Genomic DNA, 57,101 nt, shown 5'->3' with positions numbered 1-57,101 from the left:
ATAAAACAACTATACAATAGAAATAATGGGTTTGGGTACTGTATCTCATTATACTACAATTCCATAAGGTAGACTGTTACTAATATCACAACAGTCCAGTAGCACCCCAAAGACTAAGAACATTTATTTCAACATGAGCTTTTGTGAGTCACAGCCCACTTCCTCAGATAAAAATGTGAAAGGAAAATTGTATTTGGAGATATCAAGGGAAGAGGAGCCAAGATTCAATGTGAATTACATCATGAGTTTTCCTAGTGCAAATTTCAATGTAAGGTGGGGGGAGAGGAACTGATTTAGAAAGGTTAGGTGTGAGTTGCATCATAAATCAACAGAATAAGCAGTTACAGGTACCAGATGGTAAAGGAGGTCAAAGGTTCAAACAAACCATTTAAGCAAAAATTAACTGATATAATCTGATAAAACAGGTTAAGAACAACCAATTAAAATTTCCAAAAAGTGGGTTCTGTAGAGCTATTAGAGATTGAAGTGATGAAGAAATCCAAGTCTCTGTTTAAGACAAGATAACATGTACTGCAAGTTTTAATTCAGTGCTTTCATGTTATATAAGGGTTTGGGGATGCTGCATTTTTTATTTTTTTGCAGAGCAGAAATTTTCAGGTCTGTAACAGTATGTCCCAGGAGCTTAAAATGTTCCTCTTCTGGTCTCTGAAGATTGTGAATTCTTATAACCGATTTGTGTTCATTCATTCTCTCACATAATAGAGCTGTGTCCAACAAATGTGTCCAATGCAGATTGTAGAAGGGCATTGCTGGCACATTGTTGGTATTTTACCATATTGCAGAGTGATGATCTGAAGTTATGAAAACAATGGTTTGCCTAAGGCCGCCTAGAGAGTTTGTGGGTGAGGTGAAATTGGAATCTGAGACTTCTTGGCTCATGCCATTAGTCACCGTGTCATATTAGCTGTATCTGCGTTGCTGGCGAAGGCAAGCTAAGGTAGCTACATGGAAGAGACTGATGGGAGTATCTGATGTAACACTGTAATCTCCACCTGCTGAAGAGGCATTTGTGCCAGCCTTCTCCTAGCATGATGGGCTACTGCCACCTGTTCCTTCTTCTGTTGTGTGACTGAAACTAAGAATAGAAGCAGTCAGGCTGCTTCCGTTTACTAACCCATCCGGCTCCTTCACTTGGCAACCAGGCTGATGTTTTCTATCCGAAGAAAGAGCCCTGACACACCTGAAATTTGGCAAACTCTCACCTACCGACTGTCCCAAAGGATCCTTTGGGTTTTGAGAAGACATACTGCCTTGTTCCTGTTAGGAAATAGCTGGACAAGTCCAGTGTCTGTTGGAGGAGATCAGAATCAATGTTGCATTAGATAGTTTTTCATCTTGAAAACCGTTATGCTGACAAAGTCAATTTCAACATATGAAACTGCCTTATACTGAATCAGACCTTGGTCTATCAAAGTCAATATTGTCTACTCAGACTGGCAGTGGCTCTCCAGGGTCTCAAGCTGAGGTTTTTCACACCTATTTGCCTGGACCCTTTTTCAGTTGGAGATGCCGGGGATTGAGCCTGGGACCTTCTGCTTACCAAGCAGATGCTCTACCACTGAGCCACCATCCCTCTGAGAAATGACCTTAGAGTCACAGCACTGCTGCAATATGTACCAAAAGGCAGAAGATAAAAATAGTGTTATCCATGAACAGATGACTGTTATAAACTGGGCCTTCCATTGATACGGTTTGGTGCTTTTGCATACCAAGAGAATGCACTGAGGTCAGTCCTCTCCATACATATGATTGCTTTGGCCCAGCTTGGGTGTGTACAATATGATGAAACCCAGTTTTGTTGAGGGCATGCATTTGCATCCAATGAAGCTGGAAAATCGATGTGTTGTCTTATTCCCACAAAATAGTCATTGCACCTATAGAGGGGATTGGGAGTAGCTTGTTGTCCTACTACATGAGGTATGAACACCAAAATATATCAACGGAAAAGGGCTACTGAATCAGACCATTGCTTGATATCAGAATCATAGACTTGTGGAAAGGGCCATACAGGCCATCTAGCCCAACCCCCTGCTCAATGCAGGATCAGCCTAGAGCATCCCTGACATTGGGGGTGACATTTGTCCAGCTGCTGCTTAATGACTGCCAGTGAGCAGGAGCTCACCGTCTCCCTTGGTAACTGATTCCACTATTGAACAACTCTTGCTGTAAAACTTATTGCTCTGATTGGCAGCAGCTTCCAAGGATCTCAGGTATAAAATCACCTTTACCAGCCCTTCTTTTCCTGGCGATGCCAGGGATGAAACCTGAGACATTCAAGACAGATGCTTCTGCCACTAAGCCTCAGCTCTTCCCCAATTTTATTTTACTTGCTTGAATTTATATCCTGCCTTTTTTCCTCCATAAAAATCAAGACAGCATAGTTAAGGTTAACATAAGAACATAAGAGAAGCCATGTTGGATCAGGCCAACGGCCCATCCAGTCCAACACTGTGTGTCACACAGTGGCAAAAAAAAATTATATATACACACACACTGTGGCTAATAGCCACTGATGGACCTGTGCTCCATATTTTTATCTAAACCCCTCTTGAAGGTGGCTATACTTGTGGCCGCCACCACCTCCTGTGGCAGTGAATTCCACATGTTAATCACCCTTTGGGTGAAGAAGTACTTCCCTCTATCCATTTTAACCTGTCTGCTTAGCAATTTCATCGAATGCCCACGAGTTCTTGTATTGTGAGAAAGGGAGAAAAGTACTTCTTTCTCTACTTTCTCCATCCCATGCATTATCTTGTAAACCTCTATCATGTCACCCCGCAGTCGACGTTTCTCCAAGCTAAAGAGTCCCAAGCGTTTCAACCTTTCTTCATAGGGAAAGTGCTCCAGCCCTTTAATCATTCTAGTTGCCCTTCTCTGGACTTTCTCCAATGCTATAATATCCTTTTTGAGGTGCGGCGACCAGAACTGCACACAATACTCCAAATGAGACCGCACCATCGATTTATACAGGGGCATTATGATACTGGCTGATTTGTTTTCTATTCCCTTCCTAATAATTTCCAGCATGACGTTGGCCTTTTTTATTTTTAGGTTCCAGGAAGGTCTCTCATCCAGCCACTGACCAACCCCACACATGACTGCTTAGCACTGGAAAGGTGACTGCATCATCTAAGTATACTGAGAACAGTAAGAACAGAACCAAAATGTCTGCAGAACCTTTAAACCTGTGCTGTCTTGTTTCACTTCTGACATCCTCATGGCAACAACACGGAGGAGTGAAGTTGCCTAGTGCAGGCATATCTTCATCTACCTCACAGGGTGTCTGTTGTGGGGGAGGAAAGGAAAGGAGATTGTGAGCCGGTCTGAGACCTCTTCGGAGTGAAGGGCGGGATATAAATCCAATATCTTCATCTACCTCACAAGGTGTCTGTTGTGGGGGAGGAAGGGAAAGGAGATTGTGAGCCGCTCTGAGACTCTTTGGAGTGGAGGGCGGGATATAAATCCAATATCTTCATATACTTCACAGGGTGTCTGTTGTGGGGGAGCAAGGGAAAGGAGATTGTGAGCCGCTCTGAGACTCTTCGGAGTGGAGGGCGGGATATAAATCCAATATCATCATCATCATCTCTGGAGCAGAGGTATGGGCTACACAGTGCCTAGTATTAAGATTAAGAGATTAAAATATCCATAATGCACTCCCTTGCCAATTCCAGATTTGGGGCGGAGCAGTCCAGAATGACCACCTGGCTGTGAAGATTCAAATGTTTGTGTAATTTCCTTAGCCACAGCAGCCAACCTCACCGGATGCATTCTCTGATTCACCCCCTTCTCTGTGGTTGCTCAGTCCTGCAGAGCTGTTATTGACCTCCCACTTGTGAATCGTTCCTCAGTTTTGTCTCACTCCTCCTTGTTTGCTTCCTCATCTATTGTTTTGCCCTTCTGTGCCTCCCATCAGGTATGGGCCCTCTGCTTCCCTCTCTTCATGCTCTGCTCTTTTGGGGGTAAAAAGTACGTGCCCTGAAGTGTCACTGAAAATGGTGAGCAGCTTCTGCTTGCAGCTGCAGCATCAAAAAATGTTCACCAGGCCACTGTCCTTGAATGAATGAATAAGAAGGCCTGCTGCTTCAGTATTGCAGGGGTCTGCAATCTTTTATAACTAAAGAGCCAAGCCAAGTAACCTTAAAAATCCTGACCAAGAGATGAACAAAGAGCCAATATAAGAAATCCTATTTGCTTAACGATGTAGTGGTTAAGAGTGTTGGACTATTATCTCAGAGACCTCAGGCAGTCACACGCTCTCAGCCTAACCTGTTGGGATTAACTGGTATAGTTAGTCCAGTTCCCACTAGTTAGCTTAAATAAAACTGCAAACACATGAACATCACTTTACCAGGTTACTCAGATTACAGAGTTGCACAGGGCCACATTGCAAGTTTAAAGGAGAAATGCTCCTCTCTTTATTTGGGAAATACACTACTGATAGGAAAGAGTAGAGACAGGATAGAGTACTAACTTACTAGCTAACGATGGAAGCAGATGGCAAGAGGGCCAAGAAAGGACAGCATGTCATGCCTGTTGGCGTGGAGTCATGTGAGAGAAAGATTGGAAATCATTCCCTGAGAATACAATCTACATTTCAAAGGGGATAGTGACAGAAGAGTTAACACAGGAAGGAAAGGTCAGTGTGACTATCTAGCTATCTACTCTGTTGCCACAATGTCTGGAGGATGAGGCAGGGGATAGTGTCTTCACTTCCAACATAACCCACTTTACAAGGTTATTGTGAGGATAACATGGAGGAGAGGAGAATGATGTAAACCTCTTTAGAACCCTATCGGGGAGAAAGGCAGGGTGTAAATGAAGGAAAATAAATAGGAAACAGCCAAGATGGCGGTGATGTTGAAGATGAGTTGAGCAGAGTGACTTCTGCAGGGGTTTGTCCCTGTGAGAGGCTAGAGGATTTCCTGAAAGATAACATGGAACTTTACCTGAAGGACCAGCAGTAGGATTGTCAACTTCCAAGTGGTGGCTGGAGATCTCCTGCTATTACAGCTGAACTCCAGGTGACAGAGATCAGTTTCCCTAAAGAAAATGGCTGCTTTGGTCTATGGTATTATACCCCATAGCCACTCCCTTCCCCAAACCCCACCCCCCTCAGGTTCCACCCTCCACATCTCCAGGTATTTCCCAACTAGGCTTTCCAATCCCCAGGTCCTAGTGGGGGATTCCTGGTTTTACAGGCTTCCCCGCCCCCAGCCAGCTGGCCGGCGGGAAAAGCTCCTCCCCCGCAGCCACCCTGTACCTCGAGATCTCGGGCAGGACCTGCAAAGAGGACCAGTTTTAAAATGTCTGTGTGCCTTTAAATTGGAGCAGGAAGTACTTCATTGGGAAGGGTTAGCAACAGCAGACCTGAGAGTGCAGCCCCTCTGTTTGTTTTGCTTTCCTTTCGGACAAGGGAGCGCGTGTGGAGGCACCAAAGACTCCTGCTTTGTTCTACTGCTTCAGACCAACTGGGCTGCCCGCTTGCACCAGAGACAGTTAAGCGTGTGTGTAATAATAATAATAATAATAATAATAATAAAATTTTATTTATATCCCGCCCTCCCCGCCGAGGCGGGCTCAGGGCGGCTAACAGCATTTCATAAAATTATACAGGGTTTAAAATCACATTAACTTTAAAACATTCCAGTTAACAAATTTCCAGGTGCTACTTCCATTTATAAATGATAATAGCGAAGTCACCCCCAGCAGTCTCTCAGCCAGCAAAGGCCATCCTGAAAAGAGAGGTCTTGCAGGCCCTGCGGACCTGGTCAAGGCACCGCACGGCTCGCGCTTCTTCCGGGAGCTGGTTCCATAGGTGTGGAGCTGCGATGGAGAAGGCCCGTGTACGGGTGTTTTGAAGTTTGGCCTCCTTTGGTCCAGGGATAGTCAGCTGGTTCTTCCCTGCTGACCTCAGTGCTCTCTGGGGTTCGTATGGGGAGAGACGAAAATGGGGGGAGGGGAGGGAACTCTATTATTCCCTATGGAGACTTATTCTCATAGGAAATAATGGAGAATTGATCCACAGGTATCTGGGGCTCTGGGAGGGGGCTGTTTTTTGAGGTTGAGGCACCAGATTTGCAGCATGGCATCCAGTACCTCTCCCCAAAATACCCCCCAAGTTTCAAAAAGATTGGACCAGGGGGCCCAATTCTATGAGCCCCAAAAGAAGGTGCCCCTATCCTTCATTATTTCCTATGGAGGGAAGGGATTTAAAAGATGTGTGGTCCCTTTAAATGTGATGGCCAGAACTCCCTTGAAGTTCAATTATGCTTGTCACACCCTTGCTCCTGGCTCCACCCCCAAAGTCCCCAGATATTTCTTGAATTGGACTTGGCAACCCTATTCCCAACCCAGAACTGGCAAACTTATCCAGTGGAATGTATTAGTAATGAAAGATGGCCTCTGGTTGTTCTCAGGAAAGTGTAATGAAGGGGGAGCCTTCAGGCAGAAAGAGGGAGGGGCCCCTGCTACTATGTCAGCTTCTTTCTGTTCTTTCCCCAGATTATGGAAGGTCATACAGAGAGGTGAGAAGCTCAAATAATAAGGGCCTCACTCTCATTGGCCACCAGCCCTCTGGTCCCAGAGCATTCCTGCCAGGCGGCCCTTGAAGTGTTGGAAGAATCCTGAGCCAGACGGCAGATACTTGACTCTTTCTTAACTTTACCACATTGCGTAATTTTGCCTTCAGGGAGGAGCGTGATTCCTAAGGGAGTGAGGAGGAGGAAGCAGAAGAGTCACCATTTGTTCACAGCACTTATGGATTGTTCATATTTTAGAAGTTTAGCCTGTAATAAGCCAAAAATGTATTATGGATGGAGTTTCGCTGTCATTTTTGCCAGGCAGAATTGTGTGCAAAGTCAGCTTCAGTCAAGCCTGACTCCCATTTCAGAAGTGTGTGTTTGAGGTCCCCAAAGACAGCACAATGTTAAATATGCTTTCAACAAACAAACCGTATAACCAAGATTCTTTTTAGAGAAACAGAATGCATGGTGCTTTATTCTCTCGCCTGCTCCAAAACCATTATCAGTGGCTTAAGTTAAAGAGGGCTCCTGATCCTTCCCCCAAGTTTCTGAGCTGTGCCAGAAAGCTCAAACACTGAACCTTCGAAGGGCCCATCCAGACTTCTTTGCCAAAGAAGAAGACATATTACGTGGGCAGTTCAGTCACAGAGGGGAACAGGAGAATGGAGGGAAATTTTTTGCCTCTGAGGGAGGAAAGAGGAAGAGGTCCATCATACCACCTTTGTTGCATTTTTTTCCTGTGTTTTTCCCATTTTTTCAGTTTGTAATGCATCATTGAGTATTAGTGAACTCCTTTTCCTCCCAATTTTAATGATTAAAATGCTGCTCAAGGTTGGAATTGAGGAGTCCGTAGTACAGGTTTCCCCAGTTCAGAACTTCCCAAGTGAACCATGAGCCAGGCCCAAAACTTAAGTTCCAGCTTGACTCATAAAGAGCTTGGCCTCAGCCCAACAACTATTTTCCCCTTGCTGTACTCTGGTTGTTCCATTCCCCTTTGAAACTGATGGTCAATTTCAAAAGGATAGGGAAGGACAAGGCTACCGATCTCCAGACTCCAGACATCAGTTCCCCTGCAGAAAATGGTACCTTTGGCAGGCATCACATCCCCGCTGAAATCCCTTCCCAAATTCCACCTTCTCTAGGCACCATCTCTATATCTCCAGGAATTCCCCCAGTCAGAGTTGGCAACGCTAGAGTCTGTTGCTGCTCCTTAAAGTCATCCTATGCCCATTATTTTTTTGGGGGGGGGGATTTTTGTATTTATATGCATGTGTACATGTATGCATGAGTGTGTGTCTGCACCTGGAAGTCATGGTGACCTCTGGTGACTGACCCCCTACTGGGTGTCTGGAGGATATTCAGGGAGGTGGCTGAATAAAGCCTGCCTCTGCCTCCCACCTCCTGGTATTCCAAGGAGGTCTCCCATCCAAGTACTTGCCAGAGTCAGCCCTGCTTAGCTTCCAAGATCTGACAAGATCAGGCTTGCCTGGCCTATCCAGGTCAGGGCCTATGTTCATTCTTGAAGTGCTCCACTCAGCAGGGCAAGTTCTCTAGTAAAGCTACCGAGATGACTGCTTGAGGTGGAACAATGAGAAAGACACACCACAGGGGCTCAGCTTGCTGCCAGTCATCAGTAGTATGAGAGGTGGCCAGGATCATCTTCTGGGCCTGTGACGCTGCCAGTCAGTTTGGATTTGACTAGTGGTGGTACAGGCCCAAGCAGTTATGTCCGTACCTTGCTTGAGATAACAAAATGCTTCCATCCAGCTCCGGTACTTGTAGACCCTTCTGCACTGAAGATGAAATGTTCTCCAGTCCTGATCCTTCAGTCACAGGAATCCTGCACTCTCCACTGGCACAGTGCTTGCTGCAATGACAGGTTTTTCACTTAAATAGTTGTTCTACAGCAGTAGTGGCACAAACTTGGCTGGCCTAGGCCAGGCTGAACTTGTCACATCTCAGAAGCTAAGCAGGATTGCCCCTGCTAAGTGGATGGGAGTCCACTAAGGAAGATGCTACAGAGGAAGGCAATGGCAATCCCTACAGGGTAACCATAAATGGCTACAACTTGTTGGCACTTTCCTCCACCGTGCCTGTAGTGATTTAGGTAAGTAAACCTGGACTGCAATAACACACGAAATAAGGCACTTTCAATCCACTTTCAGTGTACTTTCCAACTGGATTTTGCCAGTTCACACAGTAAAATCCAGTTGGAAAATGCATTGAAAATGGATTGAAAGTGCATTAGTGTGTGTGATCACAGCCCTGAAGAGGCTTCTATTCCATGCCAAAGAGGGGGGAAAGTGTGTTCAAAAACCCATTGTCCATTCAGAACCAAGCAATGCTTCATGAGCAGAAGATAGCAGCTTGACACATGCCTAAGACTTTCTCCATGACCTCACTGTAGAGCTGCTTTTCTTCATTGCATATGTATGAGGCATGCGATAACAGCAAATGTCACGTTCTTCCCTCACGAAGGGAGCTGAGACAGCCTCCTGGGATGCTGGGAGACTAAAATTAGAACCATGCAGGATTGTCTAGAGAGGCACATATAGATCTTCCCTCCCTAACACACGTCCTCGCGGGATGGAGGCTCATGGAGAAGATAGCAAGAATGTTCTTATCCTAAAAGATAAAATAAAATAAAAATGGAGCGATGAGTAAGAACTCTCAGGTGATTTAATGTAATAGCAGTGGGGCCTCTGGGGAAATATCCAGTTATTGATGGCAATTTATTAAGTTTTCATTAAACAAGCATCTTGATGAGCTAATCTTCCGCCCCAAGAGCTTGATGTAGTCGGCAAGGAGATCTTTTGTTCTTCAATCATTGTTTTTAGATGTATTGTGAAGACTGGAAGGGAAGCATTGATCAAAGAACTGACAACCGCTGTGCTCAGTTTTGGCAGGTTGTGTCCCAACATCGCATTTTCATTAGGAATAAAAAGAACCAGCAAGATTAGCAGTGTAATACTGTGTAGAGTTACACTCTTCTTAGACCATTGACTTCACTGAGTTTGGAAGAGTGGAACCCTGTTTAGGATTGCACTGTTGAATTTCCTGCACCTTGGATAACCAAAGTATACTTTTCTTTTCTTTTTGGCTGAATTAAACCTGGAGGTACTCTTCTGGGTAGAAGGATAATCCACTCTCCCAAGACTCCTGTATACAGAAAGTATTTTTTCCCATAGCAATGGGTGAGCATACCTCTCCTCAAATCACAATTTGATTTCCAGTTGTGAGCATCACCTCTAATGCTTGAAATAATGTTTGCTTTATTTACTCTAAACTGTACTGCAGATGTTTTATGCATATGCATGGTTTTATTTTGTTTTCCTGTGACAGTCTTTCTCTGCCATTTGTCCAGCCCATTCAATGGAAAAGGAACCCTGGAGAAGAAATGCTTTACTTAATTGCTTTGTCCATATTTGGAGGAAGAAATATGTTCTCTTTAATATTCCAGCCCTGGGATTGCCAGCTCCAGGTTGGAAAATTCCGGAAGATTTGGGGGTAGATCCTAGGGAGGGCATGGTTTAAAAGAAAGGTTACCTCAGCAGGGTATAATGTCATAGAGTCCACCCACAAAAGCAGCCATTTTCTCCAGGGGAATTGCTATAGTCGTCTACATAGTTGCAATTCTGGGACATCTCCAAATCCCACCCTGCCTGCTGGCCTGTCAAGCAACAGCAAGGGGGCAGGGGAAATTTGCAGAGGATTTTCTCCCTACAAAACCAGGGCAGGACAGCTTAATGGACAAGAGACAGAAAGCTTAGTTTTATCGTATTTCATTTCTGAAGTAAAATTGTCCTCCCTGAAGTTGGTGTTCTGTTGTTGCTCCATTTTGCAGCATACACCCCCATTTTGCAGCATACACCCCCATTGACTCCAATGTGCTTAGAAAGGTGTAACTCTGCTTAGGACTGCCCCATAAACCAGCTATGTTGGCTTAAATCTTTGTAAACTGTGCTGACCAGTTAGTTTCCTGAGTCCAGCAGTATGAACTGTTCCCACCAGCGATTCTCACTCCCCCTCACAGAGGGCCATGTCTTTCAGTCTATCCACTTTTAACACCCCCTTCCTTCAAGTAGCTCAGGGTGGTGTGTACAAGTCGCTCTTTCCTAGGGCTGCCAGCCCCCCACGAGGGTCAGAGAATCCTCCTCTGCTGATCAGCTAGCTGGTGGGTGGGCCTCCTTCACCACCTGCCCCAAATTGCCAACCTCCAAGCAGTGGCTGGAGATCTCCTGTTGTTATAACTGATTTCCAGATGACAGAGATTAATTTGCCTGGAGAAAATGGCCACTTTGAAAGGTGGACTCTGTGACGTTATACCCCGTTGAAGTCCCTGTCCTTCCCAAACCCTGCTCTCCTTAGGTTCCACCTCCCAAATCTCCAGATATTTTCCAACCTGGAGCTGGCTACTAACCTGTACCTTTTGATCCCCACAACGATGGGCCCAAAGTTACCAGCGAGCTGTAGGTGAAAGGGGAAATCTGAACTCTAGTCTCCCACGTTCTACTCCAGTATCCTAACCACTACACCACAGTGGCACTTGTGGATTATAACATACACTACAGGTTACCACATGGAGAAGCACATTTGCCTGCAAACTCCATCTCTCCAATGGGCATTCTTGAATCTCAAAGATGGGCATGAAATCCACAGTCCACAGAAGCATAAACAGATGTGCAGGGCTTTTTTTGTAGCAAGAACTCCTTTGCATATTAGGCCACATCCCCTGATGTAGCCAATACTTCAAGAGCTTACAGGACTCTTAGTACATGGCCTACTATAAGCTCCAGGAGGATTGGCTACATCAGGGGGTGTGGCCTAATAGGCAAAGGAGCTCGTGCTACAAAAAAAGCCCTGCAGATGAGTATATGATAGCTGTGGTATGGAAACTCCCATTGATGGAAGTTTTTTGGGGGGGTGGGGAGTGGGTTGCTGCTGAGGCAACGTGGTGGCTGTCCATTTAGAGTGCTGGACTGGGATCTGAGAGACCCAGGTTGAAATCCTCACTCTGCTACGGAAGCTCAGCACTGAGAGATGTAAAGTGAATCAGTCGTATTTTCTTATCCTATCCCACCTCACAGGGTTCTTACTGTGAGGCTAAAACAGGAGAGGTAGAGAATGATGTTACCTGTTGTGTGTGTGGAGAGGGAAGGGGGGAAAATATTTTAACTTTAGCCTGGAGAAAATGACCACTTTGGGAGGTAGACTCTGTGACATTATACATAGACTCTTGTATACAACCCTAAAGGACCAGCATTGACTACTAATGTTCTTTCTCTGTGTTGGTGTGGTACTTCTACCATCTGATCAAAGCTCTTTTAAATGGCTAGCTACCATCACCTGTTGAAACATCACAGGAGATTAGATTATCTATGTTTTAATAAACACCATCTTGGTTTAATTGTTTTAATGGCTTGACTGTTTTTATATCATTGGTTTTATTGCATTTTTATCATGTGAGCTGCCCTGAGTCCATTCGTGGGGTAGGGCAGGATATAAATGAAATGAAAATGAAGAGCTTCTGCAGTCTGTTCTGACATTGCTTGGAACACAGAGCTTTGCAGAGGGTTTAACACCCTGACAAGCACCACCTGGAGGTTATTATTTGTACTACACCTAATATCAGAATATTTGTAACTCCAATGATTATAGAACAGGGGTGGGGAACCTTTTTTCTGCCAAGGGTCATATGGATATTTATAATATCATTCGCGGGCCATAAAAAATTATCAACTTAAAAAAAACAGTGCTCCACCAAGGGAGAACGATTCAGGCCACCAAAATTAATACAAATAATTGTTTTTCTATTTGAAGTCATGTGGGGAGAGCCTAATCTGGCACGTGCGCACACACACACACACACGGCCCGCTGCCCTAGGCAAATGCAGGAACTGCCCTAGCCCAGCTCAGTAGCATATTAGACCATATCCCCTAATATCAGCATATTAGGTCATACACTCATTAGCATATTAGGCCACACCATCTGGGATAATCAAGTGCAAACTGAACTGTGGCAGTAACTTTTCCGGGCCTTGAAGCAATTCTGGCTGGCCAGCCAGGCCCCAGGGAGGCTGCCGCATGGTACATCTGGGCCCTGTGATCCCTGCCTGGCCCTGGGGAGGCTGCTGCACAGCGTGGCTGGGCCCCATGATCCTCGCTGGCCAGCCAAGCCCCAGAGAGGCTGCCACATGGCTCAGTTCGGCCCAGCAATCCCCGAAGGCCATACCAAGTGACCTCAAGGGCTGCATACGGCCCTCGGGACAGAGGTTCCCCACCCGTTATAGAATGAGAGCAGTTATATCAGCGTAAGGCTGTATTACACTTCATTATCTCCTAACCAAGAATACTAAGCAACTACGCCTACAAAGGATCTCAAATGTTTACTGTTGTGCTAGGTAAATGTTTTCCCATCTTTTACCTAGGGGATATTTAAATGCAAAAAAAGATATTAAACGGCTTAGCTGCAGATTTTCATACACACTTAAGGAGCTAGATGACATATGTAAGAATTATCAACAGAAGCCAGCCTAATGCAAGAAGGATGAGCCAAAATGTTTTTGGAAACAGGAAGGACAGTTATAGAATCAAAACCTACCATTTTAGATGACTGTGTGGATTCTTCATATTTGTATGGCACTGTACATCATTATATTATTATTATTATTATCCCTATCCCAGCTTATGCTAGATTTCGGGTGAAGTACAAGGGCATAATGCCATAAAAAACAATGCACAAAAACTATTATACAACTGAATGAATTAAAAACCAGAAATCAAAGAATTTTAGGAAATCCCATGAAAGTGACTGGCCCAAGGTCACCCAGCAAGCTTTCACTGCAGAACGGGCATTCAAAGATGGGTCGTCTAGATTCTACTCCAGCTCTCGAGAACCAGTTTGGTGTAGTGGTTAAGTGCGCGGACATTTATCTGGGAGAACCGGCTTTGATTCCCTGCTCTTCCACATGCACCTGTTGATGTGACCTTGAGTCAATCACAAGTTCTCGCAGAGCTGTTCTTCTCAAGAGCAGTTTCTATCAGAGCTCTCTCAGCTCCACCTACCTCACATGGTGTCCGTTGTGGGGAGGTGAAGGGAAAGGAGACTGTAAGCCACTGAGACTTCTTTGGGTAGTGAAGGGCGGAGTATAAATCCAATCTCTTATTCTTCTTCTTCTAACCTCTGCACAATGATAGCTGGAAACACTTAATGAACATGCTGAGATGGCTGTAGGTAGCTATATATGCGCTAAAGGATGCTTGGTCTGGACATGTCTGCATTCTTTGGCTGGTCCTTCCAATCCTCCTGTACTCGTAGCCTGTTGATCTCTGCTTGAGTTGTTATCTAGAACCAAGGGAACTGTCCCTAAGGAAATGTGCTTCAAATATCTTCAACTTTATTACATTAGCGTTGGGATCACACATGCTAAATAATGCAGTTTCAATCCACTTTCAATGCACTTTCCAACTGGATCTTGCCAGTTCACCCAGTAAAATCCAGCTGGAAAGTGCATTGAAAGTGCATTATTTAGCATGTATGATCACACCCTAGGAGCGTTTTTCTATTGTTACATAACACTGGAAAGACAGTATTTCTTTTAGAATGATACCATTATGTTCTAAACACATACATAATTGTTTTATTTGTTAAGGGCTTTACTGTCTGTTTTCATCTTAAATTCCTTTCTTGAGTGCCCTGATGGCAACTTTGCATTCCCACAGCAGGTCTTGAATAAGCAAAGCAGTATTTCCTTTTTTTGACAGCAGCATGGTTAATAGTATGACTTTACTAGGGGTGCACAATTGGATGAAGTATTTTAACAAAGATTATCCCTTCCCTACTCACCTCATGAACAAGAGTAACCTGGAAGGCCATAGTGACCAAGGCAACAGGAAGAGAGGGACTTTGTTCAGCCGGGCTACTGTGAAGAGGGAACAAAATCTGAATTTACAAGTCACAGCATAAAGACTAAGACAGGGAAGAAAAAAAGAGCAGATGGCAAAAGAAATAAGATTAATGAATGTTTCTTCAGAATTAAAGAATGGTCTACCAGTGACCACACTCACTCCCTATTTCTCTGCCTACTGCGTAAGTCATGACTAATGGTTGGCTGTGCTTAAGTTTTAACTAGTTTCTGAGTGCTGGAGATGAAAGAGTGTAGAAATTAAAAATCAATAAATACTGTGGGGGATGGGCACTTATGACACTCTGACCCATCTCCTTCCTGCATTGTTTACAAGTCCAGAATTCACTGTTCCAAAGACAATGATACAAGGGCCAAAACAGGCACTCTCATTCAATGCAGGACCACATGAAACCATCCTGAGAGTGTGGAATTTATGGACACAACTCACAGGAAGGGAATACCACACCAGCACTATGACAGGGTGTAGCGTACAGGCCAAAGAGTCATGAAAACGGTTTCAAATGTACTTTCCATTAAAAAAAACCCACAGCGTCTTCATCAATTAAGTACCATGCAGATAGAACTCTGTTAGGAGTTAGGATTATTCCTAATTATTCCTTTGGTTCCTCAAATGGACCATAAGGACAATGTAGGTAAGGGTCAAAGCACGCATGATATAGGGTCGTGACCAGATCACCCAACATTTTAACATGTTTTTAAAAGCCACCAGATATAGGGTGGAGAGCTCTAACCTGGATGGACCAGGCTCACTTGATCTCATCTCTTGCCTCAACAACCCTACGGGGTTGCTATAAATTGACTGCAACCTGGCGGCACTTTCCATCCCTAGAGGGTGGGGAATAGGATGACACGGATTATGGGACATGGCGGAATTTAGCCATTTTCCTCCATGCCGCTTTCCCAGTAAACAGATGCCCTTCTGAGTTGCTGTTAGCCTCGGTAGAAACCGAGTAACAAGACTGCACCCGTTCCTTACTTCTTACCAAGACTAATAGCAGCTAGAGTGGGAAACTGAACTGTCCAGGCAAACGGCTCAACGGAAAGGGTACAATACAGCCCCACTCCAAAAGAGAGGGGGAATTCCTCATCACTGTTCTTTAATGTTTAAAAACACATCAGGAGGTCTGATCTCAAATCACCAGGCAACGCGAAACTTTGATCAGAGCCTCACTGCAGCCCAATCACCAGGAAGCTGTGTTGTAATGATTTGACATGCAAAACAGATTCTCATTAATTGATTTACCAATGAGCAAAGAGGAGCATTTTTAAAGTCTATGGTTTATTTCATAAACTTGACCCATACTTCTGAATCAGATCGATGAGCCTTTGCTGCAAGCTGTTCTAAAAACTCGACTGCTGGCAGGATTGCGGTGCTGGATTACTGTGCCAGCTCTGGCTCTTTTTTATCAGGCTCTGTTGGCTCTTTTTTATCAGGCTCTGTCGGCTCTTTTTTATCAGGCTCTGTCGGCTCTTCCTTCTCTGGTTCTTCTTCTTTTGAGCACTTTACTTCTTTTCTTGTTTTGTATCCCCGGTAGCTGGCCTGAATTTTTAAAGCCGCTTGCTCTTCTGTTAATTTAACATCACTTTCCTCTGTCTTATCCTCCTCCTGATGAAAGAGAGAGACCAACTCAGATGTGATGCTTTTAGAAGTTTTAACATGGGATTTTTAAATGTTACAATAATAACTCATGATAAACTCGTGGTAATCTCTGTTTTTCCCCCAGGGCAATTTGGAAGCTGAATCCAAGGATGAGTGAGAAAAGATGCATCTTATTTTGTCATTTTTCAAAGTTGTATCTGCAACAAGACATCAGCGAGGCTATATTTAGTGCTGCATCTTGTGAATGTCACTTGGGCAGCTTTCCATCATTTTTCAAAGTAAGTTTTGCCTGCAAAGAATGTCAGGATGTTTTGCCTGCAGAGAACGTCAGGATTTGGCGCTTAGGTAATACCAGCTGTTCACCCTTAGGTTGCAAGAGCAAATCTCTCACTCCTGGGAGAGAAAGGAACAATGCCAAAATAGGCTAAAGCTTCCTCATGAGTATACCTCTGTGTGTGTGGGGGGGGGGGTACACACCCAAAATGTATAAAATGCACAGGGTGTCATCTACCCAGAATTAAGCACTTGGAATCCCAGAGGTTTTTGATAAGAGAGTTAAGCAGGTGCTTAAATCTTTCATGTTGAAAGCAATGGAAAGAGGAAGGAGTTAATTTTGTTTGCATACATTGCCCCTCTCCCACTCCATATTAAGACTTCCAGCAAAGATCAAACACTCTAGTTGAGGACTGCCATGTATAAGACCAAGCTAGCTGTGATGGGGGAGAACTATGCATATTTTGTTCCCATGTCCTCCCATTCACATCAAGTGTATAGGGAGGGTCTATTTTAAAAAAAACACTTGAACTATGCAAACGAGGGCAGCTAATCCCTTTCCCACCCTACCCTTCTGCACTTTATTCAATACAATTTTGCCCAACACTGGCTCATTTCAACTATGAGAATTAGCCTAGAAGAAATATGATTAAACCAAAGGAACACAGGAGTAAGGTGAAGAGCAGAGCTCAATTCCCCTCTCTTGCATGCTTCACTTCGGGTAAAAAAAATATATTCCAAGCTCCTTTTATATGTGGACTGTAAGACATACATGGATTTGGGAAAGACTGGGGCTCAGTGGCAGAGAATCTGCTGGGCATGCAGAAAGTGCCAGGTTCAATCTCCAGCATCTCCAATTGAAAGGACTAGGTAGTGGGTGATGGGAAAGACCTCTAACTCACAGTGGGCAATACTGACCTTGATGGACCAAAGGCTTGATTCAGTGTAAGGCAGCTTCATGTGACATGTCATACCACTATCCCTTAAGAACGTAAGAACTAGTCCATCCAGTCCAGCACCGTGTTTCAAATAGAAGCCAACCGGTTACTCTGCAGGGCTAATGGTAGAAAGGACAAAGCCTTCTCCTAGCATTTGATTTCAGAGGTTTACTGCCTCTGAATATGGAAGTTCCCTTCAGTTACCATGGCAAGTAGCCACTGATGGACCTATCCTCCAGGAGTCTCTAGCCCCCTTGCAAAACCATCACTGTCTCCAATGTGGATTTCACTGCCAATTTCATTACTCATTGAGTAAAGAATTATTTCCTTTTGTCTTCCTATTGTCCATCAACATCATTGGGTGCCACCAAATTCCAGTATTATGGAAGAGGGAGAAAAAGCTTTCTCTATTTACTTTCTCCACCCCCATACATAATTTATAAACCTCTACCACTTATTCCCATACTCTTCTTTTCTCTAAATTAAAAACTCATAGCCTTCCCCAACAGGAAGACTTCACCCCTTTGATCATCCCAATTGCCCTCTTCTATACTTTTTCCAGCTCTACAATATCATTTTTTAAAGATAAAGCCACCAGAATGTACACAGCATTCCAAAAGGAGGCTTCAACTTCTAGTTTGGCTCGTACCTTACTGTGTGAATAAATTACACACTGGTTGTCATATCAAACTCGGCTTGGATGTCTTAGCTAGGTGTTAGAAAATGAGCTGGCTGCTGGCTTATGTAAGAGAGTTAATTGTGCAACAAATATGAGCTGCGTAGGAGCTGTCTTTGGTGACATGTTATCGCTCTCTGCTTGTCCGAAAGGTTTGATTTGTCTAGCCTTAACTTAACAGTAGAGGAATTACTTTGCAGTCTGGGGCTCTAAACTTAAATGCCAGAGAAGAAGGGAATCCATTGTCCACCAATGACAGCCAAGCAATACACTGTGTTTGGGTTCAGATCCCCAAATTTGTTTGGGATCAGATCCCTACATTTGTATTTTAATATTAGGTGTGTCATGGGGGATTTAACTGTTTTCTTTTCTAATCCAGTACTTCAGGAAAGTGAGAGACCAAGGCCACATTTGATGCTGGCTGAAACTACACTCCTTCTTAGGACTGGCTCTGGCCTCACTAGCTCAGAGTTCTCTCACTGCGGCTTTCTCCCCATAAATACCAAGATCAGCACAGGCTACCCAACAACAAAGGGACTGAAATTCTCAGTTTCAAGGAGGATGACTTACTGCTTGAGCAGCTGGTTGAGCAGATTCTTCTCCCTTATCCCCTGTCTGACTACCTCCTCCTGGAGGGGCGAGTTCCTGGGAAAACAGTGACAATTTTTAATACATCAGTCAGTCAGCCATAAGAATGATAGAGGTGAGGCTTTCATGCATACCAGAAAGCCAAACGTTTGCTGCCAGGACGAGATTCACAAAACCTTTCTCCTAGAAGCACCATGGGATAGTATTTCTACAGATGAGAAGCCAGGTTAAAAGTCCAGTGTTGTTTCTTTTACACTGTTTAGACCTCTGAGAAAAACATGTTCTCCATTTTACCCAGCCTTAAGTAGCAACAGAGCAATGAACAGACTCTGCATTTACTGCCTGTGACACCCTCACCATCACTCTTCAGTTCTGGCATGTTTATTGACTTTGCTGTTGTCCAACACAACAAATGGTATCTAAACCAAACTGGTTGTTCTTTCAGTTTGAAAATTGTACTATTTCGGCATAGATTCTGACTTGGTACTATTTTGCATGCCTAATCACTGCCCATCAACTATATGTAACTCTGCTCACTGTACCCCATTCCATTGTCTGATGAAGTGTGAATGCACAAAAAAGGTTACATTCTGAATAAAACTTTGTTGGTCTTAGAGGTGCTACTGTGTTCTACTGTGTAGTAATTTTATAGGAAGTTTGTTCTACTATGTAGTAATTTTATATTAACTCCTATCGCTTCTGGTGCACTTTGTTGCTTCCTGCCCCCGTATTTGCAGGACACATCACAGCAGGACCAGCTAAACCCATGTTGGACTTCTTTGCAAGACCACATTCCATTCAGATCATTACAAGAATGGCGCTAACAAATTGCAACTTCACAATGAGGGAAACAGTCATCTGAATCTATGTATCTGTGCACACTGCAGGAAAGGAGATGCTAACCACATACACCAAGACTTACATTGAAAGCACGATTGTTGTAGTATCTGTCATCTAGTTTTGCTCCCCATTCCGTTGGATCAAATCCAGTTTCTGAAAGGAAAGCATCGTAAACAAAAGTAAAATCACATTAGGAGGGGAGAGGCTGTGGCTCACTGGCAGAGCATTTGCTTGGCACGCAGAAGGTCCCAGGCTCGGTCCCCGGCATCTCCAGTTAAAAAGATCAGGTAGGAGGTGATGTGAACAGCCTCAGACAGAGATCCTGGAAAGCTGCTACTGGTCTGAGTAGACAACAAGGACTTTGATGGATCAAGCATCTGATTCCATATAAGGCAGCTTCTTGTATTCATGTATTAGGTAGCACAGCAATTAAGAAAATGAGCTGTGAACTGTAGTTCAAATATCCTCTACCCACAAACTCACAGAGGCAAGTTATTTTGTCTCAAGTCACCGTAGCCCCATCCACAGGATGGGGATAGTACTCGGCCTGAGTTGTGGCAAAGGTTTACAAGATAATGGGTATAAAGCCCTCTGAACATCGAAAACACTTCATAAAAGTGAAATACTTTTATTGATAGCTCTCTTAAGAAACAAAATAAAATCTCCCTGGCCATGGTCTGCCTATTAAGAGATGCAACACAGCAGATGCTAGATGATATATCTTGGCCTAAGTTCCTGCTTCAGTGATTTATTTTAAAAATCCTAAATATTGGCAGTTTCATCTGTGCTCACACTCAAGCATGCGATGTAATGTGTGACCAGCACTTTGTATTATTTTAAAACAACAGATTTGGCATATATTAGATGGTACAAATATAGCTTTCAATGCTGATTTTTAGGTTTCAGAAAAAGTGCCCTTTGATTTATACAGCTTTTGAGACACCAACCCATCCTGAACAGCTATACCACCCTCCCATCATCTTGTCTCTTAACATCCAAATGTAGGACACAGTGAGGCAAATTCTATTGGGATTCACTGGCATAGTTAGTCCAGTTCCCACTACGCCTTAAACAAAGCTACAGAATGCAGGAGCATCACTTTACTAGATAGATCCAAGTAGGAAGCCGTGTTGGTCTGAAGTAGTAGAACAAGATAGGAGTCGATTGCACCTTTAAGACCAACTTAGTTTTATTCAGAATGTAAACTTCCGTGTACATGTACACGAAAGCTTACGTTCTGAATAAAACTAAATTGGTCTTAAAGGTGCAATCGACCCCTATTTTGTTCTATCACTTTACTAGGTTACTCAGTTTACAGAGTTACACAGAGCTATGCTGCAGGTTTAAAGGAGAAATACTCCTCTCTTTATTTGAGAAGTACACTTTTAGATAGGAAGAATAAAGACAGGATAAAGTACTAACTTACTAGCTAAGGATGGAAGCAGAGGGCCATCTACCTCATGGGGCCAAAAAGAGGATAGCATGTCATCCCTCTTGGTGTGCACAGGGAAAAACGTAGTGTGAGAGTGTGAGCGGAAGGAAGTTGTTCCCTGAGAATACAATCTACACTTCAAAGAGGATAGTGGCAGAAGAATAAACACAGGAAGGAAAGATAAATCCAGGTGAGCTGCCTTGTTGGCCTGAAGCGACAGAATAAAGTTAGAGTCCAGTTCTACCTTTAAGAGCAACAAAGTTTTATTCAAGTTTATACCTTGAATAAAATTTTGTTAGTCTTAAAGGTGCTACTGGACTTTACATGAAGGAAAGGTCAGTGTGACCATCTATCTATCTACTCTGTTGCCATGACATCTGGAGGGGATGTCACACATGTCCAACAAATTCTACAGGCCTAGTCACCCCAGTTGTTTCTTCTTTGTTTTCTATCCTATTTTTCTTTTAAATCAAAGTCCCCCAACTGGTTTTATAAGGGCCATGAAATACTACAAGTTCCTTACATTAAAAAAAATACAGTTATAACACAAATGAAGTCACAAAGAGAGACAGTTTGAAACAGCTGATTTTGAAATGTGCCAACAGAAGGAAAGCAACCGCTGCAGCAGAAGAGGAACAAGGTAATAGGAGACAGGCTGCACCTCCACAGCACCTCCTTTGTGTGCAGAAGGCTTTGGCTTCGATCTCCAGCATCTTCTGTTCAAGGAGCAGATTACAGTGGCACCTTATGGGGAAATTGTGGGGTAGACAATTCCAGATACTCCAGAATCCATTTTATCAAATTTCTGGCTGGGTCAACTAACTTCACAGTTGAAAGCTGAGTTAGCATCACTATTGTTGGTAGCAGGGAACACAACATTAGCCCAAAACTCTTAACAAAATCCTAACAAAATCCCAGTGTTGAAACAGTAGTATATGAAAACTTGGGACACTGCAGTTATGGATAAAACAGCTATGCAATTAATACAGGCAGAATGCTCAAAACTGAGTAATACTTTTGTTGAGAAATTGTTTAGGGTTTTTTTTTACTATATCACTGATTCATCAGAAATAAGTGCTTTTCCTAATAAATAGAAAGATTTTATGTTCTATTGGGTTAAACCGTATTACTGTTAACATTTATGTAAATTTCAGTTCACGTATTTAATTGTGGGGGGTTTTGTTATGATTTCTGGTTTGTAATGTATGAAAAATTAATAAAATGTAAGTCTTTTAAAAAGCAACAGCGCCCTATACTGCCTGTCTCCTTTAAATGTTACGATAGTGCACAGAATTTATTTTCTGGTCTTATATAAGAGTCTGTGCTTTTTTAAAAAAAGAAAAACTCACTAGCCCTTTTAAAAATTAAAGGCTGACCTGCTACCAAATTTTTGTTCCATTCTTCCTCTAAAGAACTCAGAGAAGCATATATCGCACCCTCTCATTTTATTCTCACAACAATCTTGGGAGGTAGGTTAGCTGTGAAGTTTCCTGGATGACCGTGGGCCAACCATGGTTAAGCTGAGTGGGGATCTGACCTCTGATCTCCTTAATCTATCATTCTAGGCACCAAACAACACCATTGCATTAAGCTGCTTGCAAAAGCAGACCAGTATGCAGTTTCTTTTCATTGCGTTACATAGTCTTAAGGTTAGCCACATAAACTGAAGAATATTTTGGGGGAGAATTCACAAAATCCTGTTGTGCAGCTGCCAGTTTGTACAGCACTATTTGCAGTGAAATTATCTCCCTCTGTGCCTAGCAACATCCCCACATATAGCACCCATGACATTCTGAAGCTCTGCAAACGTTGCAAGATATAATTATTCCAAGCAAAAAAAAAATAAAACCCACAGATTTCTACCTACAGCTAAGGCCCAGTCAAGAACAGAAACACACACACAGTTTGTGTGTGATACTGAACGATGGTCTCTGTTGCACACTCAGCACATTCCCTACTCACTACCTTTTCTTGCATAACATTATCCTTCTCTGAGCATAGCAAACAAGAGGCCAGAAAGCTCCAATCTTGCCTGTGAGTCATCCTGTAATTAAAAAACATGTTTGCAGCTTAGCAAATCAGCAGGATTGCTTCCTCTGGCCCACTGCTTCCTAAAACGTACCACAAGCTTCTTCCCAGAGAACCAAGAGCTCCGAGCTATAAAGAGAAAGCTGCCACAACAATATGAAATCAGTCAGTATGCGCAGGCTGATTAAGGAGTTTGAAATGAAGAAGGGCCCTTAAAACCGTAAGGGGCTTTTCTTCTCGGTTTAGTCACAATGTTGGGGTAACTGGCCATGAATAAAATTAGCAGGGCCGGTAGAACTGTTTTGGGGGAGCAACCAAGTATCTTCCCCATTCCTGAACAATAGCATATAAGGAAGATGGCATAAATAGGAAAGGGCAGCAAAACTCTGTTTTTTGGGCCCAGGTCAGGGCAAGCAATATCCTGGCCCATTCTTGAACATCAAGGGATAAGAAAGCTATCTCACAGATCTATGCTTCTTATACCATAACTCCCTGCTGCCCCCAAGAAATACAGATTCTACAATTTAAAAACTTGGGTTTTGGAAGAATTTTTTTCTAGCATGGAGTTGTGTAAGGTACATTATAAAAAAAAGGACGGGATGGGCAGGATCAGTGTGGTTCGATAACAAGAATGTTAAAAGGTAGGGACTTACAGTAGAAGATAACTGGACAAAACTTGACAAGTTCTGTCTCCTGATCAGTGCCAGATTTTATCAACGTCCTTCACCAGACAATGTCCACATGCTTACAATCTACTCTCCACAACTGAAGGCTAAAAAGTGGCTTGTTTGAAAATGAGTACTGGAAGCTGCTAGGGTGACAGTATAGGATTTAAACTGAGAAGACCTGTGTTCAGATCCTGTGGGGAGATCACCCTAATCAAACTATGGACAGTTCGTCTCTCAGCCTGACCTACCACACAGAGTTGTTGTGAGTATAAAAAGGGAGGGGAGAGGCCCATGTATGGCATAATAAGTTTCCTGGTGGTGGGGGGGGGCAAGACATAGAGTTTGTGTGAAATATAGGATTGCTAGCTCTGGGTTAGGAAATACATGGGGATTTTGGGGGTGGAGCCTGAGGATGGGGTTTGGGGAGGGCAGAGACTTCAGCAGGGCATAATGCCATAGAATCCATATCTCAAAGCAGCCATTTTCTCCAGGGGAATTGATCTTGTTCATTTGGAGATCAACTGTAATAGCAGATCTCAGGAGCTACCTGGAGGTTGGCAATCCTAGTGAAATAGCACAATATGTGTGTTTATGCTTTGATCTTGCAGGCTTAGGGGGTAAATACACTGGTGTTCATTGGAACAAAAGAAGGCATGATACAGGGCCAGAACTTAAATAGGTCACAGCGCTGAAAAAATACTATAAATTTCACAGCCTTTCCAGATCTTGGAAAAAAACAGAGGTGGACAGATTCAGTTTGCAGTCCTGCTTGGGAGTTTAAATAAACTTACTTAGGATTGAACTTCATGAGTCTTTTCTAAGGCAGGGAGAAGAAGGATTTATATGTGCACACAAGGGGGGGGGGAGGGTGAACTCAGCGCTAGTTATACTTACTTTCTCTTTCGATTAGGAGATTTTCAAAATACTTGGCAGCAAAGGATGGTATGTCTTGCGGCTGGTTCCTCAAAACTTCTCTGGCAAGCCCTTCCAGCAGATTTGCGAATCCTCGAGGAATGCGTTGAGTGGTGTTGGAGAATGGAATAGACATTGTCTTTTAATAGGCTTCTACCACACCTGCCGGTTCATCATAAAAGCGGTGGATGACTCATAACAGAAAACAGCATTCTTGTTCTGCTGATATTTTATCATATTCTTGTTGTTTTAGCATGCTCAAATATAGCACATTTTACAGCCCAAGTTATGAAAACTCATACCTCCTCCAAGTAAGTGAATCAAGTATGAACATTACGATATCTTATAGTAAGCTGGCTGGCTTTTATGTGGGCAATGAAAGCTGTAAACTGGGCCATGTTCAGACCATAGAGGGTCTCTACATCTTTAAAGGAGTCCCCGGGTACTAGGGTTACCAGCATCCAGGTGGGGCCTGGGGATCTCTCACTTTTACAACTAATCTCCAGCTGGCAGAAATCAGCTCCCCTGGGGAAAATGGCTGCCTTGAAGGGTAGACTCTATGGCATTGCATCATGCTGAGGCCCCTCCCCTCCTCAAACCACACCCTCTCCCACATCCACCCCTAAAGTTTTCAGGTATTTTCCAACAGACCTGGCAACACTACCAGATACACAAAAAAATATGATTTCAGAAATCAAACCATACAAAAGCAGCCTGCTGGGCTGAAAGTGCTCCAGAGTTTTGAGAGCAGCTGAATACTAGCAAAAGTGGAAACTGGGGTGGGGGAAGAAAGCAGCTTGTTCAACCAGCTCAGAAATTAACAGAATCCTGGATGCCTTGAAGCTCCCAGATTCTGGCATTTCCAGATAAAAGCATCAGGTTATAGGTTTTAAATTGTAATGTTTAACTGTGACTTTGAAGATGCCTCCAGCTACAAGGATAGGCAGGATATAAATATTTTAAGTAATAAAAGACCTTCCTCTGCCTGACACCCTGCCTGGACAATCACTGCCAGTCAGAGTACTGACTTTGAACGGCTGATGGTCTGGCTCAGTATAAGGCAGCTTCACATATACACGTTTCTTCTCTCTGCCATTAAAAAGAAGCTCTAGGACATTCAATATCCACAATGTTAATGTTATGAATTTCCAGGCAAGCAAAGTCAGGAAGCACAACAGAGATATCTGCAATAATCCTTGCTGCTTGGGAGAATTTACGGATGCTAAACTTGAGTTGGCTTTGATACATTCACAGTTTACATTTGCAGCTCCACAAAGGGAACAAGTGTGAAGTTTTACCTCTCTCGTTACTCCTAATAATTGTAATTAGAGGCACAAATATTTAGGTCTGCTAATTGCAAATTATACTAATTTGCCTTCAGTTTTTATGCTGTTGTTAGACCCTGAGTTTTATTGGTTTGTTATTAATATTTATACTTTTGAGAATGATTTTGTTGTACTATTTTACTTTGTAAGCTGCCTTCAGCATGTCTCTGGTGGACAACATATACAATCTCTAAATACATACATATTTAAAATTCTGCTTACAAGCAGCACACTATCTTTCTGGATATTTACTTTGTCATTTTGTCAAGCATTTACCAGTAGCGTGTTTGAATCATGCTCCTCTCCATCTATACAGGGATCCAAACACACACTTGAATTTTACGTCTGGACTGGTAATGGTGGGTTGAGACACTTGCAGGGTGATTGGAGAAAAATCACCTGACATCTCTTCTCAAACTTACAACATCTGTTGTTTTTTGTCACCATTATTTAGAATTCTATGTTCACCTCAAAAGGTCCCACTGACATCAAGAGGACTTGCTTCCAAGTAAATAAGATTAGGATACAGCCTTTAGAGCCCATTCCTAATCATGTTTACTCAGAAATCGAATGTGAGCTTAAGATCACAGCCTTGGGTAAGTCATATATTACTTGAACAGCATAGAAAGCCATAATGCATCATCCCCATGCCTTTCAGGTAACACATCAATCACTCTTTCATTTCATTTCAGTAGAGTTTAGGTAATTACTCTGGGAGTGGAAAAAGTGGACCAGGAAAACCCAGAGAATTGGGGGCTGTAGCATGTGGTATGAAGGAGCAATTAATGATATTTTTGGTGGCGGTGGAAAATGCTGTCAAGTCACAGACAACTTATGGTGACCCTGTAGGGTTTTCAAGGCAAGAGATGTTCAGAAGAGGTCTGCCATTTCCTGCCTCTGCATAATGAGCTGGACCTCCTTGGAGGTCCAAGTACTAGCTGTTACTTAGCTTCCACATTATGACAAGACTGGGCTGCTCATATCTAGATCTCATTACCTGTATCCAGGAGGACTGTGTGGAATGGTTTACAATCATTGACAAATGCTATTACCGGTACAGTCAACATACCGGTTGTGATGAGAACATACAAGAAACGTTCTTTATGGCTTGCTAGAAGTCACATGCAACACAACACATTCAAGAAAAACACTCATCATCCATAGGCAAATTTAGTGCTAATGCACACAAAAACTTATGCCACTGCTTAGTTCACACATGCAGTAGGCTGTGGCAGAATCCTAAGCAGGCAGAATGGTGGAGAGCATACCTCTTCAAGGTGAGATATGTTATCTTGGAATGCTTTCCTACATAAGAGACTCTCCACAAGTAAAAAACTAGCCCCAATGAGGAAAAGGTTCACTCCTAGCTGAACTAGTTTTCTAATTGCAGAGATTCCCCCCCACACACACCTTAAATGTAGGGAACATTTAAAAATGCAATTCCTCACCTACTTTTTTCCAAGCCAGAATACCACCTTATTCTGCTTCATATGTAAACCAGTTTGGAAATTTCTACGATTTCTAAGCAGAGAAGCCCCGCCCCTCCTTCCAAATGTGGAAGAAGAGGAAGACCATAGAATAGATTTACACCCCGCCCTTCTATGTGAATCAAAGACTCTCAGAGCAGCTTACAATCTCCTATATTTTCTTCCCCCACAACAGACACCCTGTGAGGTGAGTGGGGCTGAGAGAGCTCTCACGGAAGCTGTCCTTTCAAGGACAGCTCCTAGGACAGCTATGGCTGACCCAAAACCATTCCAGCAGCTGTAAGTGGAGGAGTGGAGAATCAAACCCGGTTCTCCCAGATAAGAGTCCGCACACTTAACCACTAAACCAAACTGGCTCTGGAGCCAGTCACAGTAGCTACTCCTCCCTGTGGGTTACTCTGCCCACGTTCAACGGCATTCTAGCTTCAGCAGTCTTCCCCGGATCCCACGATTGAAAACTCGATCATGAAAAAAGGATCCGGGGCTTAAGGGGCCAAAGAAGAGGTACGCCCCAGTCGCTCACCGCGTTTTTCTGAACTCCCCGATTCTTTGGCTGGGAGGATGCTGGAGACGTCAAAAAGTCCGACCTGCCCACAACTAGAGTGCCACGGTTATCAGTTGCCTTGGCAACTCGAACGCGACGGGAAGCGGGCAGGGGCAAAACCGGCGCCTTTCGGAACGTTGCCTCGGAATTCTTCCGGTGAGTTAAAGGCCCCGCCTACATCTGCCTTTTAACCCGCTCTATTGGCTGGAGGTCCCGCCACTCCAGGAGCCCCGTTTTCTCGACTCTACTCGTTACTGGGTCTCGCCTGTTTATTTTCGATACGCTTCTTCGCGGTGGTGGAAGAGGCGGCCTAGCCAAGTCCTTAGATTTGAGCCGGGGGGGCCTTCAGGTGGTTGTTGGCGCCCATTGGCTTCACTCTCTGACAGGGAGTGGTCGAGAAAACGGCTGGTTTGGGTTGGCCTGTAATAAAGGGCCGCGGTGACATCACGGACTAGGCCTCAGGCCAACATCCCAGCCTTGAGTGGGGGCAGTCATATTATATAGCGCCGTAGGTGGATATTTAAGGCAGTTCCTGGAGAACTTCGCAGAGGAAAAGGCTTTGTGGAGTTGCATATTATCTTGGACAAACATTTGGAAGACCCAAATTCAGATCCCCATGGAGTGACCTCTGGGCTTGTCACACACTCTCTGCCTAACCTACCTCATAGGGTTGTTGTGAAATTAAAATGGAGGAGAGGGAAATGATGTAAGTGGCTTTGGGTCCCTGTTGGGGAGAAGGTGGAGTATAAGTTGTGTGAGCCAGCCTACACCTGATTGAAGGCTGCCCTGTTTGGTGTAGTGGTTAAGGGTGCGGACTCTTATCTGGGAGAACCGGGTTTGATTCCCCACTCCTCCACTTGCACCTGCTAGCATGGCCTTGGGTCAGCCATAGCTCTGGCAGAGGTTGTCCTTGAAAGGGCAGCTGCTGTGAGAGCCCTCTCCAGCCCCACCCACCTCACAGGGTGTCTGCTGTGGGGGAGGAAGGTAAAGGAGATTGTGAGCCGCTCTGAGACTCTTCGGAGTGGAGGACAGGATATAAATCCAGTATCATCATAATCTTCTTTGTGCATCAGTCTCCCACCTATTTTATCCTAAGAAGTACTGTGTCAGATGGGTTAGCCTATGAGAGTGATTGGAAAGGAGCCCCCATGACAGAGGGGGGAATTGAGAGCATCTTTTAGATCCTGTTCTTAACACTTAACACTTCATTTCAGCAGCTCAAAATATATCTTATTAGCTGAGGTGTGTCTAAGGGCAGGCTTTGTCTTTGTATTCATATCTATGTATTTACTCAGGTATGCCCTAAAGATTGGTCATGCAAGGTTTAAGGATTTAGATTCTAAAGACTGTGAAGGAGCTGAAACCCAGTTTACAGTGATTGCTCTAATGCTTATATCTTTCAAAACATCTCCTGTTGCAACATAAACCTCACTTCATATTTGCAGTTTTTAGTATATATACAGATGCACATAATTGATGTGTTCTTTGTATATCTGATGAAGTGAGCTCTATTCAAGAAAGTTTATGCTGAAATAAATGTTGCTCTTGTTTGAGGAGCCATTGGACTCCAGTCCCAATTTACAATGTCATCCTGTGTGTATGTTTACTCAGAAGTAAATTTGACAAGTATAACAAGTCTGGTAAATCACTGAAAAAAATTAGCAAGGCATATCCTAAAGAAACAGTTGCAGTGCTTTCACAGACGCAGCCCCTTAGGAAATAACTTTTGTCACAAGATGCATAACAGCAAAACACCTTAGAGGTTGAGGGCATTTCTTTAAAATACACTTGAAACATATGATAAGCATTTTTAAACTACACCTTTCCTCCAGGTCTTGACCAGTCATAAGGAAGCTTGTCTATGTATGATGCTGCTTCTTAGTTTCATTTTACTTCCTGTCCTTGGATCTTCCTGTTCTCAGAGAGATGATGGCGGTTTGTCTGTTGTTTATGTTCACGTGGGCTTTAATGGCAGGTGAGTGGGGGGTGCATTGCATAAATTATTTCCTGAGGGGCATACGAGTAGAGGAAGACTTACCTGGAAACCTTCCAGAATGGTTTGCTTCCGTAATGCATAGCAACCTGTGGTTCATGTTTGCTTTCTTGTACATGCTGCTTGAATCTCCCTGATGGGAAGAGGGGGGGTACAGAAATTAAATGGGAACACAGTTTTCTTGGGTACTGGATTGGAGAAGCATTCTCTGTGAATAGCAGAAGGTTTTCATTGATATTCGAGAGTTGTAATTTTGTAGCTTCAGTAATTAGTACAAATTTTATTTAATCCATTTCTCTCTCCCATAAATTTTGCTTTCTCTTTTCCTTTGTTTTGCGTTCTGATGAGTATCTGACTTGCTTTGCAGCAGCTGGTTTTCCCCACCCCATTTTGTAAAAGGGCTTTTCTGCCCTCTTTTTTTCTCTCTCTCTTTTTTCCCTTTCTGTTGTTTATTTTTTATACCTGTCATGTAAATTCAGTTGTTCAGCTGACTGGAAAATAGGGTCTGACTTTAAACAGAATGGAGAGATGGTTATTAAACTAAATGTTAAAAGCACTGCTGCCATTAGTGGAGATACATACCCATGTTGTTTGGGATTTCTAAAAAACATTGAAATGTCTTGTCGTCTTCTTTGTGGGCTCTTATGTCTGCCTGTATTTACATTGCAGAAGTCAGAAAGAACTCATTGCTATTATTTTATATGAGGAAATAATCTAGATTTTGGACATGCTGAAGATTTTCTTTCCCTTAGAAAAACAGTTTGGGGCAGCTAAAGTGATTGGTGATTGAATTGTTAATGATCGTAGTGAAATACTGGTACTGTTAAAGATGTGTTATTGAGATCAGTAGGGTTTTTTAAAAATCCACAGTTTAATAATAGTGGTGCAATACTTATTCTGAAGTAAAATCTGTTCATTAGTGTGGGACTTTCCTAAATAAATATGTGCAAAATATTCGTGCTGGAGGGAACACTCTATTTAAAATTGCCCCTTTAGACTTTGTACTTGAGTGGAGTAAATGCTGAGGAAAATATTTAACCTTCCTTAACTTCAGCTGTGATTCATGTGTGGAGCCATGTTGGTCTGAGGCAATAGAACAAAGTTTTGAGTCCACTGGCATTTTTAAGACCAACAAAGTTTAGTTCTGGGTATAAGCTCTTGCGTGCATGCACACTTCTTCGGATACCAGTGTACATGTACACGAAAGCTTATAACCAGAATTAAATTTTGTTGGTCTTAAAGATGCCACTGAACTCATACTTTGTTTTATGTAGCTGTGGATATATATGTTTCTGCATAGCAGTAGCAGAGAAGAGGGAAAATAAAATTTCATAACACCTGCAAATATTTGTAATGCTCTTTTCCTTTATGGGGCATGCGCAGATGTTGCATTAATGTGGCTCAGGAAGTGGGCGTGTTACCTTTTTCTATTGGCAATTCTCTTGGAATTTTAGCAGTAGCCTAACATATTGATATGTAGTGTGTGAAGTTTTTCTCAACCTTTATTGCAACAGGAGAAGTTTTACCTACTCAGTATCAAGGTAATGTTCAGTGCATGAGGCCAGGTCCCATAAAAAGATGGCAGTTTCATTTTAATTGAGTTGTGCTAGGGAACATTTTAATATTCTTTGTTGCTCTTATGTTGACATAATAAAGAATGTTTGCTTCAGAATTGTGATGCTGTTTTTATAATGTGTCTGTATATACTACTTAGTTAGTGTGCCTTGATTGTTCATGCAGTCTCTTATGTAAATTCATTATTATTTTATCCCTTTAAATGTTCCTTAGGCAATGGGGGTTTTTGGAAAGCATTGCTGTGCAATGTGTTAAATCACTTGTTTATGCAAAAAAAAAGTTTACAAGTTTTAGTTTATTTGAATGAATATCTACTTAGTTTTAACATTTAACTCCATTCAGCTAAATGTACCTTTTTGGAATATAATCCTTTACAGATTTTGGCAGGAGGAAAAACTTGTAGCAGTGACTGATAGACAGTTTATATTCCCTGGATTTTTGTGAGTTTAAAAAGGCTATCAGTGACACTTGCTTATGCAAAAGAAATTTCATGTGGTGTTTTAGGTGGTAAGGTTAAATACCTTAATTAAAAAATAAAACCCGCTGTAGATTTGTGTACTGTTATCCAGAGTCTTACATTAGGTCTTTATCATGCCTAGTGTGAGTTTTCATCCCCCCCCGCCTTCCTCTGATCTCCATGCCAAATTGCTAACTACTTTTGAAACTCCCTTTAGTTTCAAGTGGTTTGTCATGTGTCTTGTGGGCTGCTGTTCAAAAAATACAAGTCCATATCCCCCATTGGGTGCAAATGACCAGTTGTGTGGTCTGTGGGAACACTGTAGATGGAGCTTCTGATATTTTTACATCCATAAATAACAAATAGCAGCAGCCAGTTCTCAGCTGAGTCTCTGTTTCTTCCATGTTTCTGACTCCTGCCCAATTGCATATCTGTCCTCTTTCTTGAGCTGTAGGGGTGACACCTTCTCCCAAGCTGTGATGGATCCTTGAATGAGAATGACAGCAGGAGTTCAAACTGTAATAGCTCACATTGAGAAGGCATCTGCTGGAATATCAGCCTAACAAAGGAATGTTGATCCAGCAGTACCTTTTCAAAATGTGATGAATGTTGCTATTCACGTATTAATGTTGAGAATCTGAGATCACTCAGATCACTTTTTGCAGATTTCTGATACCCCAGAAACAGAATGATGACTGTTGACGCTCACCTAAACTGGATTATAAATATCCGTTAGGGTTTGTCAACAAATGAGGGAAATAAGTATTTATTTTTTTATATTTGCCAAATTACCAGTGTTAACATGCACTTCTCAACATTCACATTTCACTCATTCATTATAAAATATATAGATTTTTCTTTTTGTGTCAAATCATAATTGTTTAGTTGACTTTTCCTTTAGGGTGGGTATATATGACTTTCCCTTTAGAGTGGGTATATATGTGTGTGCCAATGAAAGCTGGTACGTGGTCTGGTTTTCTTGAGGGGTTTTTTTAATGTAAGTATAAACCAAACTGAAATATCCAAATGTTTGTTCCTTTTCTCTGTGTCATACTTCCTAAGTAATTGGTAGATATTTTTGCAGTGAAAAAGGTCTAATGTTGGGGTGGCTTCACCACAGCCAATATGTGGCAGGAGGATTTCAAAGAGGCCGCAGTCACTAACAGAAATGTTCTGACGTTTCATGTGTTCCAGGTGCTGAACTTCGCTTTGCCTCCTATTTTGCTGACCACATGGTATTGCAGAAGGCTCCAGCTTCTGCAGTTTTATGGGGCTATGGAGAACCCGGTGCCAATGTAAAGGTGATGGTTTGCCAGGACTTCAATATTGTTATGGAAAAAATGGTGCAGGTGGAAGGTAATAAACTGTCAAATGATGTGAACGTGTTCTCACCAACACCTTTCCCCAGAAAGGCATGGCTCATTTGTGGCTTCCTCTGTCTTAGCTGCATGAGGGTATTGCTGTGTTTCATTATCAACAATACTCAATACAGTTTTCTGTTCAAAAGTCATAGCAGCAGTTGTTTGATGGCTTGCTATGCTATGTTAACCTTCAGGCAAAGACCTAGTGTTATCTTTAGGAAAGGTACTATAGTCCTTGTTTAGCGGTACCATACCTGTGGTTGGGGCCAAAGCACTTGAAAGATGGCCTCCTGCTCTACTGTCCAGCATGCCATTTGAGATTCTTTTCAGAAGTCCTGCTTTTTTGCCTCCCACCACCAACCACAGAGGTTTGGCAAGTAGCCGTTAGAGACAGGGCTTTTTCAGTGGCAGTGCCTTGCCTGTGGAATACCTATTCCCTTGGGGCTTACTTGGTGAATATCCTGTTCTCCCTCTGAGGTGGAGGCCATCTCAGTGGGTTATTCCCATCCATCCTTCAGGGAGGCAGGAAATACTTTTTCTACTTCCTGTTGGCGCCTTCGGAATGACCCGCCCTTCAGTTCTTTTCCTGCCTCTACAGGGAGAGCAGCTTAGATCAGGCCTTGCCTTTATCTGACTCTAGATTTTTCTTACATATTTTTCCTCATAACTACCTTTATATACTTCCTTCACTGTTCTGCCTTATATTCTAACTCATTTTGGTGAAGACTAACAAATAAAATCTGCTGCATTCTTCCTCACAGGAGAAGTTCCTCCATGTTCTGTGTTTCCTTTCTATATCTTACCACTTTTCTCCTCTGCCTCCCTCCCCCTCTCTCTTCAGAGGCCTACAGGGAATCGATACTTTTTTGCACTTTGAAGTGCTCCTGCATAATATTTTTTCTCTCATCAAATGGTGAAGGCAGAACACTCAGAGGCTTTTCTGACTGACAAGGAGTCAGAGGTGTCTGCAGCTGTGATTGCTGCATACCTTTTAGGCGGGGCTGACATGCCTTCGTGGCTTGTTCATGCCATCCGTCGCGACAGAGCCCAGCAGTCAGCGACACTGGCGGCCAAGTGACAGGCCAAGAAGTGCCATCTACTTTCAGGTGGGGCCAACATGCCTTCATGGCTTGTTTGTGCTATCCATCTCAACAGAGCTCAGCAGTCAGCAGCGGCAGCAGTCGAATTACAGGCCAAGAAGCGCTGCTTGCTGGTACAGCATGCCAGTCCTTCAGGGCTGTCAGTAGCTGGTGGCGGCCATTTTGGAGGTTCAGAGTTTGCAACTACTCCATTCTCTCCACATCAACTGGCCCTGGCAATGGCTGACAGTGACAGAGGTGTCTGTTCAGCATACCAGATGGAGCAGGATCCTCACAGAGCCACCTTCCTCAGTGGTATAGTACCCAATTCTGGGAGTTTCTTTATTCCGCATTGGGGTGATGTGAACCTTCTGCAGAAACATGCAAGGGGGGATGGCTTCTTTCTGCCTTAAGATGGCAGTTGTGTCACAGGACTCGGATCAACCTCCTCAAACTTATCAGCTCCTCCTGCCCTGGGCCTCTAAGGCACCCAGGTAGGCTGTTACCCATACAAAGAGATGGAGAAGCCCTGGAGCAGAACCTAGGTTCTCTGACTCTGTGCCTGATGACTGGGAGGAGGGGGAATCCTTATCAAAGAGGAGGAGGAGGAAGAAACCAAGGTGCCATTCTTAACAAAGGCTATAGCAGCCCTTGCATTTCAAGCTTACCTTCCACATGCATGGGAGCTTAAGGCTTCTTGTAGAAAGGTTATGGCCATGAGTACTAATGAGTTTTCCCTTTCATACTGTGGCTGAATATTTGAATGTCACCTCAGGGTGGAATGGGGCAAACCTGACTCATATGGGCAGTTTCCACATTTTTTAATATGCTTTATGCTCAGTCTAATTATGCGGATGAGTTATTACAGGTCTCCCCAGTTGACGGCCCGTGGCAGCATTGCAGTCTACTGGTCTGCTTTCTGAGGATGGTGAGAGCTTCCACTACAGTCTCCATCACATCCAGAGCAACAATTGTTAGGGTCCGCAAGGTTATCCAGGTCTTGTCAGAGAACAATCACTGCCTCCTTGAAGGCACTAGCAGGCTGAAGGCTGCTTTCTTTCTTGCTGATGTCACCTTGGACAGCTTAATGTTCATTTCTAAGGCCATGACTTCCACCACTGTGGGTAGGAGGTTGAGTGCTTGACCTGCAGGCATGCTTCCCAAATCTATAGTATCGGCCTGTCCATTCCAGAATGATAGTCTTCTTGGTGACTGCCTTGGTAGATTTCTGGTGAAGACACATGACTAGAAACACACTGTGTCTCAGTACATCTGGCGTTTTGATAGATGGGGAAATCACTCCTTTTTTGCTTAGCACTCCTTGTCCAGGTTTTGATCTGTGCCCCCTCCCCAAAGGCAAGTGAGTCCAGTCCCATGCAAGCATGGCTGCATGACCCTTCCAATGGGAGTCAGGTTTTCGACCTTCCTTCTGGTCTGGAGGTATTCTCAAGAAGACTTGTGGACCCTAGATGTCATTGTTCATGACTATACCTTAAAATCCGCAATCACCCATTGGAACGACTCATTCAGTCTCTGGTGTCCAAGGTCTACATCCAAAGAGTAATCACTGAACAGGCCATACAACATTTTGTCACATTTGGGTTATGCAGCCCATTCCCCTTCCAGAGTAGGATTGGGGAGTATATTCCATTTTATTCACGGTTTCTGAGAGGAATACCAATTGGAGGGCCAGTTTGGATCTCAATTTTCTCAACAAGTTTGTCACGCTTCGGGGCTTGCTCAGGGAATCTTTGAGGTCCATAACAGAGGCTCTTCAACCCCAGGTATTTTTTGACTTCAGTAGTCCTGACTGATGTCTACTTACACATCCCCATTAATCCTGCTCACAGAATATTTCTCAGATTTGCAGTGAAGGGCCAGTGTTCCCAATGCTGGACACTTGCTTTTGGACTTTCCAAGGCCCCCAGGGCATGTATCAAGATACTGGTAAACCCTGTAGTCCACCTCAGGCGCCAGGGGATTTATGTCCATCCATAATTGGATGCCCTTCTCATCAGGTCCAGCAGCCTCTCCAAATACATTCGGGGCACCTAGTCCACCCTCCGCTCACAGGAACATGGTTTTATTGTAAACCAGTCAAAGAGTTCCCTTTAACTGTCTCAACTGGGAACCATCATTGACACATCCTGCAGTTCCCTTTTCCTCCCACAGGAAAAGGCGCAAGATCCAGGCTGCTGTAATCCTGGTAATCCATGACAACTTCTCATCCCTATTGTTTCTGGACAAACTCATTTGTCTGCTGATCTCCTGCTTAGACACAGTCCGGTGGGCCAGGCTTCATTCCAGACCACTGCAGCATTCCCTTCGTTCCTACCAGTTGTCCATCATGGGAAAGAGGATTTTTCATCTCTGGATTCCTGTATCCATCAGATCCAGTCTTCTCTGGCAGGTGAAGGTCAGCAGTCTTTGACAGGGCAAGGTATTCTACGCTCAGGTCTAACATTGGGGAGCTATCCTGAACAAGGTTCTGCTACAGGGTCAGTGGACTCTCGAAGAACAGTCTTCCCATCAACTTCTAGAACTCAAGGTCATCCAGCTGGCTCTGAATTACTTCAGGTTGGATCCGGTCCATCAGCCTGTCTTTATCAGGATGGACATCATTGCTACCAAGGCATATCTGTACTACGGTAGCAAGGGGCTCTCAGTCATCTCAGCTCCACAGAGTGGATTTGGGGATCTTTGCCTGGGAAGAGGAATCTCCCATCAGAGTGGAGTACATCGAGGGGAGGACAGCACATGGCTGGACTGGTGAAGGGGAATGGTCCTTCCATCCTAAGATCTTCAACCTCATTCGCCAACACCTAGGATGTCCTTTTCTAAATCAGTTTGTGTCAAGCACGAATCAGCTTCCTCGCTTGTTTCACAGCGTATTACTGCATGAAGGTGGAGGTGATCGACGTTCTCATGTCTTCCTGCCCCAGGACTCCTCTTTGCTTCCCTCTGCTTTACTCATTCCTAAGACCATTTGCAGGATTTGGGAACAGGTGGCCAAGGTCATACTGGTGGCCTGTCATAGGGCTCGACATCCTTGGCTCTTGGCGATTACAGAGATCTGCCCTCCTCTCTATTCCAGTCTCTCCAGACATGCTTAATCAGAGCCTGATCTGGTGCCTCCAGCAAGACTGGCTTTGTTTTCCTGCTGGAGATTGAGTGCAAAACACTCTTCTGGTTACTCTTCTGGACTAACCGACACTATCCAAGAGCCAATCACATTCACAACACTATCTGGACACCTTTTGTGAGATGGTGCAAACAAAACCAGATTGAACTGTTGGCACCCTTCACTGTTCTATGTTTTTCTCCAGGATGGTCTGACAATTAGGTCTAAAGTCCTCCACTATCCACAGTCAGATTGCTGCTCTTACCACAGTGCTTCCTGTTTATGAAGGATACAAGCTGCCTAAACACCATGTCCTGTGTTTTCCTGCAAAATGCTATGCTCTAGGCACCTCCTCCAGTATATCACTATCCTATTTGGAGGTTACGGTATCGTCTGCCTTGCAAAGTCTCCCTTTGAGCCTTTCAGGGAAGTTGGTCTGTAGTGGATACTTAAGATGACTCTCTTTTTAATTGTAACCTCAGCTCACAGAGTCTCGGAGATTAGTGCCTTATCTGTAAAATTAAGCCTTTCATCCTTCACACAGGGCTGATCCAACATTTTTTTGCCTAAAGTTTCTTTGAATTTTCACAGATCACAAGAGATCTATCTTCCCACATTTTGCCTACAGTCCAAGCATCCCAAGGAATTTGTGTGGCATACCCTGGATATCCACAGAGTGCTTAATATCTACATTTCAAGGACAGACTCCATCAGGAAAACAGACAGCTGCTTCAGCAACATATCACCCTCCAGGTCTGGAGGTTGAATGTCCAAGACTTCCATTAGCTTAGTTCTCAAGGCTTGTGATATGCTGCCTACAAGGCTTCTAGCCTGGAGACACCTACCAGAATCATGGCACATTCCTTGTGTAATTCATCCACCAACGCAGCCCTACAATAGATCATTTGCAGAAGAAGCTTGTAAAGCTACTGCATGTTTTTCCATTTCCACTTTTGTTTGTCATTACAAGCTAAATTATTTGGAAGAAGAGTTTTGCAGCACACCGTGATAACAGCCGATTATGATGACCCACCCATCTAGGGGACACTGCTCAGAGGGAGAATGACCATTGGTACTTACCGTGAAGGGTCCTTCTCTGAGGTCAGGAGGCCATCTCGGCCCTCCCATCATCGACATTCCTGTTTCTGTGTGCTGTTCTCTTCTTTTTGCCTTTCTACCCTGTATCTCACCGGGTACTGTTATGTGGCCATTAATGCTCTTGTTTAGTACGTTTTCTTTAACAATTAGAGTATTACTTGAATTATGGTTACTGCTTTCGGAGTCCTAAAACTGGAGGACGAGTCATTCCAAAGGTGCCAATAGGAAGTAGAAAAAAGTATTTCCTGCCTCCCTGAAGGATGGATGGGAATAACCCACAGAGATGGCCTCCTGACCTCAGAAGGACCCTTCACAGTAAATACCAATGGTCATTCTTTTTTAGACACTGGGCCAAGGCATTCTGTTAAATAATGGGTTCGATGCATGAAGAGACTGGTAGCGATAAATTAAGCTCTTTTATTGAGATTATAGCATGGTAATAAGCAGACTAAGACTTCTCAACGGGTCCAACTGGATACACTCCAAAGTTCCCACGCTAGAATACCGGGTCATTTGAACTAGCAGTGGGCTGATGATTGGACTGGGGAAGCAGAGATTTGGATCCTGCTTCCCATTGTTCCCAAGTCCCCATGCTCAGTCCTATTGCCTCAGATGAGCCAGGCAGAAACTGTCGCTCTACATGAAGTACAAAGTCCGCATACACAACACATTTCTTTTTTACCCAGGCTTTTAACAAAGGGATTGTAAAATGGTTTGCATTCTGCTTCTAACTGGAAGGTGGCTTTACAAGGATTGTTTTAGGATGCTAAATATTTTTATGCTTTTTAATGCTCCCAGTGGGTTTTTAATAGCTTAATTTTAATGATTTTGTGCTGTTTTATGAGCTACTTGGTGCAGTTCTTGGGGAAAGCAGCATATAAATTTTCCAAACAAATATAGGGACTAAGCTGTGGCCACTATGCTTCAGTTTTCATATATTTGTGAGTCGCAGACAAAGACACCTTCCTAGCCTGGTTTTCTTTTATTCTGGATGTGCTGGGAATTGAACTTCGAGATTTCACCTCTCAGTGAATAATACTGTTGGGAGGGGGGGCGGGTTCAGAAAAAGAACATAAGAAAAGCCATGTTGGATCAGGCCAGTAGCCCACCCAGTCCAACACTGTCACACAAGTGAGCAAAAAAACCCTAGGTGCCATCAGGAGGTCCACCAGTGGGGCCAGGACACTAGAAACCCTCCCACTGTTGCCCTCCCCCAGCACCAAGATACAGAGCATCATTTGTCCCAGACAGAGAGTTCCATCTATACCTTGTGGCAAATAGCCACTGCTGGACCTCTGTTCCCTATGTTTATCCAGAGGGAGGCGGTTTGAATGAGGGATTGTAGCATGTACACTGATCCACTTTCATTTCTTACAAGTCTTACGCACTTAGGAATTATTTCTAAAATCTGTTTGACTGGAGGTGACATTGTGGAGAAGGAAGGATGGGTATATGTGTAGCAAGGGAACTGTTGGTTTTGCCATCCCTGTCTTTATCTAAAACCTTGGTTGGGTACTCCTTGCTATCTTCCTTCACTAGAATGACTTTTGGCCAAGGCAGCTAGCTTAGTGGATTTATGAAGTCCATAAAAGGAAGAAAAGATGCATCTGGAAATGAAAATTATTTGGGTATATGTGTCAGCTGAACAGTGGTCAATGATGGTGGGAAGGAGGAGGGTGGGAGCTAAATAAGTGAATGACTCATAAGCTAGTCTCCCCAGCAGATGCAATACTGGATGTGAAAATCTGACCCTGTAATTATAGTGGACAGATTCATGGAAGGTTGACTCTCCATTGATGGAGACTTCTGGAAGCAAATAGCAACTGTTCCTAACAGGGCTAGTGGGGAAGGCTTTGCTGTCTCTTCATTTCCTTCTACCAGCTGAATATTGCCTAGGAATTGTTTTGGACTGATAAAGAAGCCTGAAGCTTTGTTTTCAAACTTTTTTCTCAAGTCTTTAGGATCTGGAAGGTAGTCCTGATTGCCATGCCACAGGGTGGTCCTTACTCCATAGAGGTACATCAGTTCTATGAAGACGAGGTGTCCAGCATTATGCTGCAAGATGTCTACTTTGGAGACGTCTGGCTTTGCAGTGGGCAAAGTAACATGGAGATGACAGTTTCTCAGGTGAGCCACACTTCCTTAGAGCACAGTGGTGGAGGCAGTGGACAATTTTTAAAACCGTTGGAATAGTTGTTTGACTGCGTGTGCCTTGTATGTTATTGAAGCACAGCTGCAGCTTGTGCATGATGGAATTTTTTGCACACTTAAAAGCTCATTTCTTGCAGCAAAAAGTAAAAAGCCTTCTTTAGAGATTAATAAGTTTTTTATTCCAACATAATGTTTTTGTAGGCTAGAGCCCACTTTATCAGGTGTGTTCAGGCCTGTCGTTACATTGGGGCCCTTGCGGGGGCAGACCTGTGTCTTTAGCACCCCTTCCAACTGTATGGCTCCTCCCCTGGAGGGCCCCCAATCTGTCTGCTTTGCTCTCTGCCACCCTGAACAAGTAGTAGCATTGCTGCTGGTCTTTTTGCTTTTTTCTCTCCCCTTCCTTAACACAGTGTGCAAAGCAAAGGGTGAGGGGAGAGGCAAGAGTTCTCTGTCTCTCTCAGAGAGGGACACATAAAAAAGGGGTGGAGGAGTGGAGCTGCTGTGACTGCCCAGGCGAAGGGAGGGTTGGCTTGTGGAACTCAAGGCAGATTATGGAGTCCAGGGCCACCAAACTGGGTGCCCCCTCCCCCAAACAACAATCCTGCTGTGGGCCCCACCAAACATGAAATCCTGGCTATGGCCCTGGGTGGGTGTCATTATATGGGCAGAGGATGACATGTGTTTAGTGGTGCATAGTACTCTTAATGATGTATTGGATATTCCCCTGTGTTTTTGTAGACCTTGCCTACATGCTTCTGTATATTTTCCTGTGAATATGGTGGTCAGATATTCTCGCAAGGTTCTCAGCCTTTGGTGGCTGTCACTCCTTTTTACACTAGACTGTAAAACTCTGCCTGCACAGTTGTGGCGGAGTGGACTGGTAAATCCTGTTCTATAATTTGTACCCTGTACTTTAGCCTCTCATCTGCATTAACTGACCCGTTAAAAGGATAAAATATATGTTTCACGCTAGAAAGAATGCCAGAAAAGATCCTTCTGGAGCTGGGGAATCATCACACACTTAAAATTAGAAAAGCAAAAAAATAACTGTTTCAACCTCTCCAAATGTATTGCCTGGCAGCTGCCAATCTGAGGATGAATAGATCAAAAGAAGAAAGCGGAACGGCAAAGGCACATGACATGGTTTTTAGACTTAGGGGCAGAAGAAGAAGAAGACTGCAGATTTATACCCTGCCCTTCTCTCTGAATCAGAGACTTAGAGTGGCTTACAATCTCCTATATCTTCTCCCTGCACAACAGACACCCTGTGAGGTGGGTGGGGCTGAGAGGGCTCTCACAGCAGCTGCCCTTTCAAGGACAACTCCTGCGATAGCTACGGCTAACCCAAGGCCATTCCAGCAGGTGCAAGTGGAGGAGTGGGGAATCAAACCCAGTTCTCCCAGATAAGAGTCCGCACACTTAACCACTACACCAAACTGGGGAACACTACACCAAAAATGCTGGGGAAGAGTGCCTCCTGAATCCCACAGCCCATGCAGATAATTCCAGATGGGTAGCCACTGGACTTCTGGGCTCATGCAGACTCTTACATTTCTTTGCTAGGAATAAAAAAAAGAATCTTGGTAATTGATTTCATTGTCCGAATCTGGGGAAACAGATTTTGGTAGCTGTGTGGTTCTGCATCTGTAAATCATTGCTCAAGAAGACTTAACACCCAAGAAAAAAATTCATTTGTTTTCAGCTTTTAAAATTATGGTTTCAATGGAATCTGTCCCATTTCCTAGATATTCAATGCCAGCAAGGAGCTCGCACAGGCTCCGCACTTTCCATATATCCGTGTGTTCACAGCTTCTCTTGCTCAGTCAGAAGAGGAACTGCTGGATCTTCCCGATATCGATCTGCAGTGGTCTGTGCCCACAGCTGGTAAGAGTCTGCAGAAGTTTGAAAAATGAATGCTTTAAAAAAGTCATTTTGGTGAACTTGTTGGTGCGGTGTTCACAACTCCTGTAGATTTTGTGGTTTAGCTAGAGACCGATTGCCCTTATAACAGCATATGTTGTATCAGCAACTATTTTATCTTATGTTCTTTTCCAGGTTTTGCTTGTGAGTTTTAGTTAACGTCACCTCTGATCCGTTCGTGCAAAGCAAAGGCTGATTCCGCACTTGGCGTTTGCCTCCTAATCGCTGCGGGGCTGTTGCATGCGGGTCTGATTTCCTGATTCCGCATTAGAGGATTTTTCCTGGATTTAATACCCAATCTGCCGCGCGTGTTCTGTTTCTGCATTGATTTTGCTCCCGTAGTCCCTTCACAATCAGAGCAATTTTCCCCTCCCTTCCTCAGACGTCCCCCCCCCTTTTTTACATATGCGTGGTTACGCCTATAACATAGCAACACGGATTTTTTTTTTGGAGGGGAGGGGAAATGAATATTGATCAGTGCAGCAGCCATTCACATCCCAGCTGCATCCTGATTGGCTCATCCCTCACACTACCGCGCGGAGTATGATTTTCCATCGTTCCGCTCCCTTCTTTTTTTAAAAGGTTAACCTTTTAAATTCACATGGAAAACAAAGAGTGGGGGCGGGCGAAAGCACATAACGATGTGTTCTTAGGATGCAGGAACAAGAAGGGTAATCGCGTTACATTTTAAAAGGAAGTTACGTTGTAACGCAAAATGCATTTCTTTAAAAAAGAAACTCTTAGAGGTGGGCAAGTTGGGAGATCTATGACGAAATAACAGGGCAGAATCATGGGCGTGGAATTTCTGTGGGTGAGTCCTGCTGCTTTGGAAGCTTGACAGCGAGTTCGTATGAGTTCTGCACAGAAATCTAGGGCCCCGAGCCCGGAACAAAAATAAACTTCTCACAAAATGAGGATCTGCTTGGCACGGGGCGACTCCACTTTAGAGGCAGGTCAAAAGCCAACGCGGGGCAGAACATGCGGAAACCGACATCTGCCCCGGGAGAAATAAAGCCATGAAACCGGAGCAAAGGCTACTGCGGAATCGTCCAAAAATTAGTTTTTGCACTGGTAGGATGGGCTGCTGGGACAGGAGACAGTATGTGCATGGTTTCCTGAAGCAGAAAGGCATTATCAGTGGGTGCTTTCACACGGTGGCTGTTTGCAAGTGTTTATTGCTATTCTTACACAGTAAAAATCCAGTTGCAAAGCATGCTATTTAGTGAATGTATCCAATGCCATCCTTAGCTGAGCTGCACCCTTCTAAAATAATACTCTTCAAGGAATTTAGAAGGGTGTCACTGTGCTTAGTATGGTACTGTAAGTCCCACTTACCATTTCTGTCCACTTCATATACTGAATCAGGATGTTATTGAAATGCTAATTTACCATGGATGGCCTAGGCTAGCCAAATCTCAGAAGCTAAGCAGCTTTTGCCCTGGTTAGTACTTGTATGGGAGACCACTTAAGGAAAACCACTGTTGTTAAACAGAGGCAGGCAGGGCAAGCTGCCGCTAAACCTCTCCAGTATTTCAAACCCTGTGGGGTCACGCTTTCCTCCACCACCACCAAGTTGCCGTGAGATCGCAGGCAATGAAAAAACCCTCATATCTAGGAATGCAGAGCAGAAACAGACCTAGCAACTTGCTCAAAGGAACGTGGAAGATGGAGTATATGGTATTTAAGCATGTCAGAATTACAGAGGTACTTTGTTGTTGGGTTTATATGTTGTCATTGGGAGCCTGTTTGTTTTGCCCATTTTCACTATTGATGTCACCAGTTCATTTGTTCCTTTTAATGCCATTTTAGATCACCTTTACACCCTTTCTATGCTATATGCCAGGGGTGGCCAATGGTAGCTCTCCAGATGTTTTTTGCCTACAACTCCCATCAGCCCCAGCCATTGGCCTTGCTGGCTGGGGCTGATGGGAGTTGTAGGCAAAAAACATCTGGAGAGCTACCGTTGGCCACCCCTGCTATATACAATGATTCTAAATTCCAGAAGTTTATCAAGAAATTTAGCATAAGTAGACAGAAACTGCTTTGACAATACAGACATGCAGGTTCAGCTTTCACAAGGGAAGAGTGAAAACAAGACAGTGTTTTTACAGCAGTAACAGTGAATCAGACCAAGCGTCCCTCTTCAGGATGAGCAAGATTGTGAACCAGGATATGCCGCAGTACTTAACAAAGCTGTGCTGTGGCTCCTAACTGAAAGTGTATCAGAAGAAGCCGGTTGTATACAGTCATATTCCTTTCTAGACTTCTAAATATCTTATTGCCTTTTAAACATTTATCTGTAAAGAAAACTTGGGCCATGGAGATTTTGGTTACTTCTCTGCTGTGTGCTGGCTGTTTGGACGCTATCTGTATGAGACGCTCCGGTATCCCATAGGACTGGTAGAGTCCTCCTGGGGTGGGACACCAATTGAAGCCTGGTCATCTCGAAGGGCACTGCATAAATGTGGACTCTCAAAGGACTATAGAAGGTAAGAAGAGCTGATGACATCAGGTTCAGCTCCTTTCTTATATATTTCTTAATAGACCGGTTGCCTTTGCATTCTCACTGACTGCTGTGTAGAGGCTGTTCTCTGGCAGTCTCTCTCCCTGTGGTTGCCTTATACAAGCTACCTCACTGTTTACAGTGGCAGGAAATCTGTAAGCCCACAGCTGCATTTAGAGCCAGGATAATAACTTCCATGAGCTGCATCTAGCTTAAAATTCTATGCAAGTCTGTTGCAGGAGGAACAAACATGAGTTTTAAGACTAACAGGGCTTCTGTGGGCTAGAGTACATTTTATCCGATGCATGAAAAGTGCTTCCTCAGCAACAAACGTATAAAGACTTTATGTTACACTGTGTTCTACTGGGTTCTTTTTGGGATTCCACTGGCCTCAAGACACACTACTTTATTAGATTTACAAATCAAACCAGTTTATTAAGCACAATGGCATGCTCTTTTGCAATAGAAAATAATCAAGCAAATCAGATACAAACATCTGCCAAATTCTGGTTGATTATTAATTTACATATAGCTGATGTATGGTTTATGCTGCAAATATTTTGAGAATCAGTATAGATGCAGTGCAAATACGCATTAGCGAGGTTCAACTATGTTGAAGAAAGGTAGACCTCCCTACTTCATCTTAGAGCAGTGCAAGGAGGAGTGTGGACTGAAATATTAGCTCTCAACCTGGCCCTTATCCCTTTCGCCACGGCATCTTAGTATGGTGGAGATGCACAAAGCTGCATGTTTCCCAAGTTGTTTTCAAAAGTAGTTATTAAAGAGGTAAGCAAATGAACGTAGTTAGTACAGAGGCAGTTCAGTTCAGTTTTTAAGAGCAGCCACAGTAAGCTTTTCACAGGTTGACGAACATGGGATAAATGTTCTCCAGTGTTTTTCCCATTAGGTACAGCGTGCCCCTGAATAACCTGGAAGAGGGAGAGAAGAGCAGCAAGTCCCAAACAGTTGTGTCCTGCTCTGGCTGGGCCCCTGAACATGGTCTGGAAGATTGCTCTGGATGTCACAAGGGCACTTGGGTAATCTTCTATTCCTAGTGGAAGTAGATGAACCAAGTGTTTCTGGTCAGCACTGGGCAAGCCCCTATGCCAAGCTGTGGGGCTTGGAAAATACCCACCATGTTGACCCTTGACGCTGGCACTAGTCTTCACTTCCAAATTGCAATGGCAGGTTTGTGTCCCATTGCAGGGATACATTCCCACAGTCACATGCTGGGTTAGTCCTCACGTTTCCCTTTGTGTATTCGGTGGGATAGTCTAGTTTTAAAAGGGTTTTTTCCTCCGGTGGTAAATGTGTATTTATTAGTATGTAAATGTATATTAATATGTATGTTGTTCATATGTCAACATGTTCATATGTCCCCTGCCTCCCCCACAAAAAACAGCCCCACCCTGTTTCAAGAACTACTCTGGGGGGTTGAAAAGAGATGCGTCAGTGACATTATGGGCATTTGCTAACTGATGGCCTCCACAACCAGCTTTTGTTAAACAACGCTGCAGACTTTTAGAAAAAGCTTTTCAGAGCTTGTCCCCAGAAGATTTATTTTTAATAAATGTGGTGAGACTGGTTTCAAGTCACTCCCACTGCTCTATAAATATTATGGATCTGTCTTCACTCTTACTAAAGAATATCTCAGAGGTGCTAGAGACAGTGGAAACATTAAATGTGGGTCAGATATAGGCATATCTGCCAAGTCTTAAATAACAGCAAAGAAATGCTTGACCACCTTTGAGAAAGAGAGTGGCATCAGAAGGCAGTAATGTAACTTACGGTGTATAAACCTGCAGTTTGCACTTGCTGGCCCAAGACAGATTCCCCTGTTTTGTATAGCAAACATTAGTCCAGTACTTAGTGAGCTCTGGATTTAGAGAGGACCCAGCCATCACTGATCAAGCAATATCTGTGTGCAGTAAAATAAGGCCCCCACCTAATGGATTTATCTCATGTTTCTAGCTTCCCTGCCTTTTTTCTGTTTTCTGGCCCTAAAGAATTTTCTGTGCTCTGGAATGCAATGATCCACCCTCTTCTCAACATGACCCTCCAAGGTGTTGTTTGGTACCAAGGTACATAAAACTGGCAGGCGGACTGAGCTGGGATGATGGCACTGTCACTGATGCATTTGGCCTGTCTCATCTTCTGTGTGCTTCTCCCAGGTGAAGCAAACACTTTAGTAAACACCGATCTGTACAACTGCACGTTCCCAGCACTCATTGAAGACTGGCGAGAAGCTTTCCATGAAGGGTCAGTTGGGCAAACGGAGCAGGACTTCCCCTTTGGCTTTGTCCAGGTAATGGCCAGAGGTATGGTGTGAACGCTGGGATGGCTGTTTGGCCCTGGCAGACATAAGGGAAGAAATGCAGGAATACAATTTTTTTTAAGTGGGTTTCAGACTCATTTCTGTATTTGCACTGATTTCCTGCATCTTTAACCTTTGCTGAGCACTTGAGTGCAACAAAGCCTGAATCTTCTTATGCCTGGGGGTGGTCAGCAAAATGTGGGGCAGTGCTGTATGTCACTCTCCATATGTGACTAACATTAATCCCAAGAAAAAGAGAGATCCCCTTGTATAATCCCCCAATATAGTGTGGAACTGCATATTATATCCTGATACCTCATTATTGTCCTGTCCCTCACCCCTAACTGGCATTATGTGTTGCTGCTAATACATGATGAGACTATTGGGATTCAGCATGTGGATGGCATTTGCACTGACAGTGTTGAGCCCTATGAAACATGTTGTTCCATCCGCAACAGGAAGCACAAGCATGAATAATGGGATTATAGCCTAGAATGGTTACGTGATCCACAATTTCAGCTAGGTTTCAGCTCTTCCTGTGTTGCAGTTATCTACAGATCGTCGAGTAGAAGTTGATGACAGCTTTCCGCGTATCCGATGGCATCAAACAGCAGACTACGGCTATGTCCCTAATAAGAAAATGCCCAATACTTTTATGGCTGTTTCCTTAGACCTTTGTGATGGCTCATCTCCCTATGGCAGGTAAGAAAGCCCTGCTTGGTTTAGGGTGTCCAGGCCCTTCCAAGCAGCTGTAACAACTCTAGAGCAGCTGCTGTCCCATTAAGAATTGGGGTGACAGAGGCAATATAAGGGCTCATGATACATGTGGAAAGGTGTACAAAAAATGGGGACCATCAAAGGGCAAAAAATATTCCCCTTCTAAGCGTAAGGGCCTAACCAGAGGGTAGTTTATCCCCAAACTTATTCCCTTGTTAGGGAAGAATGGAATGGCAAAGGGATGGGGAGACAGACATGATCCAGGCCTGGAGATTGCATTTTGATGACTGCTAGTAGAAAGAAGCAGGGTAACTCAAGTAGTAAGTTCTGGTACATTCCAAGATTCCATAAAAGAAAGAGTGACATATACACTGTTTATCTCTTTGCTTATGCACCACACATACACACTTTCCTTTGTAACTGAAAACTGGAAATGGAGTGTTTCAAGTGAGAACCAAAATATACATATTTTTCCCCTCGCTTTATAGTATCCATCCCCGTGATAAACAGAGCGTGGCCTATAGATTGCACCTTGGGGCTCTGGCAGTGGCTTATGGTAAAGACAATCTGACCTTCCAAGGCCCATACCCTCAGCAAGTGCAAGTGGATGTATCCCTTAAGATTCTGAATGTTACCTACAGCCAGAATATTCAGCTCCACCACATGGACAGCAAAGTATTTGAGGTAAGAGTTATCAGGGAAATGCTGTTTATATCCTGTAACTTCATGGGAATGGTGCACAGCCATATTGGCTGCTATTCAAGGACCTCTAGTCTTGTTCCTATGAGAAACAGTAAGGAGATTGTTTTCAGCACTCATAACCATTCAACAGTTCCCCAGGGAAGGATGCACTGGCAGCTATATTGGTATAAAGCTGACAAAGTTCATAGTGCTGGAAATGGAATGTGTGGATCTGATTGGCCAGGGACAGATCCCTAGTGAGTCACATGGCAAACCTCACAACGTTGCTGTGACCATATACTTAGTATCTATAAAGGTCCAAACTATAGTTTATGATAATTTTAGTGGAAGATATCTGCTAGTAGATGTTGTAGAAGCAAAGAGCCAGTTTGGTGTAGTGGTTAAGTGTGCAGACTCTTATCTGAGAGAACCGGGTTTGATTCCCCACTCCTCCACTTGCGCCTGCTGGAATGGCCTTGCGTCAGCCATAGCTCTCGCAGGAGTTGCCTTTGAAAGGGCAGCTGCTGTGAGAGCCCTCTCAGCCCCACCCACCTCAGAGGGTGTGTGTAATGGGGGGAGAAGATATAGGAAATTGTAAACCGATCTGAGTCTCTGATTCAGAGAGTAGGGCGGGGTATATGTCTGCAGTCGTCGTCTTTCCTTGTTTGAGACCTGAAAATACACACATTGGGTAAAATTGTTTTATTTGCATTGCAAGCCACCTTGTGATCTGAAAGGGAGTTAATGTTTTAAATAAATAAAATAGTGAGGCAGGCAAGCTGGTTGGATTCAGTTTAAAGCAGCCTTATATGTCTTTAATACACCTGGGACTTCATATGTTCCATAATTCTTTCCCTCTGGCATCACTGTCCTACTCTAACATCTCTCCCCAGCTTCTGTTAGACCTGCTGGTGAAAAATATAGACCTGAGAGCAGATTATGGAGGGGTGGGGTGTTGGACTGTGAAAAGGGTTAAGCAATCCCTTCCTATTGTCCAATCCATCGGAACCTCCTGTCCAACTTTTCAATAAAAATCAAAACATCCAGGGATTCGTTCATAGGCCAGGCATCTGCCAGGCATTCAGAAGTTTCCACTAGTGGAGTGTTCTTTGGCATTAATTTCAGTGCTCCAGATACCAAGCAGGTTTGAGTGTTCTGTCTCTCTCTGGCAGGTATGCTGTTCCAACCCAGCTCTGTGCAAGTGGAATGCAATACCTATTGGAACTGCCTCCTTCCGCACAGTGACTCTACACAACCTCACTTGCCCTGAAACGGTGACTGGCCTGCGGTATGCATGGACTGAGTGGCCTTGCGAGTACAAACAGTGCCCCCTTTACAACATGCAGTCGTTGCCTGCCCCGCCATTCATTTCATTTTCTCACAATAACCCCAGTTGGGTCGTGTCATGAATACGGGTGGGTGGTGTCGGACTGATGAGCTGTTGTTTTGTTCCCATCCACTGCTATAGCAAAAAGGCTAATTGAGCTGTGCAGAATCTCTAGACCTACAGGCGTTGGCTAGAAGAATTAGAGCTTGCTGTATTACCTGTACCACCTTGTGCTGATCAAAAGAAACATTATAACAAACACTTTAGAGCAGAGGTATCAGATTCATTTGTTATGAAGGCCGGATCTGACATATAAATGTCACTTATGTTGGGCCGGGCCATGTCTGCCATAAAATGTAACACAAGATACCAGAGATAAAAACTTTATAAAAGTGATTTCAGATGCTGAATGGCAATAGCAGGCTTGATTAGATTAGGTGTGATATGCAGAGGGATAGTAGGAGTGGAGATACCAGCATTGGTAATGGGACAAGAAACCTAGGTCTCATTTTCTTCATGAGGATTCAGTTCAGGAGGATGCAAAGAATAAATGGATGTAAGTCTGAAGATTTGAACAGTGATTCATGAGAGCTCAAGCCCTACCACAAATTTTGTTAGTCTTTAAGGTGCTGTTGAACTTTTTCTTACTGCTATTAGAAATCACGGTGTTCAAAAACCAGTGGAGGAACATTTTAGCCTTCCAGGATATTCAGTTGCTGGCCTAAGAGTAGCAGTTCTCTTCCAAAGGAATTTCAAAGGGGAGATTAGAAAGAGAGACTACTGAATTGCAACTGATAATGAATCTCAAGAGAATGCATCCTCCTGGACTGAATTGAGATTTAAGTTTCTTCTCTTGTACCAATGCCTGCTGTTGTCATTTGGAATCTGAAATCACTTCACTCGCCAAGATACAAGGAGAGATGGACTCACATTCTAGCTGTATCTAAAGAAGTGAGCAGTGGCTCATGGAGGCTCATCCCCTGCCACAATTTTTGTTAATCATTAAGGTGCTACTGGACTCCTGCTTCCTTCCACTAATAAAGATTACAAGCTGTACTGGTTGCTTGCTTGCTTCTGTTAGAACTGGAAGGGGGGATATCTCCAAGTGAAATCATGTGTGGATTTAAGACTGGACAAAATCCACTCAGTGCTAGTGATGATAATTAAACAGTTAAAAAGCAATGGAGGTGAGGGTTAATGTGAAGAAAGGCAGCCAGTGAGGTGGGGAGAGGGGGGACCACATGTTGAACTGGATTATATAGAACCATACAAATATTTTTTAAATACTTAGCCATCTACTTCCATTGTTGAAATTCCTAATCAGGGCCTTTATGAAAGAAAAAAAAAATCCCAGATAGGCTCAGAGAAATAAAATCTTTTAAAAACCTGAATAAATCAAAATAATTTCCCTTTACTTCCCCTTATCCCAGTTGCATCTTTTTCCTGCCCCCATTCCTTTTTTAACGTGTGTGTATATGTCTGTGTGTATGAGAGAGAAAGAGAGATCAGGACTCAAACAGCAGAGCCGGTCAATCTTAATGTAAATTGTGTTTGTCCTCCCTCCCTCTCTCAGAAAAAGTATGCATGCCCATGAAAGCTTATACCTAGAATAAAACTTTGTTGGTCTTAAAGGTGCCTTTCTTGCATGCACTCTTTCCTTCCCCCTTCCTTCCTCCCTCCTCAAAGCCGGAAGGTTTTCTCTGGTGCACGTGCGAGTGCTGTTGCTTTCCTTCCCCCCTCACTTCCTCCCCAAAAGAGAAAGAGGAGATCTCAGCTACTGGAGGGAAGACAGGCTTGGTAATGCAGCAGCAGTCCAGGAGGACGAAGCAGGAGAGAGTCAGTTTTTTGCAGGCCAGATACCAACCTTGCAGCAGTCCTGGCTCATGGGCCACATGTTTGATACCCTTGCTTTGGAGAAACTACACCAGAGGTTACACATGCCATGTTCCGGCCCATCACATGCACACCTGCACTGTACTTACAAAACGCATACTAGAAATAGAAAGAATCTGAACACATAATTATTAGGTCATCATGGTGCTTGGATCTGGCTGTGTCTGCATTCTCCCATGCCTGCTGTTATCTGTTAGCAACAACATCATACCAAAAAAAGACTACCCTGCTAAAATTGTTTCTTTTCAATTTTAATTTTAACCTAATTTTAACAAGGCCTTAAAGCTTGGCAAGTGAACTAAGATCTTCTGGTAACTGCATGACACATCTGCTGTGAGAAGAAATCATTGGTGAGCTTGTAGAGTAGGGCCTTTCCTGTGGTGCCCCCTTTTGCTTTTGGAGTTCTGGAATGTTCACCCTTTTGCTTTTGGAGTTCTGGAATTTGATCAAGTCACCTTTGTTTGGGAGGACATGTGATGGTTTTATCTCTTAATATGTTTAATACATTCTGGAAGGTTTGTTGTTTTGTTTCTATGATTTTTATTGACTGATTTAAAAAAAACGTATTAGATGTTTTATGAATTGCTTTTATTATTATTTTTCACAGAATAACTAAAAATAAAACATCTTTTATACTTTTGCATTTCAAGCTGTGTTTTAAAAAATAAAGTTGGGATACAAAATTTTCAAAAAATGCATTATAATATAATTTTTTTGATTGTGTTGGCTCTTAGGAGATCTTTGTGTTTTCAGTTGTGATTTTTGGTCCATGTACATGATGAAAAGGACTGCAATAAACTAATCCTCCTTAGAACAAGAGATGGCCCTGGCTTATGGGGGGAAAGCAGTGGTCCTTCCACCAGGGAACTCAGGGCAAAATACATGGTATATATTCTTCTGTTATATCTTCACAACAATATTGTGAAGTAGCATTTTACTGAGAAACTGATCCAGAGTCTCCTAGAGAGCTTCATGTCTGAATACCATAATACCTTTAATCAAAATGACACTGAACAATTTCCTCTTTCCCACTGCAGAACACCCCAGCCCAGTTTCTCCAGTATCATTTCATTATCAGTGGAGTGTGGGGGATAGAGAATTCTTCTCCTGTAAATTTTGCCAAATCCAACCCATACTGTCTTCTGTCATTTTGGCTGTTCTTAATAAAAGGTGTTATGCAGTGTTTCATTTTGGATTTTGCTTTCAGTCGCCACAACCTCTCCATGCCTGAATCACTTAAGAACATTAAATGCTGAGAATGACTTGGTTTCACTTGGACCAAGTTCTATTTTAAAAGCCCAGTTTGTGTCACTGCATTGCCTGCTTTTACAAAGACAAGTACATTGTTTTATAGCTGTTGCCACTAAAATCCTGACCTGGAGCTGAGAGTTTCTCCAGCAGTGGACCTTGGTTGCCCTGTCTCTGCCACCCAAGTGGAAATGATTGCTCGTCTGTTTTAGAGAAGCAACAAGCCAGCCTTTTGCACTCAGCTGTGATTGTTCCTGTCATGCCAACCAGAGCAGAAAGGAGGAACAGCTTGCTCCTGTTGCTAAGTTCACTGGATTTTAGTGAGTGCACAGGAGGCAGGATGAGTAAGGTGTTAAGTGGCTTTTCAGGAGCAGAGCTACAGTTTAAGGATGATGTGGATTCCCTTCTGCAGTCTGCTCCTGAGGTCATATTTTAGCCTTTTAAAAAGCAAAAAAACCCTTTATTTTGTGGCTGTAAAGCCTGTATTAAGTAAAGAGTAAGGATATTTGAGCTGAAGCTCAAATACTTTGGCCACCAAATGAGAAGGGAGCACTCATGGGTGAAGATCCTGATGCTGGGAAACAGAGAAGGCAAAAGAAGAAGGGGACGGCAAAAGATGAGATGGCTGGGACAGCATTACTGATGTAACTAATACAAATTTGAGCAGATTTAGAAGGGTGGTGGAAGACAGGAGGGCCTGACATGACTTTGTCCATGAGGTCGCAAAGAGTCGGACTCGACTGTGCGACTGAACAACAACAAAGGATATTTGAGTATTGTAGCCTTCAATGGTTTGTGAAACTGATCATGAATAGCTTCAGAAAAGATGTGAAGGTCCTGGAAAAGTATTATTAATTTTTCCCCATTGAAAAACTGAATTTTGGGTTGTGGAAAAAATTGCTGTACACCATTTTACTAATTCCAGAAGTTCTGCTCACTGAAATGCTTTCTCAGAACCGTCTTGTTTAAATCTTCAGTCTATGCTATAAATCCCTCTATTCTATGGGCAGATAGCCTGTCCTTGAACATATGCTCCTAATTTTAAATAGGACTAATTCTGTTCATAATTAATAACATAGCATGAGTGTAATAATGCACTGCTGAAGCAGTTGGTAACTTTTGTAATTTAACTCATTATACAAATCTGCTTGTAGTACAAAGACTGTTTCTAAGACCTAAGAGCTTACGCCAAGAATTAACCTTTCTTGATCTTAAAGGTGCCACCGGACTCAAATTTGGTTCTGTTGCCTCAGACCAACATGGCTGCCCACCTGAATCTAAGACCTATTTAAATAAGCCGTGTTTTGTTTTCTAAAATGGTTTCTCTTTTTTCTTGCTTTTCAGATGTTAGGGACGAATGTAGGTAGTGTAGGGTGCAGTAGCTCACATCTCTCATGCTCTTCAGTAATGGATACTTCTTACATTCAAAATGTGCCAAATAATGACTCAAAGGCAAAGAGGAAAATCAAAAGTGCTGTCAAAAGAGGGGCTTCAGGGAAAAAAAGTTTCATCTGCTTTGTCACCAGTAATTTGGATTTCAACTTTTTTTTAAAAAAATTGTTGGTTCCTTTAAATGTCTTTTACATCTGCATTAAGTTTTAAAATAAACATGTTTATACATTCTTTTTTTAAAAAATGTCCTTCTGAAAAACTCTTCCACCAAGCAAATACCATCCTGTGCTTCTAAAAAGTACAGGACAATTAGCCTTTTCATAGTTACTCTTTTAGTGTCTTAGAAGTACAGAGAGAGCACAAGGCAGAAACCCTAAATTTCCTAACTGCTGCCCTGTCTGAATAAATATATATTCTTAAATCAGCCAGTTGGCATACTTGCTTGATTGGAAAACATGTATTAGAAACTTGGCTTAAATAGCTGATTTAAATCTAATCCATTCTGTCTGAAAATCTGCACAGCAGAGAACTCACAATGTGGATTTAGGGTCACTTAACATACAAAATATTAAAAGGTCAGCACAGAAAATGCAAGTGATTGGTGTTAAGGTAGATCAGCATCACCTACCCCAGCCATCCTTTCATAAAAACAAGTGAACAGAGAAACAAAACACCCTTAAAAACCACAGTAAGAGCTGCTCCGCAATTTGGGTGAGTTTGCATAATTTATTTCAGTTGTGTAAGTTAAGAGCCTTTGTAAATAATTTATTCAAGAATTGCCAGTTGAGAGTTTCTGGGTAACCAGAGTTAATGATCCTTCTCTTGACATTAAAGGAATAAAATAATATTTTGAGATGTTTAAATAATACCTTGCACCCTGTTAAAAGCCATTAGTGAAAAGTTTATAAAAAACGTTTTTGTATGTATTCAACAGCAAGTCTTGATTTATAAACCAGCAGCAGTGTAGAGTTCAGGGTCGAATGTAAATCAAGCTGCTACAGAATTGGCCCATTTAGCTTAGTATTGCCTGGCAGCAGCACTCCAGAGTTTTGGGCAGAGAAAGGCTTTTCCTAACCTATTAACTGAGACCCTTTATTTGGAGATGCCAGAATTTGAACCCAGGACCATCTCATGCACGGGAGGTGCTTGACTGGGCTCATTCCCTTAAAAACTTTTTTCAAATGATGCTGTCTGACATTTTGCAGCATGGTTCTCATGTCTAAAACATATAAAGGGACATGTTTTAAACTGATGAATATGAAATTTGATAGATCCTGAGGGAATCAAGATAAAGAAGATACCTATAATTTTAACTTTTGCCCACAAATTTAGGGTTATCATTTCCCCACCCTTCCAACAGTCAGATTTATATACTGAACAGGGAAATAATGTTTGATGTACCGTAACTCCTCCATGTATGGAAACCTGTATCTGTTTAATATCTTCTTGCAGGTAGCTATTATCATAATAATAAAGTGACAGCCCTAATATTGTGAGAACATTAAATCCCAAACAAAAACAAAAGCATTTGCCATTGTCTCAAAAAAAAAAAGTTGTGGTAACATTAAATGCTATGGATGTGGTAGCCAGTAAACAAGCAATATGGATCGTGCTTTCAGGTTGCTTCACCAGTCCATCGGGGCCAGTATGACTTAGCGGACACAGCAGTTTACCATTGCCAGGATTTAAGACTGGGGTGTTTGGCTGTCCTCTTCTCCATCGCAGCACGATTACTCTGTCCTGACTGCTTTGCTGACTGCTGCTCCTTCGAGTCAAGCAAGAGTCAAAGATGGCACACTGTTGCAGTTTTCTTTCCCTTCATGGGCGGGCTTCATGTCTAGGCACAAGGAAGAAAGTTTCAGACATTAAAACGATGCTGGGTCTTGCAGAGGGCCATTCTGTGGGTGCTTGGAATAGCACAGAAAATGGGGGGGGGGGTGTTTGCAGTGTAGGAAGGAATAAGCAGGAAAGCCCTCTGATCTAGCCTGTGACACAAAGACAGTGCTCTGAGATCAGCCACTGGTGCCCTGCTGGTGTGCCAGCTTCAACAGAAGAAAGAAGAGGAGGAGTTGGTTTTTATACCCCGCTTGTCTCTACTGTAAGGAGTCTCAAAGCAGCTTACAATCACCTTCCCTTCCTCTCCCCACAACAGGCACCCTGTGAGGCAGGTGGAGCTGAGAGAGCTCTGTAAGAACTGCGACTGACCCAATATCACTCAGCTGGCTTCGTGGGGAAGAGGAGTGGGGAATCAGACTCACTTCTCCAGATTAGAGTCTGCTGCTCTTATCCACTACACCACACTGGAAGGTGGGCAAGTCTCCAGGACCATGTGACTCTCACCCTGTAGAATTCCCTGCTGCAGGAGACTTGTCATACCTTCTGACTTCTAGCTTTCCAAATAGAGAGAAGCTGTGGCTCGGTGAGGGACTGTGGCTCAGTGGAAGAGCCTCTGCTTCATACGCAAAAGGTCACAGGTTCAATCCCTGG

The 57,101-nt window shown here is 43.4% G+C and overlaps 3 protein-coding genes across 4 annotated transcripts in view; 1 reads left to right on the top strand and 2 right to left on the bottom strand.

The window, feature by feature from the left end:
- Positions 1–15,735: 15,735 nt before the first annotated feature.
- On the bottom strand, positions 15,736–28,279 carry SPA17 (sperm autoantigenic protein 17). The gene is made up of 5 exons (XM_060250696.1): positions 27,764–28,279; positions 24,411–24,590; positions 19,471–19,541; positions 18,531–18,605; positions 15,736–16,079 (listed from the first exon to the last, which is right to left on the bottom strand). Exons 2-5 carry the CDS (start codon positions 24,562–24,564, stop codon positions 15,852–15,854), a joined length of 528 nt encoding a protein of 175 aa, XP_060106679.1. The 5' UTR covers positions 24,565–24,590; positions 27,764–28,279; the 3' UTR covers positions 15,736–15,851.
- On the top strand, positions 28,000–50,316 carry SIAE (sialic acid acetylesterase). Its single transcript, XM_060250695.1, has 11 exons — positions 28,000–28,490; positions 29,617–29,759; positions 33,004–33,165; positions 40,423–40,595; positions 42,365–42,503; positions 44,845–45,028; positions 47,014–47,123; positions 47,214–47,347; positions 47,904–48,058; positions 48,562–48,757; positions 49,927–50,316. Exons 2-11 carry the CDS (start codon positions 29,711–29,713, stop codon positions 50,161–50,163), a joined length of 1,539 nt encoding a protein of 512 aa, XP_060106678.1. The 5' UTR covers positions 28,000–28,490; positions 29,617–29,710; the 3' UTR covers positions 50,164–50,316.
- Positions 50,317–56,171: 5,855 nt separating this feature from the next.
- The window catches only part of PANX3 (pannexin 3), a 12,365-nt gene continuing 11,435 nt past the window's right edge, over positions 56,172–57,101 (bottom strand). Inside the window, exon 5 of one of the 2 annotated variants that reach the window (XM_060250693.1) lies at positions 56,172–56,451. In XM_060250693.1, coding sequence (XP_060106676.1) covers positions 56,387–56,451 — 65 coding nt within the window. In that variant the 3' untranslated portion in view covers positions 56,172–56,386. The remainder of the gene's footprint in view (positions 56,452–57,101) is intronic. The other variant, XM_060250692.1, reaches the window with a different exon arrangement.

Source organism: Heteronotia binoei, chromosome 12 (assembly GCF_032191835.1).
Source record: "Heteronotia binoei isolate CCM8104 ecotype False Entrance Well chromosome 12, APGP_CSIRO_Hbin_v1, whole genome shotgun sequence".
Classification (NCBI taxonomy): Eukaryota; Metazoa; Chordata; class Lepidosauria; order Squamata; family Gekkonidae; genus Heteronotia; species Heteronotia binoei.
The sequence above is the reverse complement of the archived record's forward strand: the minus strand, read 5'-3'. Positions and strand labels throughout refer to the sequence as shown.

Excerpts from the sequence above, each read along its gene's own strand:
- SPA17 (XM_060250696.1), bottom strand. The coding sequence starts at position 24,564 with ATGTCTATTCCATTCTCCAACACCACTCAACGCATTCCTCGAGGATTC. Across the intron at positions 18,606-19,470 it reads ACAACAATCGTGCTTTCAAT|GAACTCGCCCCTCCAGGAGG; the intron begins GTAAGTCTTGGT and ends CTGTTTTCCCAG. Across the intron at positions 16,080-18,530 it reads CTCAACCAGCTGCTCAAGCA|GAGGAGGATAAGACAGAGGA; the intron begins GTAAGTCATCCT and ends CTCTTTCATCAG.
- SIAE (XM_060250695.1), top strand. The coding sequence starts at position 29,711 with ATGATGGCGGTTTGTCTGTTGTTTATGTTCACGTGGGCTTTAATGGCA. Across the intron at positions 29,760-33,003 it reads CACGTGGGCTTTAATGGCAG|GTGCTGAACTTCGCTTTGCC; the intron begins GTGAGTGGGGGG and ends CATGTGTTCCAG. Across the intron at positions 42,504-44,844 it reads GTGGTCTGTGCCCACAGCTG|AAAACTTGGGCCATGGAGAT; the intron begins GTAAGAGTCTGC and ends TTATCTGTAAAG.